The following is a 65,178-nucleotide window of genomic DNA, read 5'->3' on the forward strand; positions in this document are numbered from 1 at the left end:
GCCAAGTAAGTCCATTCCCACTTGAGCGAATGGAGTTTCCGGTGGCTGTATCGGTTGTAGGAGACCTGCTGGCTTGAGTGGTGGTATTTTACTTCTTTGGCAGTCCCGGCAGGTTCTTACGTAGTGTTGCACAGAATTCAATAACTTTGGCCAGTAATACTTCATGCGGATGCGAGCGAATGTTCTGCTCACTCCTAAATGTCCTGCTGATGGGTCGTCATGGCATGCTTCCAATATCTCGAGTCGTAACTTTGAAGGTACGACGAGCAGAAACGTCTCTGCACTATGTTCAAAATTTCTTTTGTACAGGACATTATTTCTCAGGACGAACGACGACAAGCTGCGGACAAAAGCTCGTGGAATGTCGACAGGGTGTCCTTCTAGGTAATCAATCAGCAGGCGTAACTCCGCGTCGGATCGCTGATGCTGAGCCATGTGTGATGTTGTCACAGCTGCTAGGAACGGGCAATCCTGTTCATTTTCTCTAAGCGTAGATTCCGTGTATTCAATTGGTGCACGTGACAAGCAATCTGCATCACTATGCTTGTGACCGGACTTGTATACGACCGTTATATTGTATTCCTGCAGCCGTAGACTCCATCTTGCCAGCCGTCCAGATGGGGCTTTGAGATTCACCAGCCAGCACAACGAATGATGGTCGCTGATAGCTCGGAATGGTCGGCCATATAAGTATGGTCTAAACTTGCTGATGGCCCATATCACCGCGAGGCATTCTTTTTCTGTCGCTGAGTAGTTCACCTCAGCCTTCGAAAGTGTTCGACTGGCATACGCAATGACTCGTTCCTCTCCGTTTTGTCACTGAAGGAGGACAGCACCCAGGCCTAAATTGCTTGCGTCTGTGTGAATTTCAGTTTGGGCTTCCTCATCGAAACGAGCCAGAACTGGGTGGTTCTGAAGACGCTTTCGGAGCTCATTGAAAGTATTCTCCTGCTCATTCAACCAGACGAAAGGCACGTCTTCTTTTGTTAGCCGCGTTAGTGGTTCGGCGATCCTTGAAAAATTTTTGACAAAGCGTCTGTAGTAGGCGCAAAGTCCTAAGAACCGCCTAACAGCCTTTTTGTCGGTTGGTTTTGAAATTTATCCACTGCCGCAGTCTTCTCAGGGTCCGGACGAATGCCTGCTGAACTGACGACATGGCCGAGAAAAAGGAGCTCGCGAAAGCCGAAATGACATTTCTGCGGTTTTATCGTCAGACCTGCTGATCTAATAGCTTCCATCACAGCCCGCAGTCGCTCTACATGCTGCTCGAAGGTGGTAGAAAAAACCACGACATCGTCAAGATAAACGAGACAGGTTTGCCATTTCAGACCGGTGAGCACAGTGTCCATCATCCGCTGAAATGTGGCAGGTGCGGAACAAAGGCCGAATGGGAGCACTTTGAACTCGTGCAGTCCATCTGGCGTCACAAACGCCGTCTTTTCACGATCTCGTTCGTCCACTTCTATCTGCCAGTAGCCGCTTTTGAGGTCCAGGGAGGAAAAGAATTTGGCATCTCGTAGTCTATCTAGAGTGTCATCGATTCTTGGAAGTGGGTACACATCCCGCTTTGTGACGGCGTTCAGCTTTCAGTAATCAATGCAGAAGCGCAAGGTTTGGTCCTTTTTCTTTACCAGTACCACAGGCGACGCCCACGGACTTGCCGACGGCTGAATTACGTCGTCTGCAAGCATTTCCTTAACTTGACTTCCGATGGCTTCCCTCTCTTTTGGTGACACTCGGTAGGGATGCTGGCAAATAGGCCTCACTGATTCGTCAACAATTATCCGATGTTTAGCAATAGATGTCCGCCGAACTTTGGATGACATTGAAAAACATTCGGCGAATTCTCTTACGAGGTTCTCTATTTGCTCCTTCTGTCTGGGCGATAGGCCTGGTTCGATGTCGATGGCTGCAAGGACAGAATCCACATCTTGGAAATTCGATGGTGAAGACTCTGGAATGCTGAGATCTGTAACTTGGACGAAGTTATTAAGGCTGGCAATAACGGTTCCCTTCGCGACATGTTGCACCTCATTTCCAAAATTAGTGAGGAAAACATTGGCACATCCGCCACGCAGCTGAACAAGGCCTCTTGCCATGCAGATCCCTTTTTCGAGTAGGAGACTGGTGTTGCTGTCTGCAATTCCTTCGTAGTCGCTGAACGCGTCGCTTCTGACTGTGACGGCTACGCTGGATCTCGGAGGAAGCATCACGTCGTCATCGGCAATGTAAAGGGCGTCGAATTTTTCTTCAGTGTTGAATGCTGCGACAGCGTGCTTGGTTGAGAAGGAAACACATGATTCCCGCAAGTTGATTATAGCGCCATTCTCCTGCAAGAAGTCCATGCCAATAATCAAGTCTCTTGAGCACTCGGAAAGCACGATAAAGCTGGCGACGTACGTGAAGCCTCGTATTCCTATTCTAGCCGTACACTTGCCCATCGGGTCGATGAGGTGTCCTCCTGCTGTGCGAACTTGTGGCCCTTTCCCTGGAGTCAGCACTTTCTTTAGTTTCCTGGCGAGCTCACTACTTATTACCGAGTAATCCGCACCTGTATCCACTAACGCGTTCACTTCGTAACCGTCGACAAACACACGTAAATCGGAAGCAACGTCGCTCTTATGGCACTGGTTTCTGAGTCCCTCGTCGTCGCTCGGAATCATCGATGGAGGTTCTTCTCTTTTCGCGTCGGCAGCGGCCTTACCTCCCGAGGCCGCTGACTCTAGTTTTCCCGACGCGGGCTCTGTGAACGGCGTCTTGGGGAGCTTGAAGACGGGCGGGGGCTCGGTGACCGATGCCTCAACGGCGCTGCTGATCGAGGTTGGTGTTGCTGGTAGGCGTATGGGGAGCTTTGACGAGTAGACAGGTACTCTTCGATTTCAAATGGACGCTCGCCATTTCGAGGGCAAGGTGCGTTCACCGGAAAACCACGAAGCCCTGCCTGGCGATAGCGGCACATTCTGTACAGGTGGCCAGCCTCACCGCAGTGGTAGCAGAGCGGTATTCGGTCATGAGTGCGCCATACATCGGTCTTCCTAAATCTTCTTTCGGGTGGCGGCAGCGTATTTCGAGGCATCGAGCTATTCATAGAGGAAGTGGCTGCGACGTCAGCACGTCCGCGAGTTTACCGCAGCACATCGGCATACGAGACGCTCGGCTGGCGCAGTGATGGCGCTTGGGGCTGCGCACTCAGCTGTGGTTCCCGGACCGCCTGCCTGACCTCTTCGCGAACCACGTCTGCCAGCGCAGAGGGCGTTGGAGCGTTGTGGTCAAGCCGTAGCCTCTGAAGCTCTTCTCGCACTACAGATCGCACGATCTCCCGTATGACCTCCATGCTGTTTCCGATGGCGGCTGGAACTGAGCCTACAGAGGTGATGTTCATTTCCCGGTTGTACATCCTTGATCGCTGTTGCAAGGTGCTTTCCATTGTCGTCGCCTCAGAACGAAACTCAGCGACGGTGTGCGGCGGGCTCCGAACCAACCCTGCGAACAGTTCCTGTTTTACGCCTCGCATTAAATGGCGTAGTTTCTTGTCTTCGCTCATGTTCGGATCAGCTCGGCGGAATAGGCGGGACATGTCTTCTACATACATGGCCACGCTTTCATTGTTCCGCTGGTTTCTTGCCTGCAGGGCAGCTTCGGCCCTCTCCCTGCGGTCGGTACTCGGGTAAGTCGCAAGCAACTCCCGCCGGAAAGCATCCCACGAGACAATTGTCGCTTCGTGGTTTTCAAACCACGTTCGTGCGCTGTCCTCTAACGCGAAGTAAACGTTTCGTAGCTTGCGCTCTCCGTTCCATCCATTGAACTCAGCGACGCGCTCAAAGCGTTCCAGCCAGTCCTCTGCGTCTTCAAATGTGTCGCCATGGAAAGGCTCTGGCGTCATTGGCGAGTTCATCACGATGTGAGTTGGCGTGATTTGGGTTGCCATCTCGGTAGCGCTTCCGTTAGCAGCTGCTGATGCTCCGATAGAATCCGGCAAAGGTGAAAACTCGGGGGGCTCACCACGTAGCCGACGGCTGCTGCGTTGGTGAACAGGAGTCAATTCGATGGGTCCAAGTTGCCGTGAGTCCGGGCTCCTTTCCCTGACTCGAGGAGGGCTTGAAACCATTACCCAGCACCTCCACCAGAAATGTAACGCACAGTTGAGTGACGCTACTTTAATAACTTTACGCTGGGCGAACTTTTGCCCGACAAACAGCTAAGCGAGAGCCTCGCTAAAACGTCCACAGTGTCCTTCGCCGCAGTCCCGCACTTCTTCCCTCGAGTCCCGCGCTCATAGCACGCTGCTCCGATTGCACGTGCCTTGCGAGCCCGTGTTGCCCGCTTCACTGCCGCTATCTTTCGCAGGTAGCAGTAAACAGCTGGACGGACGCAGGAAGCGGCTGGCGCGTGTAATTCGAAATCATCTTGTGTCAATATATATATGTGTGTGTAGTAGGCAAAGAGGGATTCTTCAGGCTACCTCTCAAACGTAAAGAACTTGAGTGGTGCTACAAGGTAAACAGAACAAGTATTTAATTTCGACAGTTTCGATCGGTGGACCGATCTTCATCAGTCGTTCTTACATGCATCTCGGTTTTAAGAACGACCGGTCACCCGGTCTGGTGTCTTCACTACCAGGGCTGAACTGCAATTTTTTTGTAAACCCTGATGAAGATCGGTCCACCGATCTAAACTGCAGAAATTAAATACTTGTTCTGTTTACCTTGTAGCACCACTCAAGTTCTGTATATATATATATATATATATATATATATATATATGTTGTAGCGAGGAAGACTGGCGTGCCCTATGGACGCACTAGCATCATCGGCCCGCCGACGAAGAGGGGCTCGCGCTCTCGGTGTCTGACGCTCGACTGAGGCGGTCGCATTTCTTGGTGCTCAATAAACCACGTTACATAGCTGGTGGAGCTGTGCTGGGTAGTACTTCCGCAACCACCCTGGAACTACGTAATCGGACACTGCCGCCATCATGCCTTACGACGCCAGCCAAATACCTCCGGCATCGCCAACATTGATTTATCCTGGCTCAGTGCGTTCACACGATCCTCCCATCTTCAACGGTTCCGACGAATACGACGTAGAAGATTGGCTGTGGATATATGAGCGGGTGAGTGTCCACAATAAATAAGACGATGCTGCGAAGCTCAGTTACGTGAACTTATATCTCACGGGTGTCGATAGCGTGTGGTACCACAACCACGAATCCGGCCTCAGCTCCTGGCCAGATTTCAAGGCGCGCATTACGCAAGTCTTCGGACGCCTTGAGGTGCGGAAGCTCCGTGACGAAGAGCGCTTGCGCAACCGTTCCCAGCAACCCGGTGAAAACTTCAAGTACATAGAAGACGTTGTGGACCTTTGCAAGCTCGTCGATCCATCGATGACTGAATCTGACAAGATCCGTCACGTAATGAAGGCCATCGCAGACGACGCATTCCAAATGCTCCTCTCGAAAAGCCCGCGGACCGTGGTCGAAGTCGCTGAACTTTGTCAAAGCTACGACGAACTCAGAAGGCAACGTCTACTCACTCGACGTTCTTCCATCCCCGATACTTCCATTGCAAGTTTAGCCGCTGTGACTAATAACGACCATCTGCTCGGCGAAATCAAGGAATTTATACGCTCTGAAGTCGCCCGCCAGCTATCCCTACTCACCGCCGTCCCAGGGCCTACGCCTTCCTTGGCTCCTACGTTGCGTCAGATGCTCCAGGAACAATTAAGTGTCCGAAGCTATTCAATCCCCTCATGCAGCGCAACCATTGCCTGTACCTCTAAGCTACGCCAAGGTTGCAGCACGACCACCTCCAGCGACTTTTTCAGCACCATCATTTGCAGCACCGCCACGTCCAATCCCTCCAGTGTACACCACCAGATCACCAGCTGGCACGGGACCCTGGCGTACATCCGACAATCGCCCCGTGTGCTTCTTCTGTGGAATCCCTGGTCACGTGGTACGGCATTGTCTCCGTCGCTTATGGCTTCAAGGTAATGACCAACCTGTCCGCTCCTGCGTTTCGCCAGCTTTCGTCCTTCTTGCCACCAAATGACTCGCACTTGCCGTCTGCGACCAACGTCAGTCCTTCTGCCCGTGTTCGTCGCTCGCCATCTCCTCGTCGCCGCTCACTTTCCCCCATGCGGCGGCGTCCGGCCCCATCGAAGCAGGAAAACTAGCTACCGCAGTTCAAGAGGCGAGAACTGCTGCGTTCCAGTCGAACCACACAAGGCCTCGCTCTCTTCCGACGAACGTAATGGAAGTATCTGTAGAAGGAATCGTCACACTGGCATTAGTCAACGCAGGCGCCGCCGTTTCCGTAGTTACGGAAGAACCTTGTCGCAAGCTTCGAAAAGTAATGACGCCCTTATCTGCGCTGTCACGCTGGACAGCAAGTTTCCAGTGCATTACCCCCCTGTTGCCGCATCTACCGCATGTTGCCGCATATATATATATATATATATATATATATATATATATATATATATATATATATATATATATATATTGCCACCTGCAGTAATGGGGACAATGCAAAAGAAGAGGGATGGAAGGCCAGGAAGGAAGAAGTGCGCTGTTGAGCCAGATCATGTTCAATATCTTGGAGTCGTTGGCCAGGTCGGGGTGGTGACTACTAAGCGGAAAATCCCAGCAACCCGAGACGTCGGTATGGGCACTGGCGGCACAAACGATCTGCCTCCCGCAGTGGAAGCACAGAGAACGGCGGTCCGGTGTGCGCCAAACATCCGACGTCCGAGGCGTCATGCGTCGATCGTCTGCGTAATGCATTGGCTGCTCCGGCTGAACCATAACATGAGGAGCGGCAGGCGGAAACGCTGGATGCGTGCGTCGTTCTGCGATGTATTGCACCGGTTGGGCTGGTGAAAGTCCAACCGGCTGAGCAGCGTGAACAAACACTGGGGGCGAAGAAGCAGGGAGTCTCAGGGCTTCTGCGTAGGTCGCACGGCGGTGTTCAGTCGGTGCAGGCGAGCGGAGCGCTTGGTGTATTTAATCTTTTACAACATTGGCAATGGAGCTCACCGTAGGTTGTGACGCGCCGTAAATCTGCATTTTTTCCCGCACGACGGTGCAGATGAGTTCTTGGAGGTTGTGATTGTTGCTTCCGGTCAATGTGAACATAACTGAAGCGGATGTTGCGTTTAATTGAGCTCGTAGAAGTTCGATCGCTGCAGAAGCATCTTCTCCATACTTACAGCCTGAGACAAAAATTCGGCGACAGTCTTCGGAGGGCTCCGTACAAGACCATCGAAGAGCTGCTCCTTCACTCCTCTTATCGGGTGACGGAACTTCTTGTCCGCGGACATTCCAGTGTCTGCTCGTCTGAAGAGGCGCGTCACGTCTTCGACAAATACGGTGACACTTTCATTGGGAAGCTGGATCGCTCGTTCGCGGCGATCAGCACTGGTGTGGGTGTGTTTAGTAGCAGTTCCTTTCCCTTTGTCCTCTCGTAGCTTCAATGCTAGGCAAGGAGGGAAGGTGTTGAAGGTCCGAAGTCGGCGCCCCTCGATGATTCGAGTGCACGGTGGCAGCGCGAAGGAAGAGCCGTTGTCCGACGAAGTGACGTTTTATTCAAACGCCGAAGCGTGTGTCCGAGCCCAAGCCCGAAGCTCCGCTCTCTCTCCACACAACCAAACATGACTTTTTAAGCCCTCAGTTGTACAAAGGATTCGCAAACCAGCCAATTTGCGAGTTCGCATCATTGTAACCAATAGCACAACCACCTTCGTGCCGCACACAGCATTGGTGGAAACAGTGGCACTCTTTAGAACACGCCAGGGGATAGGATTCTCAAACACACGTGCCACCTCCCTCTCCCCTACGTTGGGCTGCGAGTATCGGCCCCTGACGTCTTCCCTCTTTTCACCTACAACCGGCCGCCATGCAAGCTGCCGAGAATGTTCCGTGAAATCGCGGACTATTAACTGCATATCCGCCGCACAGCGGGCTACCCTTCCAGTACTGAGAAATCTGTCTCCCGTGCAGCTGTGTGCCGGTTCGCTTGAAATACAAACACCATAATTGGGACCCGATGACAATCGCACACAAAAGCATTCCTCGGCCGTAGCCGGCTAAGTGGTAAAGCTACCGCCATTTTCACGGTAATCCTTAGCAGGCGCACGCGGATGCCAAACATCAAACCGGCTGGGCAGCGTCGCGTCGCCCAATTTCCGTGACCGTCGACGGGACATTTGGGGAGCGCATGGGCATTAGCGGTGATGGTGACCTCAAGCACCCCCCCACGCTCGTCTCCCCGAACGCTCCCCTTCGGCTCGCGCCTTCTACCCTTTTTTTCCGAGCGGGGGTCCAGTTCTAGTGCCTTTTCTAATGTGCAGCTACTAATCCGCTTTCTCTTCACGCGTGAGTGTTGCCCGCGTCCCCTCGTTGCGGAACCCATATGCGTGCCTCATTTCCGGTTATTGGCCGATACAGTAGGTGTGGGCTCGTCCTACGCTTTGCTGTAGTCGCCTAAACTGGGCTACAAAATAACAGCGAGGTCACGTCCCTAATCTCAAACTGATGGCCCGTTCACACTGAGGAATCCGGCGTCTACAGAGAATGGAATTCTCCAGCCGCCGAAAATCGATTCGTTCACATTGCTTGCGCACCGCGCCGCCGGAACGAGATACAGCGCCATCTGCCCCATAAAGTGCTAACCTCCAACCAAGCGCGGTATATCCCGGATGTTCGCGCAGCTCGAAATTGCGCAGTTGTCTCCGTTCGCGTCGAGTTCGTGTGTTAATTTTTGCGCGTTTCCACCGTTGCTTGAAAAGGCAATGATGAACCCTGAGCAAGAAGAGGCCGTACTGCTAGGCCTGTTGGCAAGCACCTTTCTGGCGATGCGTGACGCGCAGAAGCATTCGCCGAAGAGACGATGCCACCGGCGTTGCTGGGTTCGTCCTGCTTTGGAAGGGCGCGCGTAGCTTGGTCACGCCACCTTGTCAGGTCGCTTATACCTTGTGCTTCGCGTGGTACTTGTCGAAAAGGACGGGGCGCTTACGCACCAATTCGATGAGCATTTCCGATGTCGCGACGCGTTCGAAGACTGCGATATGACGAGAGCGTTGGGCTTGGCCGCCATCTTTCGAATTGCTGAGACGCGCTCCGATTGGTTCGCGGCGAGGCAATCCGGCGGCAGCTGCCGCAAAAATCGGTCCGGCAGCGATCGGCGGGGAAAGCGGGAGACACACGGTCCGATTCGGTGTCCGATCCGGCGTCCGATGCGCCGGAACGGCAGCCGGAATCGAGGTGTTTTGCCGTGCCGAAGCGCCGGATCGGACGTCCGGCGTACGACAAACCGGGCAGATTTTCATCGTCCGACGCGTCCGACAACCGCACCGTCGTCTGGCCGCAGCCAATGACACCGCGGCTGGCATGTGACGTTCTCTGACGTTACCTGCACGGAGGCGGCGCTGGCTGGCCGGTTTCTCGGAGTGTTTTTTTTTTCCTTGCCTGCTGCAGTTTGTTTCCGACACGAAATAGTTACCAGTTCAGTAAACTTATCTCGAATGTGTGCCTGTTATGCAAAGCAGCGCCTAGTACGTTAGCACTAAGCTACTGGTGCGATCGGGAGCCGCGACGCGAGGGCATTTCGCGGGCAGACATCACACACCGACCGTCTGAGCGAGGCTGCTCGCTTCGCTTGCACGTTTGCCCTTCGCAACGACTGCGTCGAGTAAACCAATTGTATTTAATTACGGGCGACCTAAGTGTACAGTGTTAATTGTTTTGGCAAACATAAGCGCTCTTCGACGAGCTCGGGTTGGATCGTAAGCGCCGTCGGCCGCGGCGTCGGGCTAGCTAGGCCTACCGGCCCTATCGCTGGCTGTTAGCGGAGTCGTCAGTGTACAACGCGCCGTCGTGAAGTGTTCTGTCACTCGCAGGGTCATAATTTTATTGACAGTGTTCGCTTAAAGCGAAGCAGTGCTGTGCAGAGTTGTTTATATTGCGTTTCTCGACGTGGCTATGAAGTCAAGCTGGGGGGCTGGATCTGGGCGGAGCTTACGCACCGCTCAATCTTTCGGATGCACGCACCGTGTGCCCCGAATCGTCGTATGCCGCACGCCGGAGCATGCGGCGCCGCACGTCGGATCAGACGCGGAATCGTACCGTGTGTCTCCTGCTGAAGGGGCTGTTCCGGCGGATCTCGCCGCCGCCGAACTGGGTTCCGCCGAATTGGGCGCCGCTCCAGACGCCGAATGCCTCAGGTGAACGCGCCATGACTGTAGCTGACGGCGGAACTCATGCCAAGACGTCAGTTGCTCCTCACGGTTTTAGAACCACATACGCGAGCCGTCCTCCTAGCAAACAGAGACATTGTACTCGGCCATACAATTTGCGACGTCTTCGAATACGTCGTCATGGAACGACTTTGGAACCCATGGGTTCTGAATTGTCTACCGGGTCGGTCATCGCGCTGTCCGTACCAGTTGAGGTGGTTAGAATTGCTGTTGTCTTCTGGAAGCAGTCCCCTGACCAGCGGCTGGCCCAATGAACGGGTCTCTCTATTGGCACTGGGCTGGTGGTTCCCCTCCCAGGAGGAGTATGCGGCATGAGTGAGAAATACCCAGCACCTCCACCAGTTTGTCACGTGTCTCCAAAGAGGACTGGAGGCGTTTAATGGGGACAGCTGGCTTTCTGAAAAACAACGGCGGTGGGACCAAGCTATCGAGCGGGCGGCGTTAGTACGCGCACTTCTTCCGTCTTGGCCTTCCCTCCCTCTTCTTCTGCACTGTCCTCACTACTGCAGGTGGCAATATGTAACGTATGTAACCCCATATGATGGTAGGAACACATGTCTACTTATGGAGCGCATCCTACCCCGCGTTAGTTACAGCCGCACGAATAGACCTCCGGTGGAAGTAGCCGGAGCGGTGGAGTAGCCGGAGACTTTCTAGCTACTTTCCTTGAACATATCCTTATGCATTAAAGCTTGCCTATTGCTCTGCTCAAGGTACGCCACCGTGGCTGAAGCCCGTTTGTCTCCGAAATCCGTTGCTTGTTCTTTCTTGTGGGGCGCCGACTTCTCATGTCGGCTTGATCTTCACTTCAACCGCTTCTCTGAGGGCGCGGGAAACGCTTGATTTTTTAAAAGGTACAAATCCACCTAGATCTTAGCGCACTGGTCCGGAGGCTTTCTGCCAACTATTGCAGAGAGTTGCAGTAGTGTTGCACCTAACCCACTACTGTGTTTGTTAATTTGTTTATTTATTTTGTTCAAATATTCTCAAGTCTGTGAGACATTAGAGAAAGCAGGGTTTGGGTGAGGGCTAGTTGGCATTATATTGCAAGGATGTTGACTTACAGAGCGTACATAGACAAAGGGACCGAAAGAACGACGCAGACAAGCGCTGACTTCTAAATGAACTTTTATGTCAAATAACAAGCATATATAACCAACTTGTTTTCGAGGCGGCGTTTTTTCTCTTGGTGTCTTGGCTATATATGCTTGTTATTCCAAATAAAACTTCAGTTGGAAGTTAGCGCTTGTCGTCGTCGTTGTTTGGGTCCCTTTGCCTATGTACGCCCTGCAAGTCTCAATATTACAGCTGCTGTCTGCGGTCATAGAATGTGATGTGTTGAAGCTTCCTGAGCGCGATGCCGCTATGCTTGTCAATTTAGTTAGTAAGCGATTGTTGCCAAGTCTATACGACCGATAAAGCTACTATCCTTACTTCGTATAGCAGTCTATCAATTTGCTATCGCAATCGATGCTTCGCCTCTAAGGCCAAACTGCGACTTTGTTTTGTATACTTTTACATGTAAAACTGCTTCAAAAAGCATTAGGACGCATCTTTAGCATTAATACTGCGCATTGATAGTGTGCTCGCCATTTTTATATAGTTCGCTGCCATTCGGCTGATTTAATTTTGTTGTTTCAGGGTAGTAGCTGCCTTGCTGAGCGGCGGCCTCATCACTGCCTTGGCGGTCTTTGTGCTCCTAACAATCGTTTCAAGATCTGGCACTGAAGCACCAAGAGGCTGCCTCATCGCGAGGACGCCGAACGGTTACGCCAAGGGAAGCCTACTTCAGTTCAAGATCAACGGCACATCGTACAACTCCGTCGCCTTCTACGGCATCCCGTTCGGCGCCTCGACGACCGGAGACGGGCGGTTCGCTGAGCCCCGATGCGCCCAGCCCTGGCACGACCTGTTCAACGCCACGTACAAGCGACCCCCCTGCGCCCAGTCGGACACGCATTTTGGTCGCACTTACGTCATCGACGCCTCGAACACCACCGAAGACTGCCTGCACATCAACGTCTGGGTGCCCGGCAAATGCGTGACCGACCTGTTGGGCGGCGAAAACCACCGCGCCGTCGTCTTCTGGCTCTTCGGTGGCTCCTTCGTGGGCGGAGGCAACAGCTACGACTTCTACGACGGCCGCTTCGTGGCAGGCTTGGGAGACGTGCTCGTCGTCACGCCTAACTACCGGGTGACATCCTTCGGCTTCCTCAACTCGGGAACGGGCCGTGAAGTTGCGGGCAACATGGGGCTGTACGACCAGCTTCTGGCGCTCCGCTGGCTTCGGGAAAACGTCCACCGGTTCGGCGGCGACCGCGACCGCATACTAATCGCCGGACAGAGCGCCGGCGCCATCACGTCCTCCATGTTGATGGCGAGCCCGATAATGTCGCAGTACGGCCCGTACCGCAGGGCGTTTCTCATGAGCGGCTCGGCGTACTTTCCGCTGCCCCGGAACGAGGGACCCCACGCGCGATGGAGCTTCTCGCGCCTGGCCGCCAACGCCGGCTGCCAGTCGGCGCGCGTCGCCGACGCCGTGCACTGCCTCCGAAACCGGAGCGCGCCGGATATCTTGAAGGCCACCAAGGATATTTCTCTGTTTTTCATGCCATCCTTCGAGGCGCCCCTATTTCCTGGCAAGATGGACTCTCTCGAGCGGCGGTTCGTAGCGGCCCGAGCGCGGGACACACTGATCTCCAACACGGCGATGGAAGGGCAGGCCTTCTTTGAAATGCTCTTGCCAGACATAGCAGGTACGCAAAAAAAGATCACGGCGCAAGTGCTGAAACAAACTTTTCCTTATTTGTTCGGCGACGCGTCGGACTCTGTGATGGAGTTGGTCATTCCTTTACTGAAGACCGTGTACGACCTTGAAGCCCCCAACCACCGCGGTTGGATACAGGTTATCGGTGACACCTTGTTCCGTTGCCCCGTTGCTTCCTTCGGGAAAAGTTTGGCCACCCTGGGAAAGAATGTGTACTACTTGCAGTACACGCCCAGACCTTCTTTTTCCACGTTTTCCGGAGAAAATGCGACGCACGGAGACGATGTGCCAATGCTGTTTGGGTTCCCGTACACCTACCCGCACTTGGCTACTGACGAAGAAAGGGCGATGTCCTACCGCATGATCACGATGGTGTCCAGCTTCGCAAAAGACGGGTGAGTGGTTTAGGAACTTGCTGCAAATTAATCTGGGGTTCCTTTACCAACTGGTTCGTTGGGTTTAACGTCTGCAACCCACACGTCGCGGGAGGAAGGTTCGGGGTCAGTGCTTTGAGGTCTTTAACGTCCATCCAAAGCTCGACACACTCATTTCTTTGCATTCCGCTTGGCTCGCGTTGGAATACGGCCGTCATAGCCGGAAATTAAGCAAGGGACCTCCTGTTCTGAGGCACAGCCATAACCATTCGGTGCCCGCGTTGTGCGTACACGTGCGGCCCGACACGCGATGTTCAGACTTCATTAAGGTTTCGATCGTTAATGTTTGCTGACTTGCTTGTAATATCAGCGTACGAGAGTTTTAGGAAAGTACTCCGCACGTTCCGTTCCGCAGTTGAACAGTGGCCACTGTTCGTGGCTGTGCGCCTAACAGTGGCTGTTCGTGGCTACTGTGGCTGTGCGCACGAGGTCGCGGGTTGGAGTCTCGGCTTTCAACTCTGAGCAAGGCTGGCCCACTATGCGAAATATTGAACCATAAGGAACGTGCTTAAATTTCTGGCGGTTCCCTTTTGTAATGCGAGGATCTGGTCCTCAGTGCATACATATTGTTACACCCACGAAACATCTTTATTCAGAGGCCAGGTATAGATAGTGACAACGGTCTCAATCAGGCGAGTGCTTATTGAGCTTCAGGTAGCCAGCACAACGTCGTTGTGTTCTGTCTTGGATGCGCCACATCAAACGCACATGGGTTTAACAACAAATATATGTATATATATATATATATATATATATATATATATATATATATATATATATATATATATATATACACACACAACGGGACAGTCTCAGCTGAAACCGATTCAGCGCAAATCACCGAGTTCATCAGCGTCTCTCTCTCACTCTGAAAAGTGGCAGAATGGGTAGTCTAGAGTACAATATGCACATTCATATACAGTGAGCGCTAGGGCTAGGTGCGCGTGTTGGAACCCCTGACTGCCGAAATTTGTCCGAAGCCATCCGCCACGGCATTTCCCGCAACCCGGGCGTTTAAAGTCAATTTCTAAGGACTTGTATATGAACTCTACAGAGCATATCTGTGTTGCTTACTTCATTATGTCCGGGAAAACTGAGCCCCTTGGTTGGACGACGCCTGCTTACACGTTACGTTCATTTCTGGTCGCTCTTTTTTGAACCATCCTGGCAGCTCCTCCGCCACTGTTCTCAAAGACCAAAACTAATCCTTACACATTCTCACCCACTTATTCGAATGAAATTCCTAGCACGCTCCAACCCGGTTTGCAGCGATCTGGAGCCCTGTCCACATGGGAGCGAGGAAAACCGCGCCTACGCCGAACCTTCTACTAGCCGCTTCTAGTGCAATCTGCATAGTCGCGTGATCGAGTTTCGGGCGGATCTCGGTGATCTCGTTCGCACTCCCAGGTTTCGAGTGGGAGAGCGGCGCCCTGACGGGACCAGCCGAATGGGAACCGCACTGCGAGAGTTCTCTATAGCTCTAGAAAGCGGCCTTACAAATGTGCCATTAATATTCTTGCCCCGGGGGGTAAAAGGGACATAGACTCTTCCGAATAAAATCAAGATTTCGTTGGATATGCCCTTCTTCAAAGGAAAGCGCCAAGGAGGGTTTTCCCTTATTCAGCCACTGTTTTTTGGTTTCCGTTGGGGATTTCCACATGAAAATACAAAATTAGGCGCCATAATAGACAGCCAACGGGAAGAAACAAACACGACAGAGCGCTAACTTCATACACAAAGAAATATATCGGAAGCGATACAGGGTTCCTTGATCTTTAGCACGCCTGTTTAACCCTTCATGTAATGGCCGACGTATCATTCTTCCTACGTTGAGTTTGATGCCTCAAGATTTCGATTTAGGTGTCCGAACCTAACGCATAGCCTACAGTAGCGTTTTTGATAACGTGGACTGAGTTTCGATTAGTAGATAGTTAACGAAGCAGTTAATTGCTATTCTAAGCATATAGGCTTTTACTGGAACATTTCATTGCTTCCTTGCACAAATGGTGTCTCCTTAGCCAGAATAAAGGTGAAGTACTTGTTCAATGTTTCCTTGACGTGTAACGGCGTTCCGGCATTAGAGTGTCGAAAAATATGTTCGTGCAATCAAGGCAGCGCATTCGTTACGTCAACTCGGCAAAATTTTCACGCTTTGGGATGAGTAAGTGCAGGTTTACAGTTCGCGCTCGGTCTAACTTCTCTCTCGTGCGTTACCTTTTATTGCGAGTAGTTTTGTATCGGTGCATTGTTGATCACACTGGCTTCTATAGGGTCCCTTTTATTTAGGCCGACGATGGTAACGGCGGTGATTGTGGCCCGCAGGTCTCTCCCAAGCCTGGAGGACGGGAGTCCCTGGCCGCTCTTCTCGAAGGCTTCCAACTACTCGTTCGTCGACCTCGCACACTCCGGGTTCACGCTTGGCGGCGCCACTCCCGAGTGTCCCTTGCTAGAGATCGTGAGGATGATCTTGAACCCGGACAAGTCAGACCGGCGAGCTATCGACAGTGCTTGGACGCCCGAAGTCGTCAGCTTGGCACTGGACATGCTTGCCGCGATACCGGCGCGAGCTCTTGAGATCGCCGCCACCACTCATGCCCATGCTTACAAAGGCCAATGAATATGCCATACGATCGAACCCTCCAGTGTTCACTGCGCCTTTCGGGGTGTTAAAAAGCTATCAGCTTGCAACACGTTGTGCGTCGTTGATGAATTGCCCATCTGAGGGGCGTTTGTTTTCATTACAGTGGTTTCACCAAGATAAATTGCAAAGAATAAGGGCAACACTGGACTTTAGTCTACCAAGGGAGCAGGCTGGTTTCAGGAAGGGACACTTTACAATGGATCACGTCCATGTCATCGATCAGGTAATCGCGAAATCTATAGAGTACAATCAGCCTCTCTATATAGCTTTCACGAATTAAGAAAAGGCGTTTGATTCAGTAGAGATAGTAGCAGTCATAGAGGCATTACGTAATGATGGAGTACAGGACGCTTACGCGAATATCTTGGAAAATATCTACATAGATTCCACAGCTACCTTAATTTTCCACAAGTAGGAAGACGTATAAAGGCGTCCGACACGGAGACACAATCTCTCCAATGCTATTCACGGCGTGTTTGGAAGAAGTATTCATGTTATTAAACTGAGAAAACTTAGGAGTGAGGATTAACGGCGAATATCTCAGCAACCTTCCATTTGCAGATGACATATTGCGCTGTTCAGCAACACAGGAGACGAGTTACAACAAATGAGTGAAGACCCTAACAGAGAGAGAGTAAGAGTGGGGTTGATTAATGTGCAGAAGACGTAGGTAATGATAAATAGCCGGGCAAGGGAACAATAATTCAATATGGCCAGCCAGCCTCTAGAGTCTGTGAAGGAGTACGTTTACCTAGATCAATTACTCGCAGGGCACCCTGATCATGAGAGCGAAGTTCGCATAATAATAAAAATGGGTTGAAGTGCATACGGCAGACATTGTAAGCTCCTTACTGGAAGCTTACCATTATTACTGAAAAGGAAGGTATACAATCAGTGCATTTTACGAGTGCTGACATATGGGGCAGAGACTTGGAGACTGAAAAGAAGCTTGAAAACAAGCTAAGGACCGCGCAAAGAGCGACGCAACGAAGAATGTTAGGCGTAACGTTAAGAGACAGGAAAAGAGCGGTGCGGATCAGAGAGCAGACGGGGATAGCCGATATTCTCATTTACACTAAGAGAGAAAGATGGAGCTGGGCAGGTCATGTGTGGCGTAGGTTATATGACCGGTGGACCATTAGGGTTGCAGAATGGGTGCCAAGAGAAGGGAAGCGCTGTCGAGGACGGCAGAAGACTAGGTGGGGTGATGAAATTAAGACATTCGCAGGTGCCAGTTGGAACCGGTTGGCGCAGGACAAGGGTAATTGGAAATCGCAGGGAGAGGCCTTCGTTCTGCAGTGGAAATAAAATAGGCTGATGGTGATGATGAAGATGACAAGCCCATTAAACAAGGCACTGAACGACCCTTTACACGCGTTTTCTTTTGTATCTTGTATAACTATTCACATTTGCACAAAGCAATAAAGTGGGCCACCTGAGCGAAATTAGTCGTAAATGTAGAATTTAGAGGCAGCAGACGGAGGAATACCGCGCAGGAAGTTATCTGATCTTGGATTTGAGTGCAGGGGTATACCGACGTTGAGGGGGACTTAGAGAAATGAAAATTTAGTTACAGTATGTGCAGAAATAGAAGGACGCAAAACAGTAAAATGCCATCGACGGCCAGAAACAAGTCGAACGCTGGGGCCTGCGGCAAGAAGAATGTCTCTCTCTTTTCCGATGGTTCCTTTGCTTATAGCCCCTTCAGTCTGTCGGGGCCACGTTATTTTCAGCCAGTCGTCGAGCCTATGCAGGTGTCATTTTGATCCAATCGCCAAGCCAGAAAAGGTGTCTTTCACTGTCATCCAATCGTAGGGCCCGTGCAAGTGGCGTCATGTTCGGCCAATGGGGACACTCCACGGGCTCTATTCTTCGATGGCTGCCTCCGTCGGGCGTTGCCTCTTCGCCTAGATAGCGCTCTGGTGGAAGGGACGGGTCGTCTTGACCGGCGTACCTGTGCAGCAAGCCGCATTTTCCGTGACGAGGGTCGACGACCTCGAAGCGTCCCGGCTTCCAGTTGCCTTCCGGGAAGCGTCACGCAGGGGAAAGACAAAAGCTCCCCGCGCAGCAGACGAGGGTGGGATTGCCAAACAGCCTGGCAGGTCCGGTGGCACGGTGGACGCACTCCTGCGCACCGTAGTTGCTGTGCGACGGCGGTGCGCAGAGAGAGACAAGAACCATTAACCATCACGTTTGTGACAGTATAGTGTAGGTGGCTACAGACATCTTACAGTGAGCAGACTGCACACCACCCACTAGGGGCTGGTACGCACCCGCCGCCATCGAGCGCCACCTGAATCGAGAGCATGCAGGCACGAGCAGCTGCCCGCCCTTGCAGCAACGTCCAGCCCGGGAATCGCTTAGTTCTATCTATTAAAACGTGGAAGAGCAGAGGGAAGACGCTCGATCGTCGTGAACTACAAGAACTGCGACACAGACTCGAATGTGTGGGACGACTTGCAGTTGGGCCGAGACTGAGTACTCACTCGTCTCTTCGATAAAGATCATAATTCCGTATTCATCTGTGCCAAAATTAAGGCTTAGATCTGTCGCTGCGTTGCCACACGTATTCGTAAGTGTCTCTAAGTATCTTGCATTGTCCGCTAGTGGCACTATGTCGTCCGCCGCATACATCAGTCCGGGGCTCTTCTGCTGCACCATTCGTCCATCATGCTGGTAGGACAAATCAAACCTTATTTCACTACTTTCCAGTCGGGTTTCCGCGCCCTTAACATGAAGCGTGAACAGCAATGGGGACGGAGGACATATTTGCTTCGGTCATTGGTGAATTTCTGCCACTTCGTCACATTTTCGGCCTTGCCACACCATTTGTTCTCGGTGTATTGGCGCCAAATATGCGCGTCGCACGGCGGTCATGTTGAGCGCTGAACCTGTCGAGAGTGCTTTCAGCTTTCAAAATATTAAGTCGCCGGAAAGTGCGCTTTTGCCGCTGTCGCCGCTTGAATCGGTATCGGCGCGTTTGTCGATTGCGACTGCAACCAGTAAAGATACGATTAGCCTATTTCCATGAGTAAAATATATCGGTGTGTCGCCGAACTTAGCCCTCGCCGTTCTACTAGCGGAAATGAAGGCGACAACAGCACGCCGTTTTTGAAGGGAGCAGCAGCGGCACAATGGTTTGTGACGGTGGTCGCGGGCACTAAGCCAATACGCAAGTAGAAAGGAATCATCATCATCATCAGCCTGGTTACGCCCACCGCAGGGCAAAGGCCTCTCCCATACTTCTCCAACAACCCCGGTCATGTACTAATTGCGGCCATGCCGTCCCTGCAAACTTCTTAATCTCATCCGCCCACCTAACTTTCTGCCGCCCCCTGCTACGCTTCCCTTCCCTTGGGATCCAGTCCGTAACCCTTAATGACCATCGGTTATCTTCCCTCCTCATTACATGTCCTGCCCATGCCCATTTCTTTTTCTTGATTTCAACTAAGATGTCATTAACTCGCGTTTGTTCCCTCACCCAATCTGCTCTTTTCTTATCCCTTAACGTTACACCTATCATTCTTCTTTCCATAGCTCGTTGCGTCGTCCTCAATTTGAGTAGAACCCTTTTCGTAAGCCTCCAGGTTTCTGCCCCGTACGTGAGTACTGGTAAGACACAGCTATTATACACTTTTCTCTTGAGGGATAATGGCAACCTGCTGTTCATGATCTGCGAATGCCTGCCAAACGCACCCCAGCCCATTCTTATTCTTCTGATTATTTCACTCTCATGATCTGGATCAGCAGCCACTACCTGTCCTAAGTAGATGTATTCTCTTACCACTTCCAGTGCCTCGCTACCTATCGTAAGCTGCTGTTCCCTTCCGAGACTGTTAAACATTACTTTAGTTTTCTGCAGATTAATTTTTAGACCCACTCTTCTGCTTTGCCTCTCCAGGTCAGTGAGCATGCATTGCAATTGGTCCCCTGAGTTACTAAGCAAGGCAATATCATCAGCGAATCGCAAGTTACTAAGGTATTCTCCATTAATTTTTATCCCGAATTCTTCCCAATCCAGGTCTCTGAATACCTCCTGTAAACACGCTGTGAATAGCATTGTGTTGTAGAAAGGAATACGAACGGTTTTTTTGGGGTGAACGCCAGTCCCGCTGCTACATTCGTGACCGTTACGCCAATAAAATTGCAGTTGTTTTATGCAGCGTCCCAGAATGAAACAAAATTTTTGCCGATGAATCTAAGGTGCTGTGGCGCGCCATTATTAATTTTCGGTCAGTGCGGCCACCCGTCGCCGAATTAGGCGGCGTAATGTGTGGCGAAAACAGTTTAAAAATTTTAGCTACAGATGTGAGCTTGCCCACAGGACTCGTATGATGTATAGCACGTCGGCTGAACCATGCGGCTCCGAATTGGCGTCTGTGTCAGCAGGTGTTTGGTCTGTTGCGACACCACGTACCCGAGCACACGAGAATTGGAACCTCCCGCGTTTAACCGTGCGCGGCTTAGGCGTGTCCGGGGAAAGGGGGATCCTGGGCGTTGAGCTGATGCTGGGTGTTGGGACCATTAAGGCCCCCCGGCGGAGACAACACACCCCTTTGGCCTCGGCTTCCCGTAGACGGCACCCTCGGACTGACCCACCCGAGGGAAATCAGTAGTTGCCTTTTCCTGTCTCTCTCTCCCTTTGGCCTTCGTCTTTCCTGTCGTTTCCTAGCTTCCTCTTACTTCCAATTTTTCCAGGCAGCAAGGGTTACCCTTGCGTGAATAGCCAACCTAGGTTATTCCATATTTGGTTCTAGTGATAACGTACAGCAGGCGTCTCTAGGACCTGTTTTTAAAGTCCCTGTAGCGTCCACGTTGTAGGGCTGCACGGTGGGCGGCTGGCGTTATTGCCGAAAATTACATTTGCGTATGGCTAGTTCCTTTCCTCCCCTTCCTGACAGCCCTCAGAAAGAAGTGCGCACCGAAGATGTGTTCCAGTTCTTTGGACGTCAAAGGCCGAACTTCCCACAATATCATCTCATTCACTCAGAAAAATCAGATAAGCAAGTACGAATAATCTCCGCTTTCTTAGTTTCGAAGTCTTTAACTGATACCCTTGGGCCAGGCTACAAGGCATCAAGGATGGCAAGTGGTGATCTCCTCTTAGAGTTGCATGATCAGAAACAATACGAAAAGTTGCCCAGTCTAGTGTCATTTGGGGATGTTCCATTGAGAGTAACTCCACACCGCACTCTGAACATCACCTGCGGCGTTGTCTCTGATGATTATTTGGTCCAGCTGACAGAGGCAGAGCTCTTGGAGGGCGTCAGTGAGCAGAATGTTATCTATGTCAAGAGAATTAAGATGAGGCGGGATGGCAAAGAAATTGAAACCAAGCCCCTAATACTCACCTTTGGCTCAAGTGCCCTGCCCGAGTACGTCGAGGCCGGGCACATTAAGCTGCGTATTAGGCCATACGTGCCAAATCCCCTCAGATGTTTCAAGTGCCAGCGTTTCGGCCCCAGTTCGCAGAGCTGCCGAGGCCGTCAAACTTGTGCGAAATGTAGTGCCCGTGACCACACCTCTGAAGCTTGCGAGAACTCTCTCCACTGTGTAAACTGTGATGGGGAGCACGCCGCAAACTCGCGGTCGTGCGATCATGGAAAAAAGAAAAGGAAATTGTAACAATTAAAGCAAAGGCAAATATAAGTTTCAAAGAGGCATGCAGGCGGGTATCCTACCTGCCCAAGAACACTTTTGCCGATGTGGCGCGTCAGGAGGCAGCGACACAAAGGCTTCCGGCGGCTGTCCGACCCACAAGCAGTCAGTCGGCAGTTACGCCATCTGCCCCCGCAGCGGTTGCAGCTAGCGCTGCTCCGCCACCCCGGCAGAAGGGGCCATCTACCTCCGGGCAGGTGGTCTCAAAGGTCTCGTCCAACGTGCCGAGGCCTTCACGTCCAACATAGCGCTCGGAGGAGCACGTGTCTAGCGCCTCGCAAGAGGCGATGGACACAACGACCAGTAAGACGGCGCCACCAGCGCCTAAGGAGCGGCGAGCATCTTTCGACCGCTCAAAAAAAAAAAAAAAAAAAAACTCCCGTCACGGCGCCTCCAAAGGGCCCGTGAACTAATTTCAATCTCTTCAACGCATAGCACCCAAAACATTCATCATAATGTAAATACAGATGCGACAGTGGAATGTACGAGCACTTCTACATAACCTCGACGACATTAGAGAACTACTACACAAACATAATCCAAGGCTGCTGTGTGTTCAAGAGAGGCATCTGAAACCCACACACACAAACTTTCTTCGTCAATACACAATCTATCGTAAAGATCGCAACGAGGCTAATGCCTCCGGCGGTGTTGCAATAGTTGCGGACAAGTCTGTAGCTTGTCAACAGATCGCCCTCCAGACGCCCCTTGAGGCAGTGTCAGTTGGGGCAATTCTTTTTAACAAACTGGTGACTGTATGCTCTATATACATACCTTCTAACTATCTCCTGATAAAAACCGTTTTCCATAAACTAATTAATCAGCTTCCTGAACCCTACATACTCGCAGGTGATTTTAACGCCCACAACACGATGTGGGGAGATTCGCGATGCGACGCGAGAGGCCGATTGATTGAAAAGTTTTTTCTGCTCTCTAGTGCCTGCCTGTTCAGTAAGAAGGAGCCGACGTATTACAGTGTCCAAAACAACACATATTCAGCGATAGATCTAGCAATCGGTTCTTCTTCTCTTATGCCTCACATAGAATGGTCCGTGATCAATAGATTGTATGGAAGTGACCACTTTCCTGTAACATTAAACCTGATAACTTTGCATGAGAACCCTCCACATATTCCTCGATGGACTTAGCATCGGCAGATTGGGAGCATGTTAAAGAATCATCTTATTTACCACCAGATTTTATAAATAATCTTACTATAAATGATGCCATCGCATATTTTACCGCTTTTATTACTGATGCAGACGAAAAGTTTATCCCGCAGACAAATGGTGGTTCACTTAGAAGACGTGTTCCCTGGTGGAACGAAGACTGTAGAGAGGCGCGAAAGAGACAGAACAAGGCATGGGTTGTATTGCGCAGATCGCCTAATGCCGAAAATCTAATCCAGTTTAAAAAAATTAAACCCCCGGGTAGGCGAACACGACGTCAGGCAAAGAGAGAAAGCTGGGTGAGGTTCCTCTCCGACATTAATTCATACACGCAGGAGGCAATAGTGTGGAATGGCTTGAGAAAGCTAAAAAGGCAACAAATCCATTCGTTGCCTCTGGTGAACGACCAAGGGAACACCCTGCAAGACCAGGCAGACTCTCTTGGGGAACACTTTGAGCACGTGTCGAGCACAATCTACTATTCTGAATCTTTCCTTAAATACAAAGAAATAGAAGAACTGAAGCCATTCGTACGTAAATGCAGACACGACGAAGCATATAACCGACCATTCAGCATTGCCGAGTTGAGAGCTGCCTTGATCTCATGCAAGAGCACTGCACTGGGACCTGACCGGGTCATGTATGACATGACCAAAACTGATGCAGTGACACACAAGTTACACAACTCGCACTCTTCAACACTATTTGGGCTGCCGGATACCTTCCGCACACATGGAAAGGAGCGATTGTGGTCCCTGTTTTGAAGCAGTGGAAATACCCATCCATGGCGGCAAGTTATCGCCTGATAGCTCTTACAAGCTGCCTGTGTAAGCTTTTTGAAAAAATGATTAATCACGGACTCATACATTTCCTTGAACTCAAGAACATACTTGATCCCTATCAGTGTGGCTTCAGAGAAGGCCGGTCCACAACAGATCATCTTGTACGCATTGAAGGATATATCCGCGATGCATTTGTACATAAACAGTTTTTCTTATCAATATTCCTCGATATGGAGAAGGCGTATGACACAACATGGAGTTACGGGATCTTGGGAGACTTGTGAGGAATGGGCATCTGTGGAAATATGCTGAAAATAATTGAAAGCTATTTGTTGAATCTTACGTTCCGCGTGAAAATCGGTAACGTATTGTCGCGACGTTTCACACAAGAAACAGGTGTACCCCAGGGAGGCGTGCTTAGTTGTACGCTCTTTATCGGGAAGATGAACACGCTTCGTGCTTCATTACCACCTGCCATTTTTTATTCCGTCTTCGTCGACGACATTGAAATCGGCTTCAAATCCTGTAACCACGCGGTATGCAAGAGACAGGTACAGCAGGGCTTGAACAAGTTGTCCAAGTGGACCGACAAAAACGGATTTAAAATCAACCCCCACAAAAGTTCTTGTGTTCATTTTACTAGAAAGAGAGGCGTGGTTCCAGATCATTGTGTTCAACTGTGTGGACATCAAATACCTATCAATTAAGAACACGAATTTCTAGGTATTATGCTTGACTGGAAGCTTACTTTCATTCACCACATTAAATATAATAAAGAAACATCTCTACGGACAATCAACTTACTCAAAATTCTATTCCACACAACATGGGTAGCGACAGGAAGTGTCTGATGAATGTTTATAAGAGCCTAATTCGATCACGACTGGACTATAGTGCCGTCGTATATAACTCTGCCACTCCGAGCGCACTAAAGGTTCTAGATCCTGTGCACCATCTAGGTATCCGCGTAGCCACTGGCGCTTTCAGGAGAAGCCCTATTGAAAACTTGTACTTGGAATCAAATGAATGGTGATTCCATCTGCAGAGAACTTACATCATCCTCACATATTTACTGAAAATACACTCCAATCATAAACATCCATGTTTTAGCACTGCTAATGATATGACGTGTGCTACACCTTTCTGTAATCGTCCCTCTGTAAGATAGCCTTTCTCGCTTCGTGTGAAGGAGTTTGTGATGAAAAGCATGTCCCACTCCTCGTGCTTCGCTTAATGCATCCAACCAAGCTGTTACCACCTTGGGAGTGGCAGGTGGTAGAATGTGACATATCCTTTCTAGAAGTAACAAAACACGAAGCAGAAATCGAAATCCGAATGCGTTTCCTAGAACTCCAGCAGACGCACTCCTGCGCAGACTTCTACACAGACGCTTCGAAGTCAAATGCCGGGGTATCCTATGCAGCCGTCGGCTGATCCTTCTCAGAATCCGATGTACTGCATCCGGAAACAAGTATCTTTATGGCCGAGGCCTGCGCGTTACTGTCTGCTGTGAAGCATATGAGAGAATAAAAACATGAAAAATCAACAATATATACAGGCCCCCTAAGCGTCGTGAAAGCCTTGATGTCACTCTATACACATAAAAATTACAGCATTTAATGAACTCTATTCCGTCTTGTGTAAAGCGTACATATCTAATCAGCATATCATTATATGCTGGGTGCCTGGCCATATGAACATTGAGGGTAACGTTCTGGCGGACGAGAGGGCCACTTCAATCGCATCGCAAGCTGTTAACCCTTCCGCTGAGGTGCCTCTCACTGATCTGAGGCCTTTCTTACGAAAGAAACGGCGAAATCACTGGCAACGCACGTGGGACGCAGAAACAAATAATAAGCTTCACGTGATAATGCCACAGTTAGGATTCTAGCCCTCTGCTACAAAATCGCGCCGAACATATGTCCTATTCTGTCGTCTGCGTATAGTGCACACATTTGGCACCCACACTCTAAGAAAAAAAGGACTAAAAGGGGTAGGGAGGTTAGTCTTTTTGGGGACTAACTGATTTGCCACAACCATTAGTCCTTTTGGGGACGAACTGACATGGGATGAACTGTTACTCCCCATGCGCTTACTCCTTCGGGGACTAACAGTTGCCCCTGCCCGATGGTCCTCAAGGGAGTAACGGTAATTCGTTCCCATGCTCCGCAAAGGTGGAATTAATTAAATTAGGCATTTGTACCCTAATAAAAAAATTAATGAGCTGAAAAAAAAAAAACTTGACCGAGAGCAGGACTCGAACTCACGTCCTCTCCTCACGAGTCAGGTACTCTAACCACTGCACCACGCCGCTTGTTTTTTTTTTTTTTTCTTTATTACATGGAAAAGAAAACTGAAGGTGTATAACAAAGCGGACACAACTACACATTTAAAACTCAGGCAAACACACACATGCATCCAACAAATGCATCCAGTCTGGCGGAGGTTCCTGCACAGCGTACACACTTCTTACATACGCAGCACTTTTGCGAAAGAAGGATTTTGTAGTTCGCGGGCTTTCGGCATGGCGATCACAGAGTCTACTTCTCCACAGGCTGTATAAACCAAGTACAATGAACATGTCATAGGGAGGACCACCTGTAACCTTAAACGGTAGAAACCTAATTGAGTATGGAGTCATGTCAATGTCCTTTTTAAGCGTCCGTTGGAGAATGTCCCAAAAAAATACAGCGTCCCTACAGACTATGAAACAGTGATCTATGGTTTCGGCACGTGGACAGAGCCGACAGTTTGTTGACCATGGCACAAAGCAACCCCTCGAATTCAACCAAGTTTTAACAGGGAGTGTTTCCGAATGTAATTTAAAGAAAAATGTTTTTACTCCAGGAGGCAGACACATTTTTCGGACGCGTTTAAGTACATCCTGACAAGGTCGGTTTAAATAAGCTGCACGATACAAAGGATCTGGGAAAATAGAGTCAACCAGTGCCGCAGAAATTGCTTTTCGACTCGCTGTGAACACGTACTCAAGGCTGAATCTAACTTTCAAGAAAAGAAATGTGTCAACAACCTCCTTGAGAAAGCCCCAAGGAGCCTGTGGGACATCTTTGACATTTGATGACACTACTATGTTAGGAACATAATGAACTAAACGCAGTTGCAACATTTCACGCAAGAACGGATGGTCACTGTCTCGAAAGAAAAACAGGCGAGAAACAATTTGCCTGACGAAAAGGTGTACTAATCCTAGACCACCACGTTCAAGGGGGAGAAACAGATTGTCGCGCCGCATCCATTCACAGCTCGAACTCCAAATGAATGTTGCAAATACGCGATGCAGTGCCTGAAGGCGAAGTCTTGAGCAGTGCAGTACTTGGAGCACATACATAAGACGGGAAGCCAAGAAAACGTTACACACTTCAGCACGAAAGAACACTGACAAATTCCGCCCTCGCCATGAATTCACTTTACGTTGAATTTTGCCAACTTCCCCCGACCAATGAGCGTTGCTATTTCTATACTGTGAGAGAGGCACACCTAAATAACGCAGATCTTCTTTCCATTGAATTCCTGCGTAATGTGATGGCATTGTGGCCCATAATCCAAACCAAAAACCTGAACTTTTTTCAAAGTTAACGCTTGCACCAGAAGCAGCACAGAATTCTTCTGTAATTGCAAGAGCAGTCTTTACGCTCTTTTTATCGGTACAGAAAAAGGCCACGTCGTCTGCATACGCAAGAACCCGAACCTCATTAGTCAGTAATTTAAACCCTTGGAAATTTTGTTCTTTAAGGATGCCCATACAAAGTGGCTCTAAATACAAGCAGAACAGAAGCGGTGACAAGGGGCATCCTTGTCGTACTGATGATAAAAGCCTAATCGGATCGGAGAGAGAGCCATTCACTATAAGCCGCGTTGAGCCATTAGCATAACATATCCTGACACCTCTAAGGAGCAGAGATCCGATATTTATATGCTCTAGTAAAGTAAACAGGAATGAGTGATTCACCCTGTCGAACGCCTTAGCCAGATCTAGCTGTACCATTGCCACCTGTCCAATCCCCTCAGCTACACACTCTAGCACCGATCTCGCAACATGAATGTTCGTCTGAATGGACCGCCCCCTGATGCCACATGTTTGATGATCACCGACCACAGATCTTACTACAACTTGCAAACGGTTAGCTAATACCTTAGCAAAGATTTTATAATCCACATTGCATAAGGAAATAGGCCGATATCCGTCAACTTTTTGCAATTTCTCTTCATCATCGCTTTTGGCTATAAGGACTGTGTGTCCTTCGTACATTGTGGCGGTTAGGTACCCTACTTCCAAGGCCTCTCGGTACACCTGAAGTAATAATGGCGATAAGAGGGAACGAAAACACTGATAAAATTCGGCAGTAAGGCCATCCGGGCCGGGCGTTTTGCCCTTCGCTAACGAATCGATGCATGAAGTTACCTCATTGATATCAATGTTTTCGTTTGTATAATCGTACTCATCCTGATTTAACTGGGGCAGCAACGATACAATTTTTTTGGCAGCATCTGTATCCAATGGCATATGGTCTCGAAATAATTTTTGATAATGCTCGAAAAACGCTTTAGTTATGAGAGTAGGCTCGTTAACAATCATTCCACCATACTCTATCTCTAGTATTTGTTTAGACAGCGCGTGTCGGCGCTCATCACCAAGGGCCCTACTGCAAGGCTGTTCTTCCAGGAAACGCTGCTCTCGCGCCCGCACTAGTGCACCTCTGTATTTTTCTGCGTTCAAAGTTTGTAACTGTGCCTTGACCTTATGAATATCATCAATATATTGACCCGGATGTATGCATTCAAGCTTGGTTGAGAACACGGGATATTTAGACAAGGTTAAGCATGGGAACACAAGTGCGGCAATATGAAACTGGCTCCGTATTTTGTGCTAGCTATGCAGTGAGAGTCTAACGTTGAGTGTACTTGCAACCATAAGCGACTGCGAAAAGAAATCAGCCCGAGTATTCTTAGGGTGATTTAAACTGAGGCACTACGCCATGTATACGCGTAGCGAGCTCAAAGGGGGCACCGAAGACGACAGAGAAGGGCAATTTCTCTGTCGCTTAGCGTGTGCCGTTTGAGCTACACATCGCTTCAGCTCGCAACCTCCTTGGACCGGAAGGAACTTAGGTACTATAGACCAAGAAAATCTAGCCGTCTATCAATGACTTGCGCGTTTAATGTGTATCGCTCACTTATGGGGTGCGCACGAAAGGCATGCCTCTTCACATTCCAGTTTTAAGTTTCACGTAATTTTCTCACGAAGAGGCAAGGTGCTGCTTTGCATGTAGCTCAATGGACAATGCACGAACTTCGAACCATTCACGATTTATAGACAACACCGTTTTCGCCGCATCGCTCCATGACACGGACGAAAACAGCGAAGTACCTGGGGAGTAACTGTTGCCGTTCGTCCTCCCATTGCTCTCTTTCCGAGCAGGGACTAAACACTTACTCTCCGAAATTTGCACACGGCACGCACATTCATGCAGTTAGTCCTTTGAGGGACGAAAGCGCCCTTTTTAGAACTAACGGCGCAGTTACTCCCGTTTTCCCCGGGATTTTTGTTAGAGTGCATAATTTTCTACCCACGGGAAATGACCCTCGAACCTGTGGTTGATGCGGAGAGAGGCTGACCGTCCTCCGCGTCCCCCTGGAGTGTCGGGAAGCGGAATCTGAGAGAAAGAGATATTTTTGCTTAGCTTACCGGCAGCACATTCCTCTTCATCCTGTAATGTTTCTCGGTCCAGAACCGTTTTTTCATACAGACACAGTCCTAGGTGTCCTCACAGATGTGGTATTACAATGTTATTAGTCCCATACATTCGTAGTGCTTCCTCTCTTCAGAGGATGCCGCTGTGATAGTCGTAATGTATAGTACATGCCTCCAGGCCCTTGTGTTTCAAGGGCTCTGGTGAGGCAGTTGTGCTGTAGCTAATTTTTGCATCTTATATGTTCTGTATATCATATCATTCTTCCGCATTGCAGTGTAAGGCTCATAGTACTCGTCATTAGTCATCGCCATAATCTTATTGCACGTAGATTTTACGCACTTTACAGCGACTATTTTTAGGCCTCTTCACAGCCGCGTCACATCAACTTCACAGAACTCATCATTCCACCGCGATATCACTAACACTCTCTTGGCACTCTTTGGCCATACCTGGCCCTTGTGCCACTAAACAAAACACATTCATTTATTCATTCATTCATTCATTGAACCAAGCGGCAACACAAGCTGAAGCATGCACGTAAATTACACTTCATGAACGCAGACACAAAACGAAAACGCTTACAAGTAAGCGAAGCCATATATCATATTTTGACTTAAAGATATAGTGAGCGCCCATAAATGCGAGGCAGTTCTTTATGGCTTTTAATTTGAGTTGAACCTTAACAAATATAGCTTCAGTAAAAACATACCGATTTACAAAATGGGATTGTATTAACAGCCGCTACCATGACATTGGAACCGAATGTAATAAATGTTCATGCACCTAAAAAGCAACGAAATATCCGGGGACATCGGCAGGCGACTAGCGGCACTCGATGGCCTGCTGGAGCACGGCGTGACGTGGGCAACAGCGGAAACGTGCGCATAGTTTTACAACAAGCGACTTAGCCAAAGAACAGAAAGCCCACTTCGCCTTGCTACACGCCTCACTGCGCATGGGCTCCTGCAGGCGACGCAGCGCTGGGTGCGAGTAACAATTTGTAACGCCATCTATAATTTGAGCCACGAAACAGCTGGTTCACCGGGACAAAGGTTGGAACGCTTTACAAGGCGAGTCGGCACTCCGTAGGCAGCACCGCCGTTAAGGCATCACCACTGTCGTAGCGGCCGAGACGGGCGGGCTCCCGCTTGTGGTGGCAGGCACTCCTGGTGGTTGCTGTCGTTCCTAGATTAAATCTGGCTCTCGTTTGAGCCTGCGACCTCTTGCCTACGCTCCGCTCCGTCCGAGGCCCCACAGCGTCGTGGCTTGACGTTTCCTCCGCGTTATTGGGTGTGTGTGTGGGTGGGGGGGGGGGGGGGGGGGGGCTTGTCGACCCAGCAGCCATCAGAACCCACCGAGGGCCAAGGCACCAGACCCAAAGGAAGTCGCAACTGACAGCGTTCGGTTGCCATCATTTTGGAGCAAGAACTAACTATGTTGATCTTCGTCAAATAAGTTCATTGAGGCGTTCGTGTGTAATGTGTTTTATTAATTTTCGTCAAGTAGACATTAAGGAAATGTGTCTGTAGTTGGTAATGAATTGACTGTTACCCGCGATAAACAGTGGAATAATAATTATTAGCAAGTTCAACAAGATTTACTTTATTATTCCCAGCGGGAATGTCAATGGTCCCCGGCCATTGCTTGCTCTAGAGGAGGTAGGAAACTCGTCAAGCGCCTTTGCATTTTCCCCCGCCTCCTCCATCTTAATGTATTGAGGGAAATAAATTGTATTGTAATGTAGCATGAAATAGATGATTGCACAATGGTGGCCGCTTTTCATAAGTTAGCTTCGCTGGAATACATCTGTGTTAGTGGCAAAGCATACGAATTTGGTTTCGTGTCTTGGTGAACTGTGCAAGCTATTTCTGGCCCAAATTTCTTTTTAAAGAGTTGCACGCATTCATCATCCTATTTTAAAGTTCAATGCAGAATGAAGGTGCCTCCCTGCAATCTCCAATTATCATTGTCTTGCACTAGCTGATGCGAACTTGTGCTTTCAAATTTCATCATCTCACCTAGTTTTCTGTCATCCTTGACAGAATTTCCCCTCCCTTGGCACCCATTCTGCAACTCTAATGGTGCACTGGTTATCTACCCTATGCATTACATGGCCTGCCCAGCTTCATTTTTTCCTCTTAATGTCTACTAGAATATCGACTATCCACACTGCTCTCTTCCTGTCTCATTGTCATTTATCATTGCATTGCTCTTTGTACGGCCCTTAACATGTTCTCGAGATTCTTCGTTAACCTCCAGGCTTATGTGCCATACTGCATGCTTAGAAGAACGTGTCTACCAAGTTGACATTTTCAAATTCCCTGATTTTTTCAGGTTTCACAGAACTTTGTTTTATGTCAAGATGGGCTGACACCATGTCACCTGATGCTGTCACTCTCTGGTAAGCATGTTAAAAAAATAAAAACAATCCAGTTTGAACAGTAAGGAGTAGTGGTTATTTTATTCGAAATAGAAAACTGAAAAGAGGGGTTTGTAAAATGCACAGCTACTAAAATATCTTCGAAAGAAACTCGGTGCCCTTTTACTCTGTGAAGGATGACCAGCAAAGCTGCGTACGTGGGCCCCTTAATGGTGAACTGCACCTCTACCGCGGGTCGGCCTGGTATTGCACTACCTATGGGATTGGCCCATGTGTGGGGAGTGCTTAAAGCCTGCTTCATCTCCGCCGCAGGTTTGACTGGCGTTTCACGACCTTCGGGATCAGCCCACATATGGGGAGTGCTTAATGCTTGCTTCACTTCTGCCTCGGGTTGGCCTGGTATTGCACTTTCTTCGGGATCGGCCCACCGTATGTAAAATTGTTGGTCTATGCGCGGATGCGATCTGCCAGATCCTCACCATAGACAGCTTCACGGAAAAAAACGTGGTCTGGCTCACGGCAAATAGAGTCAAACATTTTAAAATGCGAATAAAAAGAGATGCATACAAAAGCAAATAGAGCTATTTGTATCAACTGATAGCAAGCTCATTGGTATCATGCCCGAACTTTGTCACATATGAGATTCTCCAAGCAACTGGAAAGTCAACCTCAACTGTCCTGACATACTCTCAGCCTGCGCATAATGCCTCAGTGTTGCATTTCACTGCTTTAAGGGGTTTATTTTGGTTTGGATGTGGGTAACCTGCATCTTAGCCTCAGCCAACACTTTGCTTTTTGAGCGCAAGCTCCTTCAAAGAGGCGGCGGCACAGTTCCTTTCCTGATCATTCCTCAATGCAATGGTCCTTCCTATTCTTGTCCTTGTTACGCTGCGTGTTCGCCCCATGGATGAAGCATCCTTTTGGTCAGTTGTACCGTCCGATTTTTCAGACTCCCTAAGGGCCGCTACAATGTCAGAAAAAAAAAATGAATGCATGCCTTTTACTGCCCTTAAGGGCCCGAATCGCCACAGGCACGTCCGAAAAAGCTCTGAAGGTCTGCCAGTACACTTATTAGGCATATAGGTGCTTGCACTCTGACAGGAGACGGCAAGTGCACGTGAGTCTAACAATATATGTGCTGCGTCCCATACACTTCATCGCGTAGCATCACTGTGCTGAGGCAAAGCAGCCTTTCGAGGACTAGCAATATGCAACGCGCCGTGCTTTACGAGGATTGCAGAGGCAGAGTGGGTACCTTTGCTGACAGCGGTGAATTCTTTCAATGAAAAAGACAGCACCGAATGTCAAGAACCGTAATAGCATACCTAGGCCTAGCGTTCCCGCCATGGTGATTACAGTGGCCAGTGGATCTGCGTGTGAGAGTGTCAGTTCAAGGTGGTGAGATAACACGGTGGTGTTGGCTTTGATTAATGCCATATCAAATCTGCAGTTGCAGCACATTCGGAGTGCGGATCAATGGTGAATATCTCGGCAACAGTGGGGACAAATTACTAGTGATTGAGGACCTTAACCAAAAAAGTGTTAGAGTGGGTTTGAAGATTAATATGCAGAAGACAATGTTGAAGAATTCACATCGCCAGTCAGCCTCTAGAGTCTGTACAGGAGTAAGTCAGTTGCTCGTAAGGGACCCTGATCATGAAAAGGCAGACTCTAGAATAAAAATGGGGTGGAATGCATATGGCAGGCAATACCAAAATCATGGCTGGGAGCTTACCACTGTCATTGAAAGAAAAAAATTAAATTATGGGGTTTGACTTGCCAAAACCACTTTCTGATTATGAGGCACGCCGTAGTGGAGGACTCTGGAAATTTCGACCACCTAGGGTTCTTTAACGTGCACCTAAATCTAAGTACACGGGTGTTTTCGCATTTCGCCCCCATCGAAATGCGGCCGCCGTGGCCCGGATTCGATCCCCATCCTCGTGCTCAGCAGCCCAACACCATAGTCACTGAGCAACCACGGCGGGTGTCACTGAAAAGAAAAGTGTACAACTATTGCATTCTACTAGTGCTAACTTATGAGGCACACACTAGAATCGGGTAAATACCGTAATTCAACTTTGTGATATATGGTTCTTGCTTCAAAAGTTTCCTATGGCAAGCATAAATGGGAGTTGTCGACACGCGATCACACGTGTTGAATGCATACATTGTTTCCTACGCATCGCCGAGCTGCCACTAAAGGGGTCGCTATTGGGTTCACCATATGGGTCAACAGCGAGTCACTGTTCCAAGTTCAAGTTATCCTGTGAAGGCCAATTTTACAATCAAAATAAGAGATTCGGGACTGTAGAAATGTATGACTGCCGGCCAAGACCTTTGGCCAGGATTGAATTACCCGGAGTCGAATTAACAGAAGTCGACTGTACCATATGGCAGTGGACTTTGCAGCAAGAATGTATCTCCTACTACACATAGCAGAATATTGGCATGCTGCAGTGCTCAGTGGCTGCAGAACAGTAGACTCCTATAAATTTGATCCCGTCTGAAAGTCCCAGCCGACACACGTGCATTTCTATAGGTCCAAACTTCGGTTATTTTGATACTAAAATAGGCCTTCACCCAATAATTCCAACTTGAGCAGTCAGCATGCATGCTGACCCCTACAGTGAACCCAATAAGCGACCCCTTTGGTGACATACCTTAGAGGACAGTAGATGTGTGAAACAGACTTTATCTCCTGCAGGAAATGCATATTTTCTGTCTGCCCAGGAGGAGCTCCAAGCAATAATCACAGATCAAAACGTCTGATTGTGGTATTCACCATTTCTAATGTGCCATCTTTAACAAAACTTTCTTGGCAATTTTCGTATGCTTTACCGCAAAACACTTGTGTATTGCGGCGAAGCTGACTTTGGAAAATTGGTTGCAATGTGCAACACATTGGACCCTTGTCCGTTTTTTTTTAAAATAAAAATTGTGTGCGCATTTGATTTCTCTTTCATTTTAGGGGCTTTTGTCCTTTCTATGCTAGTTTACACTTTGGACACACAGGCAGCGGGCGTGTGTTTCACTCTGGGGCAAGTTAGAATCTGTACGTAAACCATGGCAAATAAATCAGTCATGTGTGTTGGCATTTCTTCTGCATCTTCTTAAATTTGACCCACCAGATAATTCAATCTGTTTCGTCAGTCCCGTCAGAGTCGAATTAACGGAATGAAGTCAACTGCATTTTGCTTGCTGCTCAGAAGTATGAGCTTGAATAAATAACATAGCATTACAACACATAGGACATAAAGGAGACAAATGAAGTGCTGCAACATGTGCCAACTTGCCTAAGTTAGCACTATATAAGCTTGAACCCAGATGTGCCAGCTGCATTAAGGTTGTGACAAAATGTAAAATCGCATGTGTTGGAGACTCAGTAGGTTGGCTTTCCTTCTTGAAAAAGTGTTGCAGAGTGCCTGTTAAGGATTCACTGATTGATGCTGTCAAACTGTCAACAAGGCTGCCAAAAAATTATTCTTAATACAACCCTTTCATGGACACAACAAGGTAACAAATTGTTTTGTGTGTGAAGCATTACGAGTATATTCGTGATCAAATATTGTTCTTAAAAAGTGACCTCAACGAGACAGCACACGAGACTGCACAAGATCTAACTCACCGTGTGAGCCCGGACTCCCTCTCGGCAGGATGGGCAAGCGAGCGTGATCCCCTCGTCACAACGATCTCACCCAGCATTACAAGTTAGTCAAGAGAACCATGCCGCTACCGCACAAAGCACCCAATAAAGCACAAGAAGTCACGTACAGGTGGCTTCAGACAGGCACCTACGCATGCCCGGCCTTCCTGCACAAAATCTTTCCGGACGTGCACCCTCACAATGCGTGTCACTACTGTAAGGATATAGCTAGCCTTGATCACATGCTCTGGGCTTGTCTCCTGGTGCCAGGACCACCAAGGAAGAGTGGGACCGAGCTCCACGCAGCTCGGACCTTGAAGCACAGCTCTGGGCTGTCCATCGGGCCCGCGACGCGGCGGAGGGGCATGGCCTCTCTGTCCCGACGTGGGAGTGGCGCACTAATCGCACGTACCGACAGACGTCAAGAAATTTATTCATCCATCCATCATCAAAGCAGTTGTCAGAAAACATTCTGCAGGGAACAGCTAAAACACTATGCATTTCTCATTATAGCGATATTATGTGTGCGTGAGTTTAATAAATAGATAATTTGCAGGTGTGTGTATGGCAAATTCAGATGCTAACTTCACCAAAGTCATAAAAGCACACAGCGCTCTACTTAAAAGGAATCTGAGCATTTGGCCACTGTTGTGTCACTAATGTGCACTGTCGTAGCCGTTTTCATTACCAAGCAGAAATACACCCAACAAACTATTTTTCAGACATGCATGAGAATTCGGGTATCTTTGCAACACTGCCACATACCTCACAGAGGCAATTAATTATAAGCACAGCTGAAATTTCGGATGCTGAAACGCTTTGCCTTCAAAGTGCGGAAGGCACAACCATTGTAGAAAGTGTTGTATAATGCCGGTTTTCAAGCGTCAACTTTGCTGCAATATAGCTTGCTACGGGAAGAGGCTTATGCAATGTATCGTGGTGGAGCATACCAGCAGTGAAAAGGGGCCATTGTAAGATTGCATGATTTACATTTTTTTATTTACACACATACATACTCTCTTCTGTTACAGCACAAGCACCAAGAAGCCTGATAAGTGTTGTGGTTGGTCTACAAAATTAAGAAAAATTAAATTATGGGGTCTTACGTGCCAAAACCACTTTCTGATTATGAGGCATGCCGTAGTGTGGGACTCCGGAAATTTCTACCAACTGGGGTTCTTTAACGTGCACCTACAGTAAATTTAAGTGCACGGGTGTTTTCGCCTTTTGCCCCCATTGAAATGCGGCAGCTCTGGCCGAGATTCGATCCTGCGACCTCGTTCTTAGCAGATCAACACCACAGCCACTAAGCAACTAGGGCGGGTACAAATTAAGTTCCTTGCCTACCCAAACAAAAATGTTTGCAACATGATGTGCGTGGTATACCGTCCTTGGGAAGGCAAGCTTAATTGGTTGCTGTTGGCTTTGTGTCTTGCTTCACTCTTGAGCAGCGCTTACTGACTGCACAGTAATAATAAGCTCCACCAAATGGCTAGATTACTTCTGTACTACTCCAAGTGTTCCAAGAAGACTTTTGGAACACGAAGTAGAAAAAAAATTTCTGCTCCTAAACTGCTCCAGAATGTCAACTTTGTGCTTGAAACCCTAAACTGTCTTGACCACCACTGAGGGGTTGATCTTGAACATCACTTATATACTTAAGATAAAATCTTGAGTAACACTTACTGGTTGTCTAAACATTTTGAAATGGTTTCACAGGTTCTAATTTAACACTTATATGCACTTTTTAAAACAACAGTGAATAACGATTTCGGTAACATATTTCAGTATTCTACAGTTGATTTGGAGGATTATGCGCCATCACTGGTCTGCAATTATGGAAGTTTAGAGATAAAAAAATGGGGGCACTAATGCCTACGTTTTACACATAGCAACTTGCTACCTATGCAACTTGCTATAAAACTGATTTATATAGTATTTGAAATTACCATAAGAGTATGTAAACAGCTGGGGTTTCATAGTTCTAGGTTCTTGTTATGTTTCAGACTAGCACCTCCCTTTAAATGGCAGTAAAAGGCATGCATTAATTTTTTTTTTTTTTGGACTGCCTGAAGGCCAGAGGGTTCCTGGAATAAGGAGACCTCCCACCGAGAGTAGAACCGGGGCTTACTCCGGAACACTGTTTCCAAAATAAAAGCTTATTCCTCCTCCTGGACTGCCTGATTTTCTAAATGTTTTGTTTTTGCAGTCCTTAGGGAACCACCCACCGCCACCAAGAAAAAGCACTTTTGACTGTAGCAGTAATCAGTGATTCGCCTAATTGGCAAACAGTTCAGGATGCCAAACAGCCTCGAGACAGCTGTACCTCTGACAGAAGGCACTAATACACAGTGCAATGCACTGTTTCTGCACTCTAGACTGTGGGATTCTCATCCCGTACCTTGGGTCAAAGGAACGACAATCACAAGGGCATTTATTGCACCTTTCATAGATCAATGCCTGCTAGCCGAGTTGCTATCCACAAAACAATGCCGATGGGCGTGCGACAAATTGCGGAAGTCCGACTCACCGCGACCAGATAGCGAGCGAATATGTTCGCCCCTTGCTGGATCCTAATGCCTGGTCGTTCACGCGTACGGTCACGCGAACGGTGGCTCTTTCGCACAAGGCCTCACGAGACGATCTCGCAGAAGCATGGATCGGCGCACGGGCGGCACGTCCGTGCTGCTTGCCGTCCCGAACCAAAGAGGAAACGTGTTCTCCCTTGCGCCCCCAAGTAACCCTGCCATGAGGCGGCGTTAGCAGCGCAACACTCGCGCCATCTCTCGCGTGGCCTGGGGCCCGCGGCAAAGCCGCAATGCAGGAGACGGAAGCTATGCGGGAAAAACAACATATCAGGGGACGTGTGACAGTCGCGCATCCCCTCACGACAAATGTGATAAGAGCTGTATTATGTGACCTATTATAACTCCGTGGTGACAATACAGACAGGATATGCAGGGCATGTAGCGATGAGGACAGTAGCAATGGAATATCACCAGTGTACAGAGCGCTGAATTCATTCTTGCTCTGTTACTGATAATTGAGAACTCCATCAAATGAAAAATTAAGAGAAATATCATGTGTGAAGGAATACTACTCATCATATCTATTGCAATTATTCTCGGACAGCATTCCCTCTTTCTTGCTTTTATTATTAATGCATTTATATAGTACTGCTCACCTGCTGTTCCACGTGTTCCATCGACACATATACGATCAGTTCCAAGCCTCTTGAAAAGCTCCTGTTGTGGTGTGGTCATGATGACTAGCATAAAATCTCTGTCATTCAAAAGGTCCTCATTTTTTTTCTCCAGAAAAATGGCACTTTTTGTCAGGTTGTCCTTGGTGTTTAAAGAAGAGCAATGGGTTTTTCTTTTCACTATGCATCCTCTCAACCCAGAGTTGCACGCTCACATAGTCATTATCGTGCAGCCGCTCGGTCTTCGAGACTCTGGCATCCCTCATTATTTTGCGGAGATCCCGCTTGCTTAACAGGTTAACGCGGTGGAATGTCTCATCCACGTTGGACCGCACATTATCCAGTACTGCATCCATGGACACGCCTTCTCGCAGTTTGTCTTGAGAGAGTAGAGAAAAAGTGTATATTAGTTGAAGCATAAGTAAAAATTACCGAGCACGCAAGGAAGTGAAATGGGCACTGATGAACATTTTTAATATCATTATTTAGAATTCCTTTAATTGAATAATGAGTTGCATTGACTTACAAAAACCTTTTGCAATGGTGTGTGTTAAATAGTTCAAGCTGTCGCAATTTTTTTTCTTTTTAGGTCAGCTCTTTGCAAGGACATGGTGCTATGCAGCCTTCAGCTGCTGAAGAGGCAAGATTACATTTCTGAATTACACTACACGATTACATTACATTTGAAGAGGCAAGATTACATATTTAAGTGTTTCAATGTTTGGTGTCATTGATAAACCGTCATAGGGATTATCTGCACCAGTGTTATCAGGTACGTAAGTGAAGAAATTTATTGTGTGTACCAAGTTTACAGCTAGGCTGCCAATTTCATCCTTCACTGTTGGTAACCTTGTTCGCACAAAAGACATTACTGAACCATTGTAAAAGCATTGCACTGGACTGGACATGTGCAGATTGTGGTTCAGATCCTACCCAGGGCAAAAATGTCTTCCACATTTAGTTCCTTTACTAAATATTGCCATTGTTATCAATTTCTATCCTACAGTTAGAACTTAATTTTCCAATTACATTCCATAGCATAAGTTATTGCCACTTCCATAGTGGCATGCCACCATAGAAGGGCAAAACAGTCTGCAATCGAAAACATGTGCAGCATTTCCAGATTAACTTAAATATAAACATCACTGTTACTGACTGAATTGATGCACATAATTTGATTAATGTCAATATAAAAATTGTCAATTAAAGCTTTCAGCAATTATTTTTAATGGTTGATTTATCAGTCATTCATCCATAACAGAGCAGACACACCTGTGAACGTATGCTTTGAAGGCTTGTAGTCATGTGGGTTTTTGAGTTAAAGGTATTATTTCAGTCAAGTAGAGTACTGACTGGACACTTGAAGCTGTTTTACGAGTTCATGTCTAATACTCCTGTCACACAGCAAATCTAATGTCATTTACAATGAATGACATTCGCTGATAATGCCATTTCTTTGGTGTCACACGGTAAAACGTAAGGACATTTTCGAAAATGACATTTACAAACAAATCAGTTCGCCAAACTCATTCGCATTCGTTTGGAACTGAATCTGTATCCTCGACACCACGAGTTTACCAGTGTTTCGCAAACAGTACATGCTTCTTTTTTTTGTTTTAACAAAAAATCACTATTATTCTATCCATTTTATTACCTAATTATTGCGTTAACGACATTGAAGTCCATCACATAGGTAAATACAGAAAACTACTCTCAGTCCAGTGACCAGACAGCCATCTTTAGCTTTCGCTGCAGCAGTCGTGTTGGTTCTCACCGGAGCATCGGCCGCGGCCACTTCAATTGACTTGGCATAAAAGCGTGCGCGTTTTTTCCTGTGGCACGCGCGAAGAATGAGGATATTAGAAGCTCGCATGCACATCAGAAAGGCGATGACATGCAACTGCCCTTCTCGTACCACTTTAGCAGATGTAGCGGACGCGCCTATCGTTCACTTCGCCCTGTTGCTTGCCTTAGCTCGACTCGACTTCGTTGGCAATGTCGACAAGGTAGTAATCGAACACTACGGTTTGAAAACAATGATCACATATTCTAGTGGAATTTAGCATACTGGAAAATAATTGTTGGACAAAAGTGGGTTTGAGGCGTGTCTTTTTTTTTTTTACTATCGTCATTGTCATCATTTTCAAATGACATTAGTTTTCGCCGTGTGACAGGGGTATAAGCCTAATTATCGTGATTGTTTCAATCATGTTTCATTCACATAGCTGATTCATGAGCGTTCAAAATATTTAGGTACCATATTTTCCAAACCATAGGTGCCACCATTTTCTTTTCATTTTCGTCCAAGCGTATTGTAGAACAGTATAACTTATATATGCAAGACCAACATGAGACATTCTTTTTCTCCAGCAATGTACTTGCAGTTTATTTTGTCTGCTAGAATGTGCGGCTCATAAAATTTTTTTTTACTGAAGTTTAGTGCCCTGAAATGGGTAAGTACGACATTTTAGGATAAGTGTATAAACATGCACAATCGCATTTCACGATGCTGACCCAAGTTAAGATAGATGCATCTTATACAATGAGTTATATACACATATTTTTTCTTTGAAAGTTGTGAAAAGAGGGGGGAAAGGGGGTGACTTGTACAACAGTTCAAGTTATAGTCCATAAAATATGGCACATGGTTTGTGAGCCCTACATATAGTAGAGTAAAATACAACTTGAGCTGATGAAAGTTTCACATGGAAAGCACATCTGTGGATGACCTACAGTAGTGGCGAGAGGTCGCAGTTTCATCGATGTCTGTAATACTTGCACTTCAGTTTAGGCAAAATGGCAGACATAATTATGTACAATGCACCTTAAGTAATCCCAAGTGGAAATTATTCCAGCTTACTGCTATTTTGAGACATTGAATCCCACTAGGATCATAAGTCATACCAATACAGTTAACTGAAAGCCTGAAAAATAAAACAAAAAGAAAAAGCCACAGTCTGCTGCGTGGCCTACAGTGCACCAGGAGGCACTACACCTTCCTGCTTGGTACATGAAGTGATGCAAACAAGTATAAAATAACTAAAGTCGTTGCCTGCAATAAGAATAGCCATATAGATCAAATATAGGCCACTGGCTGTGCCAAGGTAGTTGTTACCGCTGTGAAATTGGAGAACGGTTCCCTTTTTTCTCTCTCTCTCTGAACCCTTCAGGCATTGATACAATGTAGCAAAATGATAAACATGTTTATGATGTCATTAACTATAATGCCCTGCAGTCAGTAAAGGTGGCCTCGAATTATGTGGAAATTATGAATTTCAAATGAATTTCATGTGCTTCAAGTTCATTGCATGGTCTGGCATGAGTATTGCCTTGTATTTGGGATGTTGAAAACTCAACAACCACTCTCTATGTATTATAAAGCAGGGCAAAAGCGGTTTCTTACCAGCAATAGCAGCTCTTTCAGACTTGGACAGAAAAACACGACCCAGTTCAAAGTCGTGGCCTCTGTGCTTGAATTGGAAAACCACATACACACCTGTGTTGTCTTCAGTCACAGCCATTGCCGCAAAACACCTTTTTCCACACTTGACACTTGAAGGCCGCTTCAGCTTTTGTTTACTTGTAGCTGTGGAAAAAGATAACCGGGTAGTTTATTCTAACTTAAGCACTGGACTTCCAACACATGCTTAGTGGTGGTTCTACTACACCATTTACACCATTTAGCTACAATTCAACTTGCCTGAAACCTGGCTACGCGAACTGCGCAAAGGTGTGGTATTTTCACGCTTTCAGGGCAACGCAGCGTTTTCAGCAGGGGTACGAGAAGACTTAAATAGAAGAAACAAATAGTGAACGTGCAAGTAATTCAGTTTGAGATGGATCATCCACTAGACTTTTCAAATATTGAGTAATATTTGCAGTAATGCAATGGATTGCCTGAGGTCAAAGCATTGCATGCAGCATTCCAAGGGCACTTGGTTTGTCTCGAAACAAGAACAAATAAAACAAATCTGGGTTTTTACATGCCAATACCACGATCTGATTATCAGGCATGCCTCTCTCAGTATAAGTTTCGTCCTGGCTGTCAACACCAATCGAAGCAATTACTATATGCAATGCTAACAGGGTACGGTGACAAAAGCAGCATTCATAGCAAGCACAATGGCATGCGCTAAGACCCATTGACCACTGGAAGGCACACAGTTTGCATTGCATACATGTGTTCTTGCACGTGGTTCAGAACTGTATGGCAATTTGTGATCTTTTAAGTACAGGAACTAACTTCTGTGCACACTTGTGATAGTTGCTGACTTGTGAAAAGAGGGGGAGGTTACTTGTGCCAGGTTCAAATTATTGTCCGGAAAATATTGTATATGGTTTGTGAGCCCTGCATATAGTAGAATAATATACAAGTTAAAGTGATGAAAGCTTCACATGGAAAGCAGATCTGCTGTGATCTTGTGGACTCGTACAGCAGTGCTTCATCAGTTATCAAAAACTCGTACTAATGATCTGGGAAACAATTGCCAATCGTACCAATATATTAACACCAAGCTTCCTGTAACTGCTTGCAGCCCATATCACAATCACCAAAAGCTAATTTCATGGCACACTACCCTGACCATTGGCCCTAATCAGCACTGCTTCATCAGGTCGGTTGGGTATCAGTAACTAGAGCTACAGTTAGCTGATGAATTGACTCATATCTATTTGCAGTTGAATCGACTCATATCTATTTGCAGAGGCCAGCAAACCACCTTGTAACAAAATTGAGTGCATGGAATGGTAGCAATGTTGTTTGTGTCCACCACTGCCATCTTTGCATCCATTTGTGCTATGGCACCTCATTCTGGACGCCGTTCATAGCCTCGCGGCAGTCTCTTGTCGAGCTTCTTGCATTGTTATCGGGTGTAATACACTTGTGCATATGCCATAGTGCATATGAAAGCACATGTGTCATTTGCAATGCACATAAGACATTCACCTTCACTTCTTTTGTTATGTGTGACAGAGCAAATTGTTCTAGTGCAGTTGTAATTTCTTGCCTCTCCGACGCCTAGGCACACAGCTGCTTTCATTAGCCCACAAAATTTTTATTTATTTACAAAGGCTTTATACCTACTCAAATGAAAGTACTTGCAACATACTGGCATGGTAGTAATTGGCTGGTTCTGGGTGTTAAAATTCTCTTAAATGTGTAAGCATTTCTATGCTTACCAAACGTCCATCACGCAAGATAAAAATGTGGGCCGATCCCAGAGACAGTGCAATACTGGGCCGACCCACGGCGGAGGTGAACAGCCTTCAAGCACCCAACAAAGTGAAAAGTGCATACAATATAGATAGAGCATGCAGCAGCGAGTGGCTTTACCTTTGTTCTGCCTGTCGCTACCACGAGATCGAAGCAGCGCTCGCAAATCTCTCAGCACACACCGCACCCTGCACCTTTCGCAGATCGCTTTCAAGATATGGGCCCGCTCTTCAAGGCAAAGCGACGAGAACATGGAGTTCAAGATATGGTCCACGCGGCGCATAATGGTTTGACGTGGATGGATAAGGCACTAAAGAGCAGTATCAGCTTATAATGATCAGAACGTCATCAGCACACCTGGCGCCGCCGTCTGCAGCAGTCCATGTTGCTGCGACGCTGCTGTTTATACCGGTCATATTAACTTCCATAACACTGTTTTTTGTTCAAGTACCCTAAAGAGCCCAGGAGGCATAGGGGTGGGGGATGTTACGATTGGCCAGCGGGGATAGTGACCTTCTGGCTTCACTGCAATGAATCGCTTCGTGAAGCCAACAACACGCCCCCTTCGAAAAGCCCTTCGGAGCCAGTAAGGCTAGACACGTTTGGCGGACAGGATTGTTAGCTGGTTCGCTGTCACCTTCAGGGACCAATTGGAGCAAGAAAACTCCTGGAAATGTTTGTTCTATGGCATTCCCCCTTGTACTCTGGTAATAGTCACGGTCATGACAGATTCAGCAGCAAACTGCAGAGTCGGCTCAGGAACGACATGCCAGCTTGAGTCAAGCGTGACAACACCTGTCTATGAGGCCTCACTGGTTTTGGTGTGTTCAGTAAAACAAAAGTGCAAGAGAGTGTGTGAACCTTCGCCCTCAAAGGCGGGTACTTCGACGACTTTGGATGCTTTGATTGGATGAAGGTTGGATGGCAGCTTCCCCTGGCCTAGGGATCTAGTAAGGACAGAGTGTGTTTAAGCAGACATTTTCGGCTGTTCAGTGTGCATTTCAGTCATGCTAGACTGATCAGATGTAATGTTCTCCACCCTTCATGTAGATATTGTAAATAAATCCCCTACTCCTCATTCCTCCCTTCAACAACATCCTTAGCATGAATGAGTCGGACGATGGTATGGGCCAGGTACCCTTTTCATGGCAGACACCATCTCTTACAGGGATTACAATGAAAGGAGCAAAACATACCAAAAGTACACAACTAAACAAGAAATATGAATTGGAACAACATGAATTAGTGCAAAAAAACGACTTATTACAGGGTATATACAATGTGTGAAAAAACATAGTAATGACAAGGTTCAAGGTTCCTAAAATACTTGACTTATCACAATGAGCTGTTTTACATTACAAAACAATGGAAAAAAAATTAAGTATACATTACTAAACAGGAAAGCAAAATTGCATATTAAATAAGAACATCAAGAAATGCAACTGGAACGGAACCGCAAGGTAAGAGGTAGTTCAGATTTCTAGGAACAACTTCAAATTATGTACAAATGAGTCGTGACAAATAGCGAGGAGAAGAGGTGAGTGGAAAAACGGATTAGTGTGGGTGAAGATGGGTGCGATTTTAAGTTGGTGATCAAGCCGTCAAGACACATGTCACGAGCTAGTCTGATATTTAGAGTCACATGGGACAACCGATTGGAGTAAAGTTTATGAAAGAAGGACAATAGTGTCAGAAGCCTGCGTATATTGAGAGGAGCTAAATTAATCTAATATTTTATTTCCGTAACTAGATGTATACGAGTAGTTTCTTGTGATGAAGCGAGCAACATTATTTTGCAGAGACTCTAGTTTGTGTTTGACGTAGGCCTCATGTGTGGATTCCAAATTAAGAAGGCATATTCGATTTTAGAGCATACTAAGGTGGTGTAAGCCAGAAATTTGGTCTCGGAGTTAGCCGAGTGCAAATAGTGCCTTATGAAGCCAAGTGATCTGGTTGCTTTAGTAGAGTGTTCTAGTTTGCCGTTTTTACACTCGGCTAAGCAGCTGAGCGGAGCGAAAGCGTGAATGCACATGCGCCCTCCGCTTAGCTGCAAGCAGGCTGGTGGAGTCAGAAACACGGTCCGCTTACAAGCTGCCTGAGCAGAAGGTTGCTGCCATTTTTTTCTAGCAAGGGTGGTCGATGCACACACCCACTCTGGCACGTGCATCGAGGCACCTTGCCTGCCTTGCTCTTTACAAGACAGCTTTGCACAGACGAAGACTTATGTCTGCTAGAAGGTGCGCATGCTGACCCATTTGAAAACCTCGCAGCGCGGGAGTATGTGATGCATGCTGTGCAACATGTTGGCATCAGAAAGGATCAGATTGGATGCAAAATGCAAGCTCGCTGGCTATCGCGTTGCATTTCCCAAGATGGGGCTTTATTTTCCACTGGATAAAATGGACCAGTAATGCATTACAAGTTCATGTTTAGATGCTTTATGGACAAATAAGCTATATGTATTCATTTTACTTATAAAAGCTTTACTTTTAAGTTTTACTTCTAGGTGCTTTTATTTTGTTTCATTACCCTGAATTCGGCCAGAAGGCACTGCAAATACGAAAGGAACATCAAGCGGAAAGCCAGAGAGGCCGAGATAATCTCGTGGCTGGCGGCAATGGAAAATAAACCTGCTATGAGTAACTACTGAAGAGGAAATAACAATATCGGGAAAGAAACAATCTATTATAACTCAAAGGGAAGCTTATTACTTTCTGAAATGAGCTCGGGATGCCTTAGAACACGCACTTATACAGCAAGATATAAGAAGGAAGAAGCATGTGCTTGCTGCGGTAAAGCTAGGGAAACAATAGAGCATGCTTTACTAGAATGTGAAATATATCTCCCCAGCAGTAGATTTAGGCACCACTGGCCTATATAACATTAATAAAATATATCCAGAGAGGGAGATTAAGATGGACTGCAATGATTGTAATGGCATCATTGGAATCGGACATATGCTGGCGGGCTGTCCCGCGACTCTCCCCAAACTCGTTGAAGAATGGACACAGTGGAAGAAAAGGATTCAAAGCCCATTGTTTCAGGACCAACTAAGGGCAGTCCAGGGGGCCCATGATGTCGCTGAAAGGCTTGGCCTGACAGTGCCAACGTGGGAGCAGCCCGCCTTGGCTTGAGAAGTCTAGCCTCCGGACATCATTACAATAAAAGTTTTCACACACATACACCACTGGCCTGCTTGAAGCCCTTGGGTTCAGCAAGAGCAGAGGGAAAGTAAAAATGTATGCAGTAAAGATTGGTAAGCAGCAAATGGAAGATTGGTGGACAAAAAGTAGGGAAATGTCAAACAACAGAGGCTTGCAAAGACAAAGTTCAGAAAGTTTGGTTATGGGAAGTCATCGTGGGTTTTTTTTCTTTGTTAACAAAAGTAGAACACTAGGCAATACAAGAGCTTCATGGCGCAACCCACACATCTTTCCAAAGGGGACACTCGTAGCACCTATCCATCCGTCCCTCTGCTGCGCTAGGCTAGACATACAACTAAAACATGCAATCACCCACCACTCCACCATGTGGCTTAGCGGGGCAACTTGGAGCGGGGTGGACCGTAATGACACTAAACTAAAACACTCTAGTGAAAATCACATCTACGCAAATGTTCCATGACAGATCGGATGACAAATGAACACCCAGATATTGTGAATACCGAGGCTACGGGCATGTTTTATAATTATGCAATTGCATAACACGGGTTTAGCTGTAGTCCCAAATCTGATAGCTTTTGTTATATTAATGTTGATTTCCGCTTGCTTACTGCCCCACTTACGGAGATTGTCTAAGTAAGATGGAAGGTAGCAGGTGTCCTCGGGGTTAGTAGATCACGCAATCATCAGCAAATAGTCTATGAAACGCCTACCATTACTAATATCGTTAATATAATCTAAAAACAAAATAGGCCTGAGCATGGAACCTTGCGGTACTCCAGATTTGACATGATTTAATGGAGACAAATGGTCATTGATGAATACTGATTGCTACCGGTTAGTTAAAAAGATGGTAGTCCACCTAGTTATCCTCACATGTTAAGATCTGTCAGTTTATGAATAAGCCAGAATTGAGGAACCTTGTCAAAAGCCTTCGCGAAGTCTAGAGATATTACATCGATTCGATAAAAAGAATGAGTTGAGTTATGCAAGTCATTAATTCAAATCAATCGTGTAAAAGTCCATGCCGACTGATAAAGAAAAAGTTATGTTCTGTAAGAAACTTCATAAGAGCAGATGAAATGATGTGTTCGAGAAGTTTGCAGCACATGCTCGTTAAAGAAATTGGTCTGTAATTTGATGGATTAGACGAATCACCATATTTAAATATGAGAATTATGCAAGCTGCCTTCCAATCATTTGAGACGCATCCCGTGTCAATACATTGCTGAAAAAGCTTGGCTAAAATGCGACATATTGCAGGTTTGGATATCTTAAGAAGTTTAGGGCAGATGCCATCATGACCAGGAGCAGAGTTAGTTGGAAGACAATCGATACAGGACTGTACTACTTCAGAAGCGATATTAATGTTGTGCATGCTTGAATGCAAAATAGGGGCCTGAAAGCTACTAGGTACAGGAGTCTCATCCGTGTTGTTGAATTCAATAGCAACACGTGCCAGAGAAAGAATGTTACCATCCTTAGATAACGGTACCGTCAAGTTCGATAATTTGGGTTTCCTAAATTTTTGTGTCATTGCTAAGCATGTCTGAAATGTCATGGTTGAAAAATTTATCTTTGGCTGTTCTTGTTACGGTCCTGCATAAGTGTGCGTGCTCACGATAGGGCCTCCAATCTTCCACAGATGCTCATAGTTCAGCTCTGCAATATATAGGTTTCACATGCGTCGCAAACCAAGTGCTTTCTGTGCAGGCTGTTATTTTGAATTTTGGAATATGCTTTTCTTTTTAAGTGTGATCAGCCCATTATGAAGAAAAACCCAGTTTGTGTTTATGTTGCAATGAGGGAATGACTGCAAGAAGCCGACAGAAAAGGTGGAAAGGTCACTAACAAGCCCGCTGACATTCACGCGGGTGTAATGAAATATTAATTTCTTTCTATTTGCATGTTTCTTTAGGGCACCTATGAATTCACAATGCAAGATATTGTGGCCACTGATACCATCCAATACATTTTCCGTAACATTATTTGGTTCTGTGGCTAGTATGAGGTCAGAGTGAATCACCATGAGTGGGAACAGAAACAATTTGATGCAAATTGAAAGTTGAGAGCATGTCAGGAAAATATTGGCATTGATGTTTTTCTTGTGCCATACAGGGGTCGGCATCAATGCCATTCAATATTGGGATAGTTGAAATCGCCGACAAGAAATATTGGTGATGTCGGGTACCTGTTCTGGACAAAACTTAAAGACATGTTTAGATAATCCGGAAAGTAGTGGGATGAATCAAGTGGACGATAGCAGGCTCCAATGACAGAGGTAGAATGTGTGGGCAGACAGAGAGCAACCCTTACAATTTTGAGGCAGGAATTAGTTTCAATAACGCAAGCTTCCAAACTAGATTTTACTGCGATTAACACACCACCACCTCTCGATTCAGCTTTATGTTTTCTAAATAATGAAAACTGACGAGACAAGAACGATCCAAAATGTCGAATGACAACCAGGTTTCGGTGCCTAGAACGTCTACTGAACAGGATTCAAGATAAGAACAGAGGTGATCTTGCTTACGAAATAAGCTGCGGAAGTTTGACACAAGAATTGACACACATGCATCACAGCGTTCATTTTTTACATCACTGGGTTTTCACGAGGACGTGACGTTTCGGGAGGGCACTTACTTCATTAGTGGTATGGTCAAAGACAAATCGTGTTGTTTAGTAGAAGCTTGTCAAACAGAAGTTTGAACCTTTCAGCGGGCTTCTGTTTGGAACGTCCGAAATCTCGGAGTTTCTGGACTGCATCCTCATTGAAAAATCCTTATCAATCCACATGAGACGATTCAAACCTTTTTTAGTTTAAATGCATTTTTCAGAATGTGTTTTCTTTTTTAAGTTTAGGAATTTCACAATTATCAGCCAAGTATAGCCTTGTCTTTTCTGTCCTATTCTATGGGCACGTTCAATTTCACCAGCTGCAATGCCTAAATATTTAGAAACTAACTCAGTTACAAGCCCTTTTCCTGCCACGTCTCTGAGTCTTGCTCAATGACTGCTTTAAAGATAAGGTTGTTGTGACGCAATCTGTTACTGAGGTCGTCTACCACCAAACTTGTGTTGCAATTGTCCTGATTTTATGCTTTCCAGTTTGTCCTGGGTGTCAAGCATATGAATTACCTCGTGACGCCAGAGGTTCCTTCCATTTAGGAAAGAAGTTCGGTAACATTCGTTTGGACGTCTTTTACTTTCCCTAGGATGTCTCTCTGAAATTTTCCATCACAGGGTGCCGTATCCTTGAAAATGAGTTGATAATGACATTGGGCTGCGTGGAGATGAGCAAGTGGTACAATGCTTAAGCGTACTTAAGTCCCAGAGGAGTTTCTGCATGAATTTTTCAATTGTTTATAAAGGTTTCTTACCTATTCAAAGAAAAGTGTTTGCAACATACTGACGTGGTACTAATTGGCTGCTGCTGGCTGTTGGCCTTGGTGTCTTCCTTTGCTGTTGAGCAGCATTTAGTGAGTGAACAGTAATAATGAGCTGCACCAAATGGCTACACATTACTGCTGTACTACTCGAACTATTCCAAAAGGGCCAATTTTTCTGCTCCAACATGCACCATGACTACTTATTTCCTAGCCCAAATCCTTAACTGGCTAGGCCACCGCTGCATGCTGACACACCACCCACTGTGGGTGTGGGCTGTTCAGTAAGACAAAAATAACTGTGGCACTGTTCTTTTTGAGCTTTGTTATTTAATGAAAAGGCTTTGAATTCAGGCCACCAGTGCCACAATAAAGTATTGTTAGAGCTGCATGCCACCTGCATTACTAGCTGGGCCAGTCACTTGAAATCGGTGGACTATAAGGTTAGAGTAGAATCAAACAGAAGACATTTTTTTGATATACTGGCTTTGGACGTCCCCAAATTTTTGGGATGGGCCTGCTATAAATTTTACGTATTCATAACATGGGAAGGTTATGACGACATGTAACCCAGGCAGGCAATGCTTTTGGAAACGAACTTTAAACTTTGGCACTCCAACAGTGGTGAATAGAGTGATCTGTTGTCATGTTGAGCAGTACTACTTGCATCTGACCGCTGGATGTATTGTGTCACTGTTCATTATTTATTACATGTGCTTATAACATGTGCTCCAAAAAGATGTTCCAATCATTGGTGCAATCTACTAATACCAGCTACTTTCGCAATGTCTCTGTAGGCATCTCTTTAAATCCTTTTATGTCTAACACGATACACGAGGACTCCCCTGCAATCACTGACACAGAAATAGTACAGTGTAGTTCTAAAACAAATGTGCTTAACTCATATCGGTGACAACAAATAGTTTAACATTGGTGCTGTCATAGGTCTGGTTTGCGATTACAGCTGATGTCTTGTGGTTGATTATAGGAGTTCTTTAACAGCAAGGTCCAGCATTACTAGACCTTTGTTTAAAGGGCAGCCACTTGGACAGTGGTACGCTTGGACTCGGGTGTAAGTAGTTTAATATTGATGCATAGGCTTTGAGGTGACCAGGGTCAGGCTAGTGTATACAATTTTTATCCTGTTCTATTTTCTTTCGCATCACTCGCACTTCATTCAGTGTTACTGCATAGATGGTGTGTTGAATGATAGGAAGGAAATAGAATCATATGTATAATCTTGGCCAAGATGGCCTTGGAGTATGTTTAAGCCCAGCTTTAGGCACACATGATTCCCAGCTTGGGTGAGCATACCGAGATAACTGTCCAGGTTGAAGTTCATTCCGATATGCTGTTAACGCTTCTTTGAGTAATTGTATAAACATGACTGAACAAAAATCTTTGTGGTTTTTAAAAACCCATCAAAGCCAGAGACTCAGACTGGTGGTCATGATACGGGCATTTCACGATACCTTGTGAAGCATAACTTCCAGACCGGTGACAGACGAAGTAGAAATGCTTCTTTTTCAGGTGGCCGCAAGTCTCTGTACCTGTCCTTGCAATGAAGTGACTGCGTGTGTCTTTCTCCACCTTTTCCTTCTATGACTTGAAAGCTGATCAGGATAATAAAATAAAGCAAATGTTACATGTATGCAGTGTGTCAAGGGGAACCAGTTTATTGTAAGCCCACGTTGGCTGTGCAGAATATCTTATGGGGTAATTTAGAAGAAGAAAGAAGATTAAGTACCCTGGACACTTGTATGTTCAGTCTGCATTTCAGGGTGTGTAATGCACAGAACTAGCGTTACAAAGTTGAATCGTAGACATGTTGTGGAACTCAGTAGTTATGAAGAAGAGGTTCAGTGACATCTTTTCTCTTTTCCTGATGAGGATCAAGCATTTGTTTTTCTCAGGGCAAAATTTTAGAGCGAAGCATAATGGAATTGAAGAAAAAGAAGATATAAAAAGTGACAAGAATGATGTTGCTTCTTGTACATTTTTAAACTATGCTTTGTTTGAGTACATTTTGCAGCTTTCATACAGAGATCAAACTCCTGCGAAGACAGTATGTATACAAACTGTAAGCTAATTTGCTTTATTAATTTGAGGTTGACACTGTGACATGGCGTCTAATTATAGCAGCACAAAGTGACTGCCATCAAAATTTTTTTCGTGAGCAACGCCAAGAACTGCATGAAATGACAACTCTACATCTTACAAATTTCCGTTCTGAACGAGAAAGAAAATACAGAGAATCATACCTTATCTATAAGTTCAAGGCATTGCAACAAATAGGCATTAACATTTCAAAAGGAGCTTTATAATCTATCCGCTATGCTAAATTTCAAGCTATAGGCAACAATACTTAGTTTGGTTTCTTGGCGTATCCTTCTTTTTTTCTTTCCTCTTCTTTTTCTCAGCCGGCGTGTCAGGCGCCGTTGACATGCCGGCTAACACGCGTGCGTTGGCACGTGCTTGACACTTTGTTTTCCCCGTGTTTTAACTGAACAATTAGTAGATTTAAATTTTTTGCACATTGGGGATTCAGGAAATATAAAACTTCGACAGGAGCTATCATTAGAACTAGTGTACAGTACTTCTAGCACTTCTTTAATCAAACAATGCAAAATTTGCGCTTTGGTTGACTCAGCTTTTACTTATTGTGTTAAGATTGATATGAAGTGCTACTTTGTTTTTTCTGCTGTGTGTACGTTTTTAGACGCAATCCTTTCCATTGTATGGAGTTCTCGCTCACACAAAGCCATGTACTCGATTGCAGATCGACCTTAGGCAGAAGTGCAATCTCATACCTGTGCACTTGCCTCTATTCATTAGTGTGCAATACCGCGCAAGCCTGTGCATAACTATACGACGACTGTAAAGCATATGAAAGCTCCAGCACCAGTTTAAGGCACAAGATTAGACCAGATTTCTTGAATAGAAAAGCTGATTTAACACATTATTAATGTACAAGGAGGCTTGTCCATGCTACCTAACCTGACAACTATTGCTTCTAGACCCTAAAGAATGCATTAAAAAAAAAAAAGTAGGTGCTTGCTGCAATGGGGAGAAACAAATTTTTCCTGTACCATACTATAGGTGCTTACCCATTTCCAAGTTTGCAAAGCGAGTGCTTTCCTGCATGGCATGGCCACCACTATGGCTAATATTCACGCTACCAAATCTGCATATATTGTATCGCATGGTTTACCTTACAGAAGTTGGGAACTAGAAGCAGGGTTCATACTTAGTATATTTGTTTTCTTTCTTTCATTAGTTAAAGTAAAAATAGCAAATCATTAACTTCATTCATGCTCCTCCAGTCACTTTTCTCTTATAGAATGTATTCTAGGGTTTTATGCGCTAAAACCACGATTTGATTATGAGGCATGCCATAGTGGCGCAGTCCGGATTAATTTTGACCACGAGGGGATCTTTAAAGGGACACTAAAGCGAAACAATAAATCAGTTTAGACTAATGAAGCATTGTTTGAGAACCCTGCAGGCAGTGATTTCAAAAAAATAGTTTGATTATTAGATGAGAAAATGAAGGTCCAAGTATCAGTATTTGAATTTCGCGCCGAAACCCCAGCGCCGGTACGTTAGCATGACGTCAGGGATTCCAACGTATGTTTTCGCATTTGGGCCGCGTTGGCTGAATAAAGGTTCCTGAAACTTGCCATGTTTAATATTTGGTTCCTTTAGAACTAAATATAGTCAATCTGTACCGCTATATATAATTAGTAGGCCCTAGAGGATGCCATCAAAATCCACGACGTCACAGCCCCAGGTGCGGGAACTCAAGTAGGCGTCGCCACCCGTATTTCGTTCTTGCGCTTTTTCTGGCTTACAAAACGTCTTATCATTGTAACAGTGGTGTTTTTGGTGTTGTAGAATGGTAATTTACTGATGCAGAAGAAATAATTTTTCACTTTAGTGTCCCTTTAACGTGCCACACAGGCGTTTCTTGCATTTCGCTCCCATCTAAATGCGGCTGCCGCGGCGGGTACATTTTTTTAAAACTTAAATATGCGATTCCTAAAAAAGATCCATCAGCAATGATTCTGCGTTGCTTCGATTCAAAACAGCAATGATAAGCATGCAATTTAATGTATGATGGTATAAGTTGCAGCTAGTGCATGGTCAGGTAAAATGTTAAGCATGAAAGCACCATAAATGAGCACATTTCAAGCAATAAGTGAACAAGTGAATCGTTCACTCTGCAAGCCCATAATGCAAAAATAACAGGTGCAGCGGTAATCATGCGTTGCTTTGAGAGAATAAGCAAGTGTCTTACCTGGCATTGTCAGAAAGTGATACCTCTCATATTCCGGCTCGAAGAAATGCACGCTGATATGGCGGTACTCCAGTTCTTTCAAAGTCGGGGCTACTTCACACTCGTCGCAGTTGTACTTCGGGTGAGTGATTTTGTGCACAAGTTTTATGTGCCTCTGCAGACTGAGATTGTTCGCTAACCGCCGGTCGCAGTACTGACATTCAAAGGAAGCAACTTTCGCCATTGCGAGACCGCAAAGAGAAGCATGGGGTTTCCTAAAAACCGATTACGTAACTATGCTCAGTGCGTGCAAGCAGGCCTTTTATATCTGCGGGTGCTCTGACCATGGAGGAAAAAAAAAGCTGGGAGATGCTGACGTCACTCTTTGCGAAGCATGAGTGACGTCGGAAGGCGTGGCAGATATCCTCTCTTGTGCATATCTCTCTCCTCCGGCCCGCAACCACGCACGAACTGCGTGGGCTGCACGGGCGTGCCTGTAGCAATCCGAAAGCATCTACTATTCTGACAAAAGATGCAATCGCGATGTAACGTTGGCGAAGTCTGAGTATTCTGCCCTGGCATTGAAACAAGTTTAAAATAAACTCCTCACATTAGACCGTCATGTTGGACTCCGCAAAAGTTGCGGGATTTTGTGAAAAGCAATATGGTTTATTGGTCCAGCCAACTGAAACTGTCCTGATGGCTTCTAGACCCACCATGTTGTATTAGTGGTTTTGGCGTTGCGCTGCGAAAGTTAGGTTGTGGGATCACATCTCGGTCGTGGAGGCCGCATTTCGACGGGGTTCGACGAAGTAAAAATGCAATGCCTGTGTACCGTACGTTGAATACATGTTAACAAATCCCGCACGGTGAAAATTAATCCGCAGTTCACCGCTACGGTGTGCCTCATTATCAGTTCTCGGCTTTGGCACGTGAAGTGTCAAAATTTGAATGTTTGATTAACCGCAGGTACGGTGGCTGCCTAGTTCCTGCGTCATTTTAGATTACCTTTATCGTTCATTTCTACCTTCGTTTCCTCTGTTTGGGCTCCCTGGGGCTAGCCGATAGTGGTTATGGCTAGACGCGGCGATGAAAAAATCAACGAGTCTAGAAGTTCAGGACAACATTCATTTGGGCTAGATGGTGCATACTTGATTTAGGAAGGAACAGCGCCAACGAAGACGTTCACAAGTGGGGAGAACGACACAGGACAAGCACCATGTTAAAATTGGCTCCAAGGCGCTGTCAATACAGGTTAAGAAAATGTTAGTAAGCACTGGGGCTACGCAGGATCCAATACAAATCCCTTGTCTTTGTCGATAAAACTTGTTCTCGAAAGAGATTAACGTCACATCTAGGTAAAATTCTAGCATTTTCATAAAATTATATATTGACACGCCAGAGGAGTTTTGGAACTCTACTGCACCGTTACTTTCTATAGCATCTCTGACAGAACGAAATAAGGCATCGTGGGGCACTGAGTAAAACAAGTCTTCAACATCTACTGAAAACACATAACCATTGGAAGTACATTCCTCAAGAAACCTAACAACATCTTTTGAACTCTTTGTGGCGTACAGATCTTGAACTTTAAGGGATGTAACTTGCTTTTGAAGAAACTTGCTTAACACAATCAGCCAAGTTCCATTTTCGCTGACCACTGTTCTGAATGGCACGGACAGTTTGTGCGTTTTGGCCGTAAGGAACATGGAAAGGGCATTGCTTTTGCTGTTACCAATGTCATTGGCCAGCGTGCTCAGATCTAATTCTTTGCACATCGCAGCCGCCTTGCCTCTCACTCGCGTCGCACTAGCTTTCAGAGGGATAAAGTTCTTTGCAATTGCTTCGCCGGCTCTTTTTTGAAACTCTTCCTCGGTGAGCACCACAAACCCACCATCCTTGTCAGCTTGAAGAAGCCGGAGTCTATTCTTCCTGAAATACGACACGACTTTTCCCATAGAATCTTTGCTAGTCAACGTGTTAGTTCTGGTCGTAGATCTTATAAGCGTATCCACACCATCCAGAAGGCATCTTTCACGGTTTTCTTCCAACGCCTTTCCTGCTATGCGCCTATTAAGCGCCAGGAATTCATGTGCTTCTATCCGTGGCTCGTGGCTGGATTTCGGACCTTTGTTCAACACATGCCTGACATCGTTGGCAAGATCAACGTCTCCGATGACCGTCACCAGCCTTTCCGGGGGCTTCTTGTCCTTCTTCAGAGAAGACGACTGTAAACACTGGTGTCTGAGCCCATCAAAATATATATGCATATATATATATATTATAGAGAGAGAGAGAGAGAAAGAACAGCGCATTAGTAACTCCCAGTTATGGATATCCATACATTTGTTCCCGCGCGCAGGCATCATGTAATGAATGATTGTAGACCAAAAAATATTTCGCGTTTCTTTCCGGATAAATACATGAACATTAATAATGCCTTGGTTTTCATACTTATTAAGAAGTAAAGGAACATTACAGGTTAGCGACTGCATTAGATAAATTGTTAGCCTTTTTGGCACGAGCCATCTATCTTGGCTGTAGTCCCGACAGTGATTTTACAAGTGAAGAGACTTTGTTAGAGGAAAAAAATATGAATACAGTAAAGGAAAGCCATACACATCTGGCAGTTTGAAATCGCGTTAAATTTGGTGAAAAGTGGTGATGTTGTCTGGAGGTATGGAACGTTAGCAATAATTCCGACGTGCACGTTTCTGAAGAAAAAGCTTGTGTTAGTGTGCACAGTGGTGCCCCACACACGCATGCAGTAGTTAGTTAATATGAGACGCAAATAGTGCCTGGTAAATTTGTAATTTCAACTGTTCTGGAAAGAAATAATATTTTTAAGGCCGTTGTGGCTGGACCATCCCAATGAAGTGGAAAGGAGCGCGTTCGCTTTAGGAATGACATCGCAAGCCTCCAGACCAGAGACAAACAGGCTGGTATCATCCACATATAGAATGGTTGTTGCCTCGCTTTCTGCAAGGGTTCATCGAGCAATAAGGTTCCCAAAGAGCTCCAGCCGCACGGGAAGGTGCGAGGTGAAATCCGGCAACACTCATGCAGGCGGCTGTTCCCCCACTCTCCATTCCCCCCAGCCGCACTTTGCTTCGCTGCACTGCTCATTCTTGGCTCAGCAGCCGTCCGATATGGAGGTTCCCATTGTTGATCGCGCCAAGTACGAGATTTGTTCCGCAATTCGCTTTTTGCATGCCAAGGGGACTCCCGCGTGGATATTCATCATCAGTTGACAGAGGTGTATGGCGACAAGTGCATGTCCGTTCAACACGTCCGAAAGTGGTTTAGGGAGTTTAGTGCCGGTTGAAAGAAAGTCCACGATGAAGAACGGAGTGGAAGACCGTCAGTTTCGAAGGTGGTTATCAAGATGGCCCAACGCAAAGTGCTTCAGAAGAGGAGGATCAACATCTGTGAACTTATAGCTCAGATTCCTGGAAGTTCTTACGGTACAGTGGAAAGAGCTTTGACTGATGTATTGGGGTATCAGAAGTGTTGTGCTCAATAGATACCGCGGCTATTGAAATCAGACTACAAGGAGAAACGCCTTGACTGTGCTCGCCAGTTTCTTCAAAATTGTCAAGAAGATAAGGGAGGATTGTTGGACTCCATTTTTATGGGAGACAAAAAGTGGGTGTTTCATTTCACTCCTGATATGAAATAAAAATCCCAAGAGTGGCGTCACCCAGAGTCACCAGTCGCAAAGAAGTTCAAACTCCTTCTGCTGGCAAAGTCATGGCCACTGTTTTTTGGGATCATAAGGGAGTACTGCTGATCGATTTAATGGAACGTGGGACAACAATCAACTCTGAGAGTTATTGTGCAACACTATGAAAACTCAGGCAAGCTATTCAGAACTGCCGGCGAGGACAACTGGCAGCCAGTGTAACGCTGCTTCACGACAACGCCCGACCTGACGTCTCCTGTCAAACCCAGAAACTTTTGACAAACTTTGGGTTGACTGTCATGCCCCACCCACCGTACAGTCCGGACCTTGCACCTAGTGATTATCACTTGTTCCCCAAACTAAAGGAACATTTGAGTAGCCAACGCTTCCGGAGCGATGAAGTCGAAGAGGTGAAATGCTTCCTCAATGGGTCGGCGGCAGACTTCTACAACACTGGGATACAGAAATTGGAGCACTGTATACAAAAATGCATAGAAAAAGATGGCGATAATGTAAGTTTCATCTTTCCAATAATGTAAATTTCTATGAGAATAAACAATGTTCTCTACTTCTAAAATTGATGGGAACCTTATTTCTGGATCAACCCTCGTATGTCTATCATGTCATTAACGTAAATGTCGAAGGGGACCTAAAATGCTGCCCTGTGGGACACCTAACAATATTGACGTCCGAGGAAATACTATTTCCAATGACAACGCATTGCCTGCAATCAAGCAGATACGAACACAACAAAATATGTCATTCCATGTACACCATTGGCAGTCAACTCTGTTAATAGAATCTTGTGTTGCAGACTGTCAAAATCCTTGCTGTAGTCAATAAATATCTGGACTACTAGGTTTCATTTTTCTAGCTTCTTGATTAACACCTGCTGAACAAGCAGTGCAGTTTCGGTAGAGCAGGTCATCAAAGCTGTTTCTCCATCGCCAGGGTTTGTGTCATGCTCTCCAACCATGATTCCTCGCTCCTTTGTGCCCTCCAGAGGGGCACGGTCATGGCCCCCCAAACAAGGGGCTTAAATCACCACAGCAATGAAATTGCAATTTTTCGCTTTTAATATGCTTCAGTGCAATACATTGCATAAGCTTCCCTGCTTAACTCAACTGTAATGCGGCAGAGGTGACTTTAGGAACACTTTCTAGACATGCCAAACAATAAGTGCATTCTGGTCAGAACTACACCTGACTTAACATTCCGACACGTCGGCATATGGATGGCCCTTGTGCAGTTTAAGAGCACGAATACGCATGCTGGTTTTGCCTTGAGGAAATGTGATTTCTTAAACAAGTTTCAATGCCCTAGACTGAGCTTCACCACAATGCAGTTGTGTTATGCACTGGAGCTTCTGTAATGTATTGCGGTCCATCACTGCAGCAACGTCAGAACCAGCTTTGAATGGGTGTCATGTGAGTTATTAGATGTCTCGGTGCTCATACTGTGACAGATGACGGCACATGTGCGCATGTATAGTCGGGAACATGTGCAAGGCTGTGTTGCAGTCTCGTATATGGAGCTTGCAAGATGGGCGAAGCAAGGGCCCAAATCACCACAACCCTGCCAGAAATAGCTCTAAATCCCTGCCTGTACACTTCTTAAGGGTTTCGGTGCTTTTACCGTAACCGGAGATTGCACATATAATACTATATTTTCAAAACTGAGCTCATTGGAACATCTTCCTGTTCATGCTATGCACACAAAAATGAGGAATAAGGGAAAAATTATGCACATCTCACACCCTGTGGGAATTGATGTAAGTGAAGCTTTCCATGCTGGATGCTCTGATTGACGATAATTAGCAGTGTTGACGGCTAAAGCTTAATTTCTTCAACGTTTAGGCTAACACGAGATTGGCGAATTGATGTTAAATGTTACCTTGTGGGAACCACTGCTGTTTGTCTGCGTAATAGGCAGAACACACAGGGAGAGGTGTTTGCATGAGGCATTGTTGTGGGCCATATCTTATAACCTGAGAGGGTTGAGTGTTGTCATTTCCTCATATGGCACATCGCGTTATGGCAGAAGTTTTAAACTTGAATTGGATTATGGGGCTGTACGTGCCAAAACGACACTCAGATTATGAAGCACGGCATAGTGGCAGACTCGAGATTAATTTTGACACCGTGATGTTCTTTAATGTGTCCCAAAATCTAAGTGCACATGGGTTTTCCATTTCGCCCCCGTCAAAATGTGGCTCCTGCGATTGGGATCAAATCCATGACCTCTCGCAATGCCATAGCAGCAGAGCTAATGCAGTGGGCACAGAAGTGTTGATTTGACGGTCAACCACTTCTGTAGTGTTTCCTGGACGCTGCAGTGTGCTTTAATTAATGCGGCTCTGCTTCTGCATGCCCTGTGTGAATTGCCCGCTTGACATATTTTCATTGTGTTTATTTTTTCAGAAATAGCAGCAACGTATTGTATTGTGCCTTGAACATAAGCACACCGCAACCGCTGTTGTATGTTAGTGGAGTTTCCTTGCCTTCTCATGTCACTTCCCCCATCTTATATGGGAACTGCCTCTTCTCCTCCCTCTTCTTCTCTCTACAGTTCTATCTGTGTCCCCTCTCGCCTCGCACATAAGCGCTGCAGTTTCTTCAGTGCTTCTGAGGGGAGTCACGGATAATTGCAGCTGTCAGGTGGCTAATGTGACAACGGCCAGGGAGCTCCACAGGGCATTGTGCACATTCGATGCGGTGGGGTGAAAACAAGCTTCTCCCATCTCCTTTCCTCTCTTACTTGTGCCTGTCATGTATATACACACTCTGAACACCCCCCCTCCCCCCCGACGTGGTGTGTGTGACATCAGCAGCAGTCCACAGCAGCAGCTGGAGTGGGAAAGTCAAAGGAAGAGACAAAGAAAGCTTCACTTTAAAACAAAATGCGTAAAGGTTTCTATGCTTACCCAATGAGGAAACCCGTCCGTCACGTAAGATGATTGCTTTCAAGATAAGGCCCGCATGAGCGAGCGAATTGTAAGATCGGGCCTGCGCAGCCGTGCCATAAGCAGCGGCCGCTGATGTACAGTTGATAATGGTTTGCATCGAGAGGAGGCAGCATCATTGACCACATCTACGTATGACGTCTACCTAACGTGACACTGTTCAATTACGTCACGTAGAACAGCACGCATTGGCCAATGCTCATCTTCCATGAAGCAGCAACATCATCCAAATGCACCATGATATAAAAGGAGTGAACAGTGCTACTACTGGCCTCTGCTTCATACTCATGCTGGTCTCAGTTTAACATTTTGGTGTTGCAAATGCGCTTCTCCATTTCATGATTTTTTTCGTGGCGTTTCTCGCAATTATATGAAATGCAGCAGCATATGACGACAAAACAGTAGGTGATCAGTCGCAAATGCTTATGCATCATTTAGATAACTCCCACTTTCCCACTCCAGCTGCTGCTGTGGACTGCTGCTGATGTCACACACACCACGTCGGGGGGGAGGGGGGGTGTTCAGAGTGTGTATATACATGACAGGCACAAGTAAGAGAGGAAAGGAGATGGGAGAAGCTTGTTTTCACCCCACCGCATCGAATGTGCACAATGCCCTGTGGAGCTCCCTGGCCGTTGTCACATTAGCCACCTGACAGCTGCAATTATCCGTGACTCCCCTCAGAAGCACTGAAGAAACTGCAGCGCTTATGTGCGAGGCGAGAGGGGACACAGATAGAACTGTAGAGAGAAGAAGAGGGAGGAGAAGAGGCAGTTCCCATATAAGATGGGGGAAGTGACATGAGAAGGCAAGGAAACTCCACTAACATACAACAGCGGTTGCGGTGTGCTTATGTTCAAGGCACAATACAATACGTTGCTGCTATTTCTGAAAAAATAAACACAATGAAAATATGTCAAGCGGGCAATTCACACAGGGCATGCAGAAGCAGAGCCGCATTAATTAAAGCACACTGCAGCGTCCAGGAAACACTACAGAAGTGGTTGACCGTCAAATCAACACTTCTGTGCCCACTGCATTAGCTCTGCTGCTATGGCATTGCGAGAGGTCATGGATTTGATCCCAATCGCAGGAGCCACATTTTGACGGGGGCGAAATGGAAAACCCATGTGCACTTAGATTTTGGGACACATTAAAGAACATCACGGTGTCAAAATTAATCTCGAGTCTGCCACTATGCCGTGCTTCATAATCTGAGTGTCGTTTTGGCACGTACAGCCCCATAATCCAATTCAAGTTTAAAACTTCTGCCATAACGCGATGTGCCATATGAGGAAATGACAACACTCAACCCTCTCAGGTTATAAGATATGGCCCACAACAATGCCTCATGCAAACACCTCTCCCTGTGTGTTCTGCCTATTACGCAGACAAACAGCAGTGGTTCCCACAAGGTAACATTTAACATCAATTCGCCAATCTCGTGTTAGCCTAAACGTTGAAGAAATTAAGCTTTAGCCGTCAACACTGCTAATTATCGTCAATCAGAGCATCCAGCATGGAAAGCTTCACTTACATCAATTCCCACAGGGTGTGAGATGTGCATAATTTTTCCCTTATTCCTCATTTTTGTGTGCATAGCATGAACAGGAAGATGTTCCAATGAGCTCAGTTTTGAAAATATAGTATTATATGTGCAATCTCCGGTTACGGTAAAAGCACCGAAACCCTTAAGAAGTGTACAGGCAGGGATTTAGAGCTATTTCCGGCAGGGTTGTGGTGATTTGGGCCCTTGCTTCGCCCATCTTGCAAGCTCCATATACGAGACTGCAACACAGCCTTGCACATGTTCCCGACTATACATGCGCACATGTGCCGTCATCTGTCACAGTATGAGCACCGAGACATCTAATAACTCACATGACACCCATTCAAAGCTGGTTCTGACGTTGCTGCAGTGATGGACCGCAATACATTACAGAAGCTCCAGTGCATAACACAACTGCATTGTGGTGAAGCTCAGTCTAGGGCATTGAAACTTGTTTAAGAAATCACATTTCCTCAAGGCAAAACCAGCATGCGTATTCGTGCTCTTAAACTGCACAAGGGCCATCCATATGCCGACGTGTCGGAATGTTAAGTCAGGTGTAGTTCTGACCAGAATGCACATATTGTTTGGCATGTCTAGAAAGTGTTCCTAAAGTCACCTCTGCCGCATTACAGTTGAGTTAAGCAGGGAAGCTTATGCAATGTATTGCACTGAAGCATATTAAAAGCGAAAAATTGCAATTTCATTGTTGTGGTGATTTAAGCCCCTTGTTTGCGGGGCCATGACCGTGCCCCTCTGGAGGGCACAAAGGAGCGAGGAATCATGGTTGGAGAGCATGACACAAACCCTGGCGATGGAGAAACAGCTTTGATGACCTGCTCTACCGAAACTGCACTGCTTGTTCAGCAGGTGTTAATCAAGAAGCTAGAAAAATGAAACCTAGTAGTCCAGATATTTATTGACTACAGCAAGGATTTTGACAGTCTGCAACACAAGATTCTATTAACAGAGTTGACTGCCAATGGTGTACATGGAATGACATATTTTGTTGTGTTCGTATCTGCTTGATTGCAGGCAATGCGTTGTCATTGGAAATAGTATTTCCTCGGACGGCAATATTGTTAGGTGTCCCACAGGGCAGCATTTTAGGTCCCCTTCGACATTTACGTTAATGACATGATAGACATACGAGGGTTGATCCAGAAATAAGGTTCCCATCAATTTTAGAAGTAGAGAACATTGTTTATTCTCATAGAAATTTACATTATTGGAAAGATGAAACTTACATAATCGCCATCTTTTTCTATGCATTTTTGTATACAGTGCTCCAATTTCTGTATCCCAGTGTTGTAGAAGTCTGCCGCCGACCCATTGAGGAAGCATTTCACCTCTTCGACTTCATCGCTCCGGAAGCGTTGGCTACTCAAATGTTCCTTTAGTTTGGGGAACAAGTGATAATCACTAGGTGCAAGGTCCGGACTGTACGGTGGGTGGGGCATGACAGTCAACCCAAAGTTTGTCAAAAGTTTCTGGGTTTGACAGGAGACGTCAGGTCGGGCGTTGTCGTGAAGCAGCGTTACACTGGCTGCCAGTTGTCCTCGCCGGCAGTTCTGAATAGCTTGCCTGAGTTTTCATAGTGTTGCACAATAACTCTCAGAGTTGATTGTTGTCCCACGTTCCATTAAATCGATCAGCAGTACTCCCTTATGATCCCAAAAAACAGTGGCCATGACTTTGCCAGCAGAAGGAGTTTGAACTTCTTTGCGACTGGTGACTCTGGGTGACGCCACTCTTGGGATTTTTATTTCATATCAGGAGTGAAATGAAACACCCACTTTTTGTCTCCCATAAAAATGGAGTCCAACAATCCTCCCTTATCTTCTTGACAATTTTGAAGAAACTGGCGAGCACAGTCAAGGCGTTTCTCCTTGTAGTCTGATTTCAATAGCCGCGGTATCTATTGAGCACAACACTTCTGATACCCCAATACATCAGTCAAAGCTCTTTCCACTGTACCGTAAGAACTTCCAGGAATCTGAGCTATAAGTTCACAGATGTTGATCCTCCTCTTCTGAAGCACTTTGCGTTGGGCCATCTTGATAACCACCTTCGAAACTGACGGTCTTCCACTCCGTTCTTCATCGTGGACTTTCTTTCAACCGGCACTAAACTCCCTAAACCACTTTCGGACGTGTTGAACGTACATGCACTTGTCGCCATACACCTCTGTCAACTGATGATGAATATCCACGCGGGAGTCCCCTTGGCATGCAAAAAGCGAATTGCGGAACAAATCTCGTACTTGGCGCGATCAAACAATGGGAAAATCTGTCTCGCGTGTGT

General features: G+C 46.5%; 2 long non-coding RNA genes across 3 annotated transcripts; one reads left to right on the forward strand and one right to left on the reverse strand.

The window, feature by feature from the left end:
* Positions 1-31,175: 31,175 nt before the first annotated feature.
* LOC126538954 (uncharacterized) lies at positions 31,176-39,364 on the forward strand. Its single transcript, XR_011891152.1, has 2 exons — positions 31,176-31,819; positions 39,236-39,364. It is a non-coding gene; the product is annotated as an uncharacterized lncRNA (long non-coding RNA).
* A 682-nt stretch (positions 39,365-40,046) lies between these two features.
* On the reverse strand, positions 40,047-54,889 carry LOC140214224 (uncharacterized). Of its 2 annotated transcripts, none has more exons than XR_011891150.1 (3): positions 54,703-54,889; positions 51,878-52,018; positions 40,047-42,232 (listed from the first exon to the last, which is right to left on the reverse strand). It is a non-coding gene; the product is annotated as an uncharacterized lncRNA (long non-coding RNA). The 2 variants fall into 2 exon arrangements; XR_011891151.1 differs by lacking the exon at positions 54,703-54,889 and adding an exon at positions 52,153-52,389.
* Between the last annotated feature and the right edge of the window lie 10,289 nt (positions 54,890-65,178).

This window comes from Dermacentor andersoni, chromosome 11 (assembly GCF_023375885.2).
Source record: "Dermacentor andersoni chromosome 11, qqDerAnde1_hic_scaffold, whole genome shotgun sequence".
Taxonomy (NCBI): domain Eukaryota; kingdom Metazoa; phylum Arthropoda; class Arachnida; order Ixodida; family Ixodidae; genus Dermacentor; species Dermacentor andersoni.